The following is a 72,089-nucleotide window of genomic DNA, read 5'->3' as shown; positions in this document are numbered from 1 at the left end:
AGAACTAACCATACTTCAATAGGTTCATGAAAACATGCCATATCTATGAAAGCATAGGTGAATCAGCTAAAATAGCCGATTCAGGAAGAAAAGAGATTACAGCATGTGAACAATCAACTATTCAATATGGATAGATCTATGAACTCATCAGACCTAACCTGTTATCCTTAACAGTGGGGTTCAATCGGATTGATGGCAGCCATGATAAAGATAACAAATCAAACCTTTAAAATAAACAGATCTACTCATATTTAACAGAATCATGAAGACACACTATAAGCGTTAAAGTACGGACGATCGGCTATTTAGCCGATGTAGGCATAGCAAACAGCCAAGGTCACGCCTAGTCGAGAGCAAATCTCCTAGCCAACATCCTCCAATTTAAAGTGCTAACAGTGGGGATCGACCAGAATGTTGCGGCCATAATAGCGAGCTATAGACCATATTCAACTAGCTAGTAAACCTTCTCAAGATCAGACATGCCTTAGCCGTGTACTATGCACGATCAAGATCGAAGTAGAACAATGGACTAGAAGGATGTGAGGCTGATCTAGATCGATCTCGATCGAGTAGGTTGATATTGCTGAAAACCAATGACAACAAGAACATCAGCAAGGTCGGTAACTTAATGAATCTACCCGAAGGATGCCACCCTTAGGTAGAGTCGATAACTTGACCTTAATCTAATTCAAGCTGTGGAGGTCGAACTCAACCGATGCAGCCATACTTGAACTAGATAAGGATCGATAACTAACTTATACTAGAGCCTGTAAGAGGTCGACCGGACCGATGCAGCCTTATAAGAAGAAGTATAAGCCATGACGGTACTTACAGACAAGCCAGAGGTCGACTGGATTGATGTAGCCCTGCTTGTTAAAGAACTCGCCGAGATCTACAGTACTCCTACTCCTAAGGGTTGGTGTGAAGCCAAAAAAAGTAGTTGGTATTGATTGATTGGGGATCCTTTTTACAATAGCCAGGGTCCAATATTTATACCTGGGACTTAAACAAGAATCCTACTCAAATTATTACAATCTTTGAAATAAAAGAAAATATTTCTAATTTGAGATAACTTGGTCTCCAATTATTTTCCCTTTTGTAGAGTCTGACATTTTTCTCCCTGACGCCATCCGAACGTAGTCCGTTGATGTTGTCTACTGACATCATCCATAAAATAGCCGATTCGAACACTGCATCAAAACCCATTGATATCAATTCACATCTGATCGATTCCTTGATGATACAATCTTAGGAGCTTCGAGTTCCCATGTTCTTCTCTCCAGAATTTTGGTGTAAACACATGCGCCCCAATTTTAGGATAAAAGTAATTTTATTCTAAAATTACCACGCATGTACTCTCGATGGGTCCATGGTCATGGGTAGAGAACCTTGACCTGGGGCCTACTGTCTATCACCTTCACCAATGTCCTTGCCTGCTTATGAGCCCACACTTTAAAGCTTCACAAGAGCACTATTGCTTCACAGGCACTTGGATTCAATCTTCCAGACCGACTATAAATGCTTATCTGACCCTAGCGAGAGCAACCCAATCACTTAGTTATGTTTCCCTTCTGCTCGCTTCCTCGAGCATCCTTGGCTCTACTAGACCCTCCATGGTCTAATTCCTTACTATGAGGGTCTTGAGTGGTTAGAAGAATTCTTATGCATAAGGCGATTGTGTCGCTTATTTCAGTGCCTTGTCAAGCAAGAGGATCAGCTACTGTGGTTAGAAGAATCCTTGTGATGTCACCTGAGTTTTCTCACCATGAGCATAAAGCTATTCTAGTGTTTGCAAGGGTTCAAATGTGTGGACACCTTCCCCTTGTTCACTCTATCAAGTGCTCATGCTGAGAAATCGGTCCATGATGACCTTTGGCCTTATGGGGATCTAGACTCCTTTCAATCCAAGGAAGTCTTAGTGGGCTGATTGTTGGTTAATGTATGGGAAGCAATAAGTTTGAATCTGTTGTGTTTCCATGAACTGTTCCCTGAATTTCTAGAGTGTTGATCCATTTTCATAACTGACTTCAATTCCATACCCCTAACGAAGTCTATCTTCTCATCTCCTAGGCTATATATATGGGCCATGGTTGTGGATTGAAAAACAACCTGCTTTGTCCCAAACCTTCTGTGTGTTTGGTGCAATTTGCTTTCTAATAGGCTTGAAGATATAGAGAGCGGCAAGAGACCTGCTGAAGAGGCCCTTGACGAGTCTATGCCACCACACTAGCATCTTCATCACTAGGAGAATGCAACACGTGATCTTGGGCAGATGGACTTTCATCTGAATGCACCATAGGATGCTCTCATCATCTTGAAACATGGGGCTAACTCCACTCAAGCGAGGCTGGCTGAGGCCGAGGCTAGAATTATGGATGAGATATCCACCACAATTCTCCGTTTCTTTTAGTGTTGTCTTCAAGATCTTAATTATCCCTTCCTTGAATCTTTCTAGACCTATCGGCCTAGTTGGAAAGTCTTCGATCGGCTATAGAGTATGTGGCAGGATTCATCAACGCTAGAGGTGCTGTGCCAGTGGTTCGCCTGTACGACGTCCCAAACCGTGTCAGAGAGGTCACCCTTCATGGTGTTCATCATGGTGCTACCATGGCATTGGTTGTTGCACAAGCTCGCTCTGGTCACGAGCTTCGACTTCTTCCCCATGGTTTCCCAGCCACCGAACACCTTAAGGACCATGAGTGCCTGGTCAAAGATTTCTTCAACATCGCCAACTCCATAGCCCTTGCTTCCCAGGCTGAATACATAGTGAACAAAGTGTTCCTAGGCCTTTAGATTATAATAGGAGAAGCTAGCAAACAATCTCTTCGTTTTAAGTGACTCCTCTTTTGCCCTATACTCATGTTCCACGTACCAATTTGTCTGTGTTTGTCTTTGCTCTATAGGCGATACATATCGTATCAGATTTTACTCCTCTTCTCCTCCTAGTGTTTCCAAAATATAGGCATTGCTAGGCGCACAACGTTTAATCCGATAACGTCCTTCCCAATTAGATGACCACTTGCCAAACTTGCTATCTCTTGACCCGATCGGTAATTTCACCTTCCAGACCAAGTTCCCTTCAGAAAATTGTTTGCTCTTGACCTTCTTATTGTAATACTTCACAATCCTTAGCTTATTGGCTTCGATATTTTCAAGAGCACGTAGTCGATGGCAACTTAAGTCTTCTAAGTCATCCATCATAAGATTCTTGGAAACTTCGGCTGACAAATCATTTTGTAGCATGACACGCCTCGATCCAGTTTGAATTTCCTAGGGAAGGACTGCATTATGACCATACACTAGTTCATAAGGTGACACTTTAATTGATCCATGATAGGCCATCCTATATGCCCATAATGCCACATTAAGCATTGTATATCACTTCCTTAGCTGTTCTTCGATCTTTTTCTTGATCTGCTTAATCATAATTTGATTGGACTTCTCTGCCTAGCCATTAGCCTGAGCATAGTAAGGAGAAGAATTTAATAATTTAATTCCCATACTGGCAGCAAAATCTCTGAACTCTTCTGATGTGAACATTGTCCACTGATCAGTAGTGATAGTTTGAGGAATCCCAAAATGATACACAATATGCTCTTTGACAAAACCAACCATGTTCTTTGAGGTTACCGTCTTCAAAGGAATTGCCTCAACCCACTTAGTGAAGTAATCTATTGGTACCAATATAAACTTATGTTCTTTACTTGAAGGTGGAAAAATCTGGCCAATTAAATCAATTCCCCAACCTCAAAACGGCCATGGTTTGATTATCGGATTCATAGCCAATGCGGGTGATTTCTGAATATTACCAAAATGTTGACAATCCTGACACCTCTTATAATATTTGAAATAATCTTCTAGTATTGTTGGCCAGAAATATCCGGTCCTATGAATAATCTATTTCATCTTATAAGCCGATTGATGAGCTCCACATATCCCTTCATGTACCTCACCCATCAACACTTTAGCTTCTTCTTGGTTTAAGCATTTGAGCAATACCCCATTGACTGTCTTGTAATATAGCTGATCATCTAGCAAGATATACTTGGTTGATTTATACCTTAATTTTCTGGTAACCTTCTATGATGGATTCTTAAGGTAATCGGTTATTTCAACTCTCCAATCATTAGTCAAGGTTTCACTACTTAAGATCTCTTAAAACACTCAATAACCTGATGCACTTTGAGCTAACCGATTAGCCTCTTGATTTTATGCTCTTAGAATATGCTAAAGAGAAATATGAGGAAACTCCTTGAGTAACCTCTGGCATTCATCATAGTATCCCCTCAGAATATCATCTTTATATTCATATAGGCCGATCAACTGATTAATAATCAACTATGAATCTCCAAATACTTCAATTGATTCGGCCTTTACTTCATGAAGAAGTTGAAGTCCCTTAAGAATAGCTTCATATTCTGCTTTATTGTTGGTAGTCATTGATTTAGTCAGAAAAGCAAACTCAAAACTTGCCCCCCGAGGTGAAACAATAACAATGCCAATGCCACCACCTTACTTGCACGATGATCCATAAAAAAAATAACGTCCAAGGTATCAGCTCTACATAGCCAATACTCGGCTTACGATGCTGAGTGACAAAATCGGCTATTACTTGCCCCTTGACTGCTTTAGTCAATTCATACTTGAAGTCAAATTCCGACAATGCAAGAATCCACTTCCCCATTCTCCCATTTAATATCGGCATTGATAGCATGTGTTTGTTCACATCAGCCTTAGAAACAACTGTACACTCAGCCGATAACAAGTAATGTCGCAACTTAGTGCAAGAGAAATATGAGCACAAGCATAACTTTTCAATAGGAGAATATCTTGTTTCTGGATCCAAAAGCCTTCTACTTAGATAGAAAATAACTTGTTCTTTTCCTTCAAACTCTTGCATTAAGGCTGATCCAATCGTTTGATCATCGGCCGACACGTACAATTTAAAAGGCTTACCTTGCTGAGGAGGGACCATCACAGGTGGACATTTCATATATTCTTTTATCTCCTCAAACGTCTTTTGTTGTATGTCACCCCGTTTAAATTCTTGATAATTTTTCAAATTCAACAAAGGAGAAAACGGCAGAACCTTTTTTGACAAATTTGAAATAAACCTCCTGATAAAATTAATCTTACTAAGCAAAGATTATAACTCTGTTTTAGTAGTCGGGGGCACTGCCTCATCAATTGCTTTTATGCTTTTTTGACCAATTTTAATTCCTCTCTCATGGACCATAAAACCCAAAAATTGTCCAGCTGATACTCCAAAGGCACACTTATTAGGATTCATCTTTAAACCATGTTTTCTTGTGCACTCCAAAGTCTCCCGCAAATCAGCTAGATGTTCCTTGTACCCCTTAGATTTTTACCATCACATCGTCAATGTAGATTTCAACAATCCTGCCGATCAACTTATGAAAAATATAATTCATCGCTCTCTAATAAGTTGCACCAGCATTCTTCAAACCAAAGGTCATCACAACCCATTCAAATAAATCGATTACACAAGGGCACCTAAAAGTTGTTTTTGCTATGTCTTCCTCAGCCATGAAAAATTGATTATATCCTGCATTGCCATCCATAAAACTAATAACCTTGTGTCCGGTTGCTGCATCTACCAACATAGCGGCTATTGGCATCGGATAACCATCCATGGGAGTAGCCTTGTTCAGATCTCTGAAATCGATGCAAACTCTTAACTTCCCATTTTTCTTATACACAGGAACAACACTCGATATCCACTCTACATATCGGCATGGTCGGATAAATTTCGCTTCTAGCAATCTTTCAGTCACCTTTTTAATATCATCAAGAACATTTGGGTTAAATCTCTGAAAGGTCCTAATGGCTAGAGGGGAGTGAATAGCCTAATAAAAATTTCTACAACAACACTTAGCAAACCGGTTAGACAATTATGAGGCGAAGCAAGTGTTGCGCTAGCCTACTAAAAATACAAGCCACCTACCATAATTCTAGTTGATATAGTTTCTATCCACACAATAGCTATGTCACTACACTAAGTTAGTGTGCTCTCAAAGGCTAACTAAAGAGCCACACTAACCAAACTAACAAGCTCTCACAACTAGCTACACTAAAGAGCTTGACAACTAGTTTGCAGTAATATAAAGAGAGTGAGCAAGAAGGTTATACCACCATGTCGAGAAAGGAGTCAATCAATCTGTCGGCATTTTGGACCAGGGGATCCTCAACCAACTAGTGAATTTGTGCTATGTGTTCCCAATCTTGGATGGTGATGCAAAGAGACACAAGGTTTATACTGGTTCGGGCAATTGGTGCCCTACATCCAGTCTGAGAGATTGATCTTGTATTCCTTGCACCGAAGTGCTTGTAGTAGGGGGTTACAAACTAGGTGAGAGAGGGAGCTAGTCCCAGGTCTCAGCGTGGAGTGATGCAAGCTACTTGAGGCGTTGCTCTCAGGCGGCCTAGGTGTATGTGTGTTATAGGGTGTTGTTTTTGTGAGTGCCTGTCTCCTTCCTAGAAATGGCCCAAGTCCTTTCCTTTTATAGTTGAAGGGAGGATAAGGGTAGTACGTGTGCTAACTATATGGTGTCGTGCGAATGAAGGCGGCGTGTCCGAGCCCTGTAGCCTTTTCCTGTGGTGGCATGGTCATCGGAGTGGTCCATCCTTGAAGCGCTCATCGGAGTGGTCCGTCCTTGAAGCACTAGGGCGACGTGCTGGTCACATCCAATCCTGTGCGTCATGGGAGCTCTAGGGCTGCCTCGAAGTAGGCGCAACGGTTAGTGTGCGGGTTGTCGTGGATTGACTACGCGTGAGGCCGAGGCTCGGTTGGTGCCGAGGCCAAACCGTGGTGGGGGTCTCGGTAGATGTGAATCTCGAGATGGCCGAGACCCCGACATAGAGTGCCGAGGCCCGGAGGGAGCGGTCGATCTGGTATGCTGGTTCAGAGGCAATGATGGCCCAGGCCAGATTTCCCATGCCGCGTTGTCTTCAGGGCGTGTGTTATGGGGCATAGCATAGCGCCGGCCCTGATTGTGGGCACAGTGCCAGAACACAGTGGCCGGTAATCCCCGCCGCGCCTTGTCTTAGCCGGTATGGTGTTGATGCGACCTCTTGTCCCATCGGCCACTCCGTGGTGTTGAGCCATTGTCCGGCTGAGATTGCGGGAGTGGTTGATGCATTAATGGGACGCAACATGCTATCGAGAAGGCTGGTCGAGGTGGGAGCAACGGGTTATTGACAAGCTAGCCTCGAGCGATACAGAGAATAGCTGTCCTGTTCGAGGCTGTACGCACGGGGCCTTGGGCGAGACAGAGATTGGGATCCTTGCCGAGGCCTCTCACGAGAGGCCTCGCATGAGGCGGAGATTTTGTCAGGGTGTCGAGAGCTCCCGTGCGAGGCCTCAGGCGAGGTGGAGAACCGGTGGGTCTCGACGGGGCTGGTGATGAAACCATGGCTTACCTTCTGGTTTTGTTGTTGACGGGATTTAAGTGCCTCTTTTGGTGGACGCTCGGGGTACCCTATTTTATGGTACCCGATAGTAGCCCCTGAGCCTTAGGGGGGTGTGTGCACTCTCCCTAAGGGTTTGTTGAGACTCGGCTTGCAGCCGCTCCTATAGGGATTGTGTCTTGCTTCTTGAGGTTTCGGTGGGTGCAAGCAAGCGCACCCGCCGGGTGTAGCCCCCGAGGTGGAGGAGTGGATTTTACTCCTCCAGGGGCTTTTTCGTGTTTGAGTGAGGAGTTTTTATCGTATTTGCCGAGCCCACAAGTGCAAGTTCGGGTCGTGGGGTTTCGACGAGGTTGTAGGGAGAGCCCCCGAGCCTCTGCACCAAGCAAGAGGGCGATCAAGGGTGCCCCTAACTTTTTGCGCGACCCTCATGCTTCCTTTTCGCTCAGAAGGAGGGGTGGAATGTGCTAGGCTACCCTCGATGGACACGAGCAGTGGCACTTCCGGTGAATAGTTATCGAGTAAGTCCGAGTGGAGGCCCATGCCCCATTCGCTAGGAGACGGCTAGTGGTCCAGAGACGCACTGCAAGGGTATCGAATGGTTTCTCTAGTGGGTGCCGAGGCCGTTCGCTGGGCCCCGATGGCTCGGTGCCTCCCTACGGTGGGATCCCATTTGGAGACCTCCCTGCCAGTCTTGGACACAACTTAGGACGCCCCGAGCGATTGTTTGCTCAGGCCTCGGCCATACGTGGGCTCGCCCATAGTCATCCCTGACTCTGTTGCCCTAGGGCGGCTGTCAAAACCTCAGGGGGCCCAGCCTTTGAACTCCTAGACCGTAACGGGCTCGGTGCCCTTTATCGTGTTTGTAACAAAACTTCTAGCGTGGGCTTAGGTCGTTTGTCTTTGTCTTGGGTGTAGGAGGAGCCCCCAAGCCTCCGGCCGGAGTGAGAGGGCGGTCAGGGGTCCCCCTGGCTCTTTTGTTCGACCCTTTTATATCCATTTTGTTCGGACGGAGGGGTTGTTTGTCGAGCCCATTCAGGTGTGAGCCTAAGCCGCTGGGTCTCGGCAATGTTGTAGGAAGATCCCCCTAGCCTCTGCATGGAGCGAGAGGGCCATCGGGAGTTCCCCTGGCTTTTTGTACGCCCCTCGTGCGTGAGGGTTTGTTTGCCGAGGCCCCTTTAGGTGCGAGCCTGGGTCGCAGGGTCTTGGCATATCTACAGGGAGGGCTCCGTAGCCTCTGCATAGAGCGAGAGAGCCGTTAGGAGCTCCCCTAGCTTTTTGTGCGACCCTCGTGCTTCCTTTTCACTCGGAAGGAGGGGTTGTTTTGCCGAGCCCCCTCGAGTGCGAGCCAGGGTCGCTAGGTCTCGGCAAGGTTGCAGGAAGAGCCCCCTAGCCTCTACACGGAGCAAGAGGTCCATCAGGGGTTCCCCTAGCTTTTTGTACGACCCTCATGCTTCCTTTTCGCTCGGAAGGAGGGGTGAAATGTGCCAGGCTACCCTCAGTGGGCACGAGCGTTGGCACTTCCGGTGAGCTGTTATCGGGTAAGTCCAAGTGGAGACCCATGCCCCATTCGCTAGGGGACGACTAGTGGTCCAGAGACACACTCCAAGAGTACCGGAGGGTTTCTCTAGTGGGTGCCGAGGCCGTTCACTGGGCCTCGGTGGCTCGGCGCCTCCCTACGGTGGGATCCCATTCGGAGGCCTCCCTGCCAGTCTCGGACATGACTTAGGGCGTCCCAAGCGTTTCGCTTGCTTGGGCCTTGGCCCTGTGTGGGCTCGCCCGTAGTTGTCCCTAACTCTATTGTCCTAGGACAGCTGTCGAAACCCCTAGGGGCCCAACCTTTGAACCCCTGGATCGTAATAGGCTCAGAGCCTGGTTCCTTCATCTGAAAGGAATAGGGTGGGGGGGGAATATCTCCTCCATCGGCTCGGCAACATCTGGCGTGCCTTTTGAGGTGGTTTTCTGGGGAGATGAAACAATGCCTGCTGCCACAGCGGTCAGGCGCGACGTGGTGGATGGGACATAACTGTTCCTGTAATTAATGAGAAAAAGGTGGGCACATGGGCGGTAAAATCGGATTGGGGTTAACCGCACTAGATCTAGGGGAAACTTCCCCGATTTCATCGCCCGTCTATTTTGCCTTTACCCTATATAAATACGCAACGAGCCTCGCCCCTCCTTACCTTACCTTTCCTATGTTAGTTCTGCCCCCATCGAGCCATCGCTAGAGCAGCGGGCACCGGGAAGAAGAAGAGAGAAGGGCGAGCCAGAGAGAGAGAGAGAGGGAGAGAGAGAGAGAGACTCACCACCGCATCTGAACCCTCCATCGCACTCATGGCTGGTGACATCGTTGTCATCGAGGCAGACCCTTGGGATCCATCAGACGTCACTGTGGAGATGCTCCAGTCGCTCATCGATGGTGGACTCCTTCGTCCGATGACGGACCCCAACAGACCGGAGTGGATCGCTCCATTGGGCGAGCCGGAGCCGAGGCCTCGCGACGGCTACGTCATGAGCTTCATCTCCTTTCATGAGTGCGGCCTCGGCGTTCCGGTGGATCGGTTCATGCGGGCGCTCCTACACTACTATGGCGTGGAGCTCCACAACTTCAACCCAACTCCATCGGTGGCCATCTTCGTCGCTGTCTGCGAGGGGTACTTGGGGATTGCTCCCTATTGGGAGTTGTGGCTCCATCTATTCTGGGTGGGGCACACCACTAAGCCGACAGGCACGTTGGGCACGAGGAAAGCGGTGAGGGCCGGTGGCTGCACTCTCCAAGTGCGTTAGGACCGCCAGCACCTCTACATCCCAGCCCAGCTTACGTCATCTAATCGTCGATGGTACATGAGCTGGTTCTATCTTCGCAATGATGACGGAGGACTTCCCTCCTACACTGGGTGGATTGTGGGGAGCTGCCCAGAGAGGTGGAAGTATGGCATCTCGAGGGAGGATTAGCCCAAGCTACAGCTGCTTTTGGAGGGGCTAGAGAGGCTACAAAGCCATGGCCTTACTGCGGCCATGGTCATGGCTGCCTTCCACCGCCGAAGGGTGCTGCCGCTGATGGCTCGGCGGCGGCGCCTGTTTGAGATGAGGCTGGGTGAGCCAAATGAGGGCATCTAGATGTCCTCCTCTGCCCTCTCCGACAAGGAAATTCTTCATCAGGTGGGGGAGACGGTGGAGGCGAAGTTGAGGGGCGGCAACCTGACCCCCATCGCGATGCGCCGGTCGCGGGAGTTCCTCTCGCTGGTAAGTCGTGTGCCGCTGCAGCCCCCAAGCCTTCCCCATTTCTCCTTACTTCTCATTCTCTTATGCGCATTCGCTGCTCCTGTAGGGGATGAGGGATGTGCGCGCCTCTCCACCGCCCATTCCCGAGGACGTGGGGCGGCGAGAGATCAACCAGACACATGCTGAGGCGCAGAAAAAGTAGAAGGACGCCAAGGCGGCGAAGCGCACGAAGAAGATCCTCGCGCATGAGGAACTGGACAAGCGCTGCCACCAGCAAAGGAAGGATGGCCTCCCGTTGGAGGAGACCCCGTCGCCGTCGATATCGATGGATGCCTCAAACGGGGATGATGAGGACGAGATGGGGCGGGGTCCCCTAGACCTTCTCCCTGATGTAGGGGAGTCGGTGCCCGGGGCATTGGCAAGTAGCCCAGTGTTCCCAGGAGGAGGAGGAGGAGCTGCCCTGGGGTCGGCGGTTGCCCACCTCGGGGCCGAGGCCGACACGCCTGAGGAGCGGGCGTTGGGCAAGCGTGCCATCAGCCCAGTGGGCTTGGCGGTAGCGGTGGAGCAGGTGGCGGCGGGGGTGACACAACTGCCCCCGCAGAGGACCGAGGGGGCATCGGGGTCCGTCGAGGACCATCCGGCGCCGATGGACACGGAGGTCGTGCCTCTGCCGCCGCCACCGCCTACACGGACAAGGGTCGCTATGGCGAAGCGGTTGCTGCCCCGCTCAAGGTAGGTGTATTTTTGGCGGAGTCACAGTGCTTTCCGTCCGTTCCTTTGTCTTGCGCTAACCTTATAAACACTTTGTCCTTAGCTAAAAGCGGCCTACGGAGGTGCCTACCTTGGCGCCCCTAAAAGTGCTCAAGGTTAACCCCGGCTCCACCACCCACTGGGTGACGGAGGCGCAGGCCACCCTGCAACGTGGCGCAGTGTCGGCGAGGGCCAACCCGAAGGAGCTGGCCACCCAAGGAGGGGCTACCGGGGTGGCCCTGACATAGGCGGGGGAGGGAGCACCTCTGCCCCATGATGGTGAGGCCCGTGGGTCGGATGGGGCCGAGGTTCCCTTACCTATGGAGGTCGCCGGGATCAAGGTCCCTATGGTCTCACAGGCCAGGGCGATGGAGGCCGCAGCGCCTAGGACCATCGAGGTCGCTGTGGCGGGCGCCAGAGGTCCCGCGACCGCCGAGGCCACGGTGGTGGGGGCTAGAGCCCTTGGGACCACCAAGGCCACGGTGGTAGAGGCCGGAGCCCTCGAGACCACCGAGGCCACGAAGGCGGAGGCCGGAGGCCCCGGGACCACTGAGGCTGACATGATTGCGGTGATGCTATCGGCCTAGGAAGTGGAGACGAGGGCCGCGGAGGCCTCGGCGGCACCCTTGGTTCAAGGCCCACCATCGTTGCTGGAGAGCGCCTGGGAGGTGGAAGTTCTTCTGATCTCCTCCGATGATACTTCCTGGGCGCAAGAGATGGCCGGTGCCGAGGTGGTCGGCGTCGTGGAACAGCCAATTCCAACCTCAGGTGAGGGAAGTTCGGCTCTCGTGCGAGTACGACCCGAGCCCCACGGGTGGGATCACCCACGTGTCCTATGGCAGAGCCGGGACGACCCTAGGGCGGAGCCTCTGTTTGCCCTCGAGGACGTGGCCGAGGGCGGTCGCTAGGACATGTTCGAGCAGTACCGCCAGCTGGCGGAGCGGTCACTACGGACGGTGCTGTCCGTGGTGGCCAATGATTTACCCAGAGTCACCCAGGTTCGTGCTTTCTTTTCTTATGCGGTGGTCTTTTTCTGAGTTTTCTTTGTTGGGATTAACCCCTGCTCTATTTCCCCTAGGAGCTTGAGACCCAGTCCCTTAGGAAGTCGGTGTTTCTTCGAAAGGAGAGGGACGTCTAGGACCAGCTTCAGCGGCAGAAAGGCCTTCTTGCCGGTGCCAACGAGCTCCTGTCGGTGTGGAGTGTAGAGGTGGAGGACCTCCGCCTTTGTTGTGCCAACACAAAGGTTGAGGCAGCCACAGCTCAGGAGCAGCTCGCCCCTCTGGTGGCGCGGGTCAAGGAGTTGAAGGAGGAGCTCACCCACGTGGCTAGTGATCAGGACGCCTTCAGGTCTCGAGCCGAAGAAGCCACGGCCTCGGGCAAGGCTCTTGTTGGGCAACTAGGAGCAGAACAGAGTGCGCACTAGCTGACGAAAGGCGCTTTGGATGAGGCCCTTGTAGTGGCTGAGGCCTCACAAACCGAGGTTGTGGTTTGGAGGGGAAAGGCCAAGGGTGAGTCCTAGTCCCCTTGTTTTATTCGCTTTTTCTTATGTTCGCTTACTAACTTTGTGGTGTGACACAGAGCTAGGGAGTGAAGCTTCTAGGGCGGTCGAGGCTTCTCAGGTCGAGGCCCAGTGCCTAAAGGAGAAGGCCGAGGCCTCTCGGGTCGAGGCCCGACGCTGGGAGCTGAAGGCCAAGGGTGAGTTCCGTAGGCTTCCATCCTTATTTGGCTTGTTTTTCCTCTCGTTCAACCTCATTTCGTTTCCTGTGGTGCAGAGTCAGAGGTGGAGGTCACCTGTGCTGCCAAGGCTTCTGTTGTGGTGCAGATGGTGCTTGAGATCAAGATTAGGGAGCATGATGCGCTGAAGGGTGCTGCCCATGCCGCCTGTGAGGCCCTGGTGGTTGAGGGGATTCAGTCAGGCAGCTCCCTTGGGAGCCGTCTGATTGCGCTGAGCGGTCAAGTGCGTGAGCGGCTCCGAGGAGCACTGCATACGGGCGTCAAGCATGCACTAGCCGTCATCGCCTCGAACTATGTTAGTGTTGACCTCCAAGCCATCAACGATGGTTATGTCTTGCCCGATGATGACGATGAGGCCGACAAGGTGGTGACGAAGCTGTTGGAGGCGGTGGAAGGTCCTAGCACAGCGCTGGCAACGTTGTTTGAAGAGGAGGTGGTCCCTCCCCCGCCGTCTGCCGATGCTGGAGGTCCTGAGCCCTGACCTGGGCCCAAGCGGCCATGTAAATAGAGTAGGAATTAACTTTGTATTGTAACGCTTGTGGCCGTCGAGGCCTTTCTTTTAAAGTACTCGTATTTCTTTAATTGTTTGTCTTGTATTTCCGAGCCTCTGCCCTCTTGTTGTCTCTGATCTGATTTCTTTGCAAAAAACCTCCTTGGAGCCTAAGCCATCCCCTGGGCGAAAGGTGGTGAGGGAGTGCCGTAGCTCAGAGGCTTAGGCCATCTCGTGACTCTACCAGCCTTTTGGCCCTGAGACGGGCTTTTGGTCCTTGGGTTTTCCGCAACCGATTTGTTAGAGCGTGCTAGAGGGTTTGGCGTAGGAATTTTTTCAAAAAATGACTAAAAAATGGTATGGCGTTGATGCGACCTCTTGTCCCATCGGCCACTCCATAGTGTCAAGCCATCATCCGGCTGAGATTGCGGGAGTGGTTGATGCATTAATGGGACACGACATGCTGTCAGGAAGGCTGGTCGAGGCGGGAGCGACGGGTTATTGACAAGCCAGCCTCGAGCGATACGGAGAATAGTTGTCCTGTTTGAGGTTGTACGCATAGGGCCTCAGGCGAGACGGAGATTGGGATCCTTGCCGAGGCCTCTCGCGAGAGGCCTCGCGCGAGGCGGAGATTTCGTCAGGGTGTCGAGACCTCCCGTGTGAGGCCTCAGACGAGGCGGAGAGCCGGTGGGTCTCAATGGGGCTGGTGATGAAACCATGGCTTACCTTCTGGCTTTGTTGTTGATGGGATTTAAGTGACTCTTTTGGTGGACGCTCGGGATACCCTGTTTTATGGTACCCGACATAATCACAAGAATGAATAAAAATGAAGACCAATCACCTCGGAATCAAATGATGAACACAATGATTTTTTACCGAGGTTCACTTGCTTGCCGGCAAGCTACTCCTTGTTGTGGCAATTCACTCACTTGGAGGTTCACGCGGTAATTGGCATCACACGCCAAACCCTCGATAGGGTGCCGCACAACCAACACAAGATGAGGATCACACAAGCCATGAGCAATCCACTAGAGTACCTTTTGGCTCTCCGCCGGGGAAAGGTCAAGAACCCCTCACAATCACCACGATCAGAGCCAGAGACAATCACCAACCTCTGCTCGATGATCCTTGCTCCTCCAAGTCGTCTAGATGGCAGCAACCACCAAGAGTAAGAAGCGAATCCTGCAGCAAAACACGAACACCAAGTGCCTCTAGATGCAAACACTCAAGCAATGCACTTGGATTCTCTCCCAATCTCACAAAGATGATGAATCAATGATGGAGATGAGTGGGAGGGCTTTGGCTAAGCTCACAAGGTTGCTATGTCAATGCAAATGGCCAAGAGAGTGAGCTTGAGCTGGCCATGGGGCTAAAATAGAAGCCCCCACGAAATAGAGTTGTTGTACCCCTTCATTGGGCACAACACGGGGTGACCGGACGCTCCGGTCATATCGACTGGACGTTGGACCTCAGCGTCCGGTCACGCGATGCATGCCACATGTCCCCTCTCTTCAAATGTTGATCGCCCAATCTCAACGGTCAAGTGATGACCGGATGCAGTAGCTCAAAGTGACCGAACGCTGGACCTCAGCGTCCGGTCGTTTCCAGTAAGCATCCAAAAATGATTTTTCACAACCGGACGCGTCCGGTCATGCTCGACCGGACACACCCAGCGTTCAGTCACTCGGCGTCTCCTCTATGCACTGCCACGTCAGTAGGAATGGATGTAGCCCTCTAGCATCTGGTCACTAAGTGACCCAGCGTCTGGTCAGAGACCGACACCAGCAATTTCACCGCTTCTACTGACCGGACGCGCCGGTCCTTCCGAGACCAGCGTCCGATCACTTACGGTGACCTCCGTCTTTTCTGTCCAGGGTGCCGATGAAGTTCCTAACCCTTGCTCAAATATGCCAACCACCAAGTGTATCACCTTGTGCATATGTGTTAGCATATTTTCACAAACTGTTTCAAGGGTGTTAGCACTCCACTAGATCCTAAATGCATATGCAATGAGTTAGAGCATCTAGTGGCACTTTGATAACCGCATTTCGATATGAGTTTCACCCCTCTTAATAGTACGACTATCAAACCTAAATGTGATCACACTCTCTCAGTGTCTTGATCACCAAAACAAAATAACTCCTACCATTTATACCTTTGCCTTGAGCCTTTTGTTTTTCTCTTTCTTCTTTTCAAGTTCAAGCACTTGATCATCACCATGGCCTCGCCATCGTCATGTCATGATCTTCATTTGCTTCACCACTTGGAATGTGCTACCTATCTTATGATCACTTGATAAACTAGGTTAGCACTTAGGGTTTTATCAATTTACCAAAACCAAACTAGAGCTTTCAATCTCTCCCTTTTTGGTAATTGATGACAACCCTTTCACAAAGATATGAATTTAAATTTAATTGAATCCATGTTTGCCCAAGCATTTTTCCATTTGTAAAAGGATATGGACAACTTTCATGAAACCCAAATGGTAGCAATTGCTCCCCCTACATATGTGCTAAGAGTTTGGATTGTAGCTTGCACATATGCTTAGATAGTAAATATAGGAGACAATGTCTACCAAATGATGCTAAGGTATAAAAGATGGACCTTTGAAGCGTGATACCAATCGGAGTGCACCATTATACCATCCTTAGCACCATGGTTAGCTCGATACCACTTGGAAACACTTGGAAATGAAATCACTAGATAGACTTATGCATGCTAGATTTCCATTTTATCATTCAAACCTACAACTAGCATACACCACACAAGCATGGATATTGAAATTTAAAACTTGTGCCATGCAAGCAAACATATGAAATGCACATTCAAATGCACCATACAAGTTCATGAGCTTGCTCCCCCTACTTGTGTGCTCAAAATTTTAATTGATCCCTTTCCTTAGTCATATCTCTCCCCTTATGTCAAGTTTTCCCACTTTGTTGTCTTTCATTATATTAGTACACTAATATCTTTGTTTTTCTCCCCATGTACTAATATCACTAATATCTTTGTTTTTCTCCCCCTTTGTCATCAATGACCACAAAGGCTTAAAGTATAGATATGTTAGGATTATCAATGTCAATCAATGGGGTGAGGATCATTTTCCCAAATTTGGTCCAATCTAGATCATTTACCAAAGATGTCTAACTCGGTTTGATCCAAGGACAAGCTTCTTCACACCTCCAAATAAGGGTTATCTTGTACCATGTTGAGTAAAACACTTAGAGCTCATTTTCTAGATCAAACACTAGGTTTACAAGCCCACAAACATGTCATATGCTACCACTAGATCAAAATAAGCATAGAAGCAATCGTGGTACCATACAATTATCAAATTCATTTGATTTTCATGAATGAGCCTATTAAATGTGAAAGATGTCTAGATGCACTAAACAAGTCCTTAGCAAGGATGTATGACATGCCAATCAATTTTTACCTTGGATTACTCGAAAGAGAGGCATGTCATATAAGTGGGGATGCATCAACACATATTTGAGAAATCCAATATGTTCAACTCATTCCTTAGCTTGCAAAACCTTTTCTCATCCAATGGCTTGGTGAAAATATCGGCAAGTTGATCTTCGGTGCCAACACTCTCAATGCAAATGTCCCCTTTTTATTGGTGATCTCTTATGAAATGGTGGCGGACATCAATGTGCTTTGTTCTTGCATGTTGAACTAGATTGTTGGTCAACTTGATTGCACTCTCATTGTCACATAGCAATGGCACTTTCTTGAACTTGATTCCAAAATCATTCAAAGTGGCCTTCATCCAAAGTACTTGTGCACAACAACTACCGGCGGATATGTATTCGGCTTCGGTGGTTGATAATGCAACACTATCTTGCTTCTTTGACGACCATGAAACAAGTGATCTTCCCAATAATTGACATGTGCTCAAGGTACTCTTCCTTTCAACCTTGCATCCCGCATAATCCGAGTCGGAGTAATCAACTAGCTCAAACTTTGCTTCTTTGGGATACCACAAACCAACATTTTGTGTATGCTTTAAGTACCTCAATATTCTCTTAGTAGCCTTCAAATGACTTTCTCTTGGTGAGGCTTGAAATCTTACACACATGCATACACTAAACATGACATCCGGCCTTGATGCGGTCACATAGAGTAGGCTTCCAATTATAGAAGGCTTCCAATTATAGACCGATACAATTTTTGATCTACTATAATTCCAATTGCATCACTATCCAAGTTGACATTGGTTCCCATTGGTGTGCTAATGGCCTTGCTATCACTCATGCCAAACTTCTTGATCATGTCCTTGATATACTTGCCTTGACTCACAAATGTACCATTCTTTAATTGCTTGATTTGAAGACCAAGGAAGTAACTTAACTCTCCAATCATGGACATCTCAAACTCATTAGCCATCATCTTTCCAAACTCATCACAAAAGTCTTGATTTGTTGATCCAAATATGATGTCATCAACATAGATTTGCAACACAAATAAATCTTTTCCAATCTTCTTGATGAAAAGAGTGGTGTCAACCTTGCCCATCATGAACCCTTTAGATAGTAGAAAGTCCCTCAATATCTCATACCATGCTCTAGGTGCTTGCTTCAAGCCATACAATGCCTTCTTCAACTTGTACACATGGCCAGGCTTCTTGTCATCTTCAAAACTGGGAGGTTGCTCAACATATACTTCTTCATTGATGTAACCATTGAGAAATGCACTCTTGACATCCATTTGATAGAGCTTGATGTTGTGGGCACAAGCATAGGCTAGCAAGATTCTAATTGCTTCCAATCTAGCAACCGGGGTATATGTTTCTCCAAAGTCAAGACCTTCAACTTGTGTATAGCCTTGTGCTACTAATCTTGCTTTGTTCCTTACTACTATCCCATCTTGATCTTGCTTGTTTCTAAAGACCCATTTGGTTCCAATCACATTGTGTCCCTTTGGTCTCTCTACTAATTCCGATACTTAATTTCTTATGAAGTTATTCAATTCTTCATGAATAGTATTCACCCAATCAACATCCTTTAATGCTTCATCTATCTTCTTTGGTTCAATGGATGACACAAATAAGAAATGCTCATAAAATGAAGCCAATCTAGATCTTGTTTGTACACCTCTAGAAATATCACCAATTATAGTGTCCAATGGATGATCCCTTGCAATATTGGTTGGTTAGAGGATTGGAACTTGATTGCTTGCACTTGCTTGATCATTGGGTTGAGATGATGTACTAACCACTTGATCTTGTTCATTATCATGAGAGCCACTTGTACTAACTTGATTTGTATCATCTTGCACAATTGAGTTGGAGAGCACTTGCACTTGATCATCTTCATCATCATTCACTTGCCTAAGCCTCAATTCACCAACATCCATGTTCTTCATGGCATTTGAAAGTTGAATGCCTCTAACATCTTCCAAGTTCTCATTATCATCTTGGGAACCCTTGGTTTCATCCAATTCAACATCATGAACTTCTTCAAGAGTACCACTTGCCAAATTCCAAACTCTATATGCTTTGCTAGTGGTTGAGTATCCAAGCAAGAATCCTTCATCACATTTCTTGTCAAACTTACTCAATCTAGTGCCTTTCCTCAAGATATAGCATTTGCAACCAAATACCCAAAAATATGCAATGTTGGCCTTTCTACCATTCAAGAGCTCATAAGGTGTCTTCTCTTTCAATGGATGATAATATAATCGGTTGCTACAATAGCAAGCCGTATTGATAGCTTTGGCCCAAAAGGATTGACTCACATTGTACTCACTAAGCATAGACCTTACCATGTCAATAAGTGTTCTATTCTTCCTCTCAACAAGGCCATTTGATTGTGGAGTGTACTTAGCCAAGAATTGATGTCTAATTCCAAAGTCATCACAAAACTCATCAATTCTTGTGTTCTTGAACTCACTACCATTGTCACTTCTAACTCTCTTGATGGTTGTTTCAAATTCATTGTGTATGCCCTTGACAAATGATTTGAATGTTGCAAACACATCACTCTTGTCCACTAGAAAGAATACCCAAGTATATCTTGTATAGCCATCCACTATCACAAAGTCATATTTGTTTCCACCAATGCTTGTGTATTGTGTTGGTCTAAACAAATCTATGTGCAATAACTCAAATGATTTACTAGTGCTCATTATGCTTTTCTTAGGATAGATGTTTCCAACTTGTTTGCCGGCTTGACAAGAGCCACAAAGCTTATCCTTTTCAAACACAACATCTTTCAAGCCTCTAACCAAGTCATGCTTAACTAATCTATTCAATTGTTTCATTCCAACATGACCAAGCCTTTTATGCCATAACCAACCCATACTAGACTTAGTGAACAAATATGTTGATAATTGAGCTTCACTAGCATTGAAATCAACCAAGTATAGATTCTCATATCTAAAGCCTTTGAAGATCAAGTTAGAGCCATCTACACTTATGATCTCTAATCATCTACCCCAAATATGCATTTGAATCCAAGATCACACAATTGAGCCATGGATAGCAAATTGAAGTTCAAGCTCTCTACTAGAAACACATTGGATATGCTCATGTCAATGGATATTGCAATCTTACCAAGCCATTTGACCTTGCCTTTGCTATTATCACCAAATGTAATACTATCATAATCATCATTGCCATTGGTGTTGATTGAGTTGAACATTCTTGCATCACCGGTCATGTGTTGAGTGCACCCACTATCAAGAACCCAATGCCTTCCTTCGGCTTTGTAATTGACCTACAAAAGAAGATCAATTCTTTTTAGGTACCCAGACTTGCTTGGGTCCTTGAAGGTTAGTTACTAAGCTCTTTGATACCCAAATGACTTTCTTCTTTGAGCCCATCCATGGTTTACCAATAAACTTAGCCTTTACACCATTTGCACCCTTGGTAAGCATATAGAAAGAATCAAGCTTAATGGAGGATACATTAGCATTTTTGCTCTTGTTTTTACATTCATGCTCTTTATGACCAACTTGCTTGCAACTAGTGCAAAACTGACCTTTGTTCTTCACAAAACTAATCTTGTGAGGAGCAAAGGCCGCCTTGCCTTTCTTAGGGGTATAGCCCAATCCCTCTTTGTAGAGAGAAGCTCTTTGGCTACCCAAGCACATAAGCAAGCGGTCCTCACCACCATAGGCCTTAGCCAAGGTGTGAGTGAGCTTATTGACCTTCTTGAGGTTCTCATTCTCAACCATTAGTGAGGCATCACAAGTGAGACCATCACTACTAGATGAGGTGAAAGTAGAAGTACTACAAGAAGGGTTAGTGGGAGGAACAATGATAGGCATAGATAATGATTCATCAATTATATCACAAGTTGAGCCTACATTGCAAGTTTCAACATACTTCTTTTTATTGTGTTCATCAACCAAAGAGGAATGAACCTTTTCAAGCTTTTTGTGAGCCTTGCCAAGCTTCTCATGGGCTTCCTCTAGCCTCTCATGAGTTGCTTTGAGCTCATCAAGGGCTTGCTTGAGGGCTTTTACCTCCTTATTCAAGCTCTTGCATTCCCTTCTCTTAATGTCAAAGTGTTCTTTAGCATCTTCTAGCATGTCATATAATTCATCTTTAGTAGGTTCATCATCATCACTATCACTATTATTTTCATTATCATGTTCATCATCACTTCCATCATCACAAGTTTGTACCTTAGTGGCCTTAGCCATGAAGCATGATGGAGTGTCGAAGAGAGAAGGCTTCTCATTGATAGCAATGCTTGCAAGTGCCTTCTTCTTGGTGGTCTTATCATCATCACTATCATCATCATCACTTGAGGAAGCATCACTATCCCAAGTGACCACATATGAACCACCCTTCTTCTTGAAGGTCATCTTGTCCTTCTTATCTTTCTTTTCCTTCTTGTCCTTCTTCTTGTTCTTCTTGTTGTCATCATCATCATCGCTATTGTATGGACATTGAGCAACAAGATGATCTTTGCTTCCACATTTGAAGCACCTTCTTGACTCTTCCTTGTTCTTGGATGAAGATTTCTTTCTTCTAGCATGGTACCCTTTCTTCATCATGAACTTGCCAAATTTCTTGACAAAGAGATCCATCTTCTCATCATCATCATCATCCCATGAGCCATCATCTTCACTTGATGTTTCTTGCCTTCCCTTGCCCTTGGATGATGTGGCTTTGAATGCCACACTCTTCTTCTCCTCATCTTTCTTCTCCTTCTTTTCTTCCTTCTCATCATCATCTCTATATGTATCATCGGTCATTATATCTCCCAACACTTGGTTTGGTGTCATGGTGTCCAAACCACTCCTCACTAGAATAGTGACCAATGTGCCAAATCTTGAAGGTAAGCATCTTAAGAACTTGTGGGAGAAGTCTTTGTCCTTCACCTCTTCCCCAAGTGCTTTGAGATCATTGACAAGCACTTGAAGCCTATGAAACATCTCCGACACACTCTCATCCTCCATCTTGAAGCTTGCAAACTTCTCTTTGAGAATATATGCCTTTGCACCCTTCACGGCTTGAGTGCCTTCAAATGATTCCTCTAATTTCTTCAACGCCTCATGAGCCATCTCAATATTCTTGATTTGCTCAAATGTTCTCTCATCAATTGCATCATGAATGTCACTTAGAGCAATGTCATTGTTTTGGAGAAGCACTTCTTAGGCCATGGTGGGACTCTCCGGATCACCAATCTCAATTTTGGTTTCTATCACATTCCACACTTTTCTATTGATTGACTTGATGTGTGTGGTCATCTTTGATTTCCAATACGGATAATTTATGCCATCAAATTGGGGTGGCTTCTTGGTGTTGTTGATTTGAGTCATTTTTACACCAAAGGTTGTTAAGCCTCAAATCACGGTGACCTGGGCTCCGATACCACTTGAAAGGTCCTAATGGCTAGAGGGGAGTGAATAGCCTAATAAAAATTTCTACAACAACACTTAGCAAACCGGTTAGACAATTATGAGGCGAAGCAAGTGTTGCGCTAGCCTACTAATAATGCAAGCCACCTACCACAATTCTAGTTGATATAGTTTCTATCCACACAATAGCTATGTCACTACACTAAGTTAGTGTGCTCTCAAAGGCTAACTAAAGAGCCACACTAACCAAACTAACAAGCTCTCACAACTAGCTACACTAAAGAGCTTGACAACTAGTTTGTGGTAATATAAAGAGAGTGAGCAAGAAGGTTATACCGCCGTGTCGAGAAAGGAGCCAATTAATCACAAGAATGAATAAAAATGAAGACCAATCACCTCGGAATCAAATGATGAACACAATGATTTTTTACCGAGGTTCACTTGCTTGCCGGCAAGCTACTCCTCGCTGTGGCGATTCACTCACTTGGAGGTTCATGCGCTAATTGGCATCACACGCCAAACCCTCGATAGGGTACCATACAACCAACACAAGATGAGGATCACACAAGCCACGAGCAATCCACTAGAGTACCTTTTGGCTCTCCACCAGGGAAAGGTCAAGAACCCCTCACAATCACCACGATCGGAGCCAGAGACAATCACCAACCTCCGCTCGATGATCCTTGCTACTCCAAGCCGTCTAGGTGGCGGCAACCACCAAGAGTAAGAAGCGAATCCCATAGCGAAACATGAACACCAACTGCCTCTAGATGCAAACACTCAAGCAATGCACTTAGATTCTCTCCCAATCTCATAAAGATGATGAATCAATGATGGAGATGAGTGGGAGGGCTTTGGCTAAGCTCACAAGGTTGCTATATCAATGCAAATGGCCAAGAAAGTGAGCCTGAGCTAGTCATGGGGCTTAAATAGAAGCCCCCACAAAATAGAGTTGTTGTACCCCTTCATTGGGCACAACACGGGGTGACCGGATGCTCCGATCATATCGACCGGACGCTGGACCTCAGCGTCCGGTCACACGATGCGTGCCACGTGTCCCCTCTCTTCAAATGTTGATCACCCAATCTCAATGGTCAAGTGATGACCGGACGCAGCAGCTCAAAGTGACCGAACGTTGGACCTCAGCGTCTGGTCACTCGACATCTCCTCTGTGCACTGCCATGTCAGTAGGACCAGACGTAGCCCTCCAGTGTCTGGTCACTAAGTGACCCAGCGTCCGGTCAGAGACCAACGCCAGTGATTTCACTGCTTCTACTGACCGAACGCGTCGGTCCTTCCGAGACCAGCGTCCGGTCACTTACGGTGACCTCCATCTTTTCTGTCCAGGGTGCCAGTGAAGTTCCTAACCCTTGCTCAAATATGCCAACCACTAAGTGTATCACCTTGTGCACATATGTTAGCATATTTTCACTAACATTTTCAAGGGTGTTAGCACTCCACTAGATCCTAAATGCATATGCAATGAGTTAGAGTATCTAGTGGCACTTTGATAACCGCATTTTGATACAAGTTTCACCCCTCTTAATACTACGACTATCAAACCTAAATGTGATCACACTCTCTAAGTGTCTTGATCACCAAAACAAAATAGCTCCTACCATTTATACCTTTGCCTTGAGCCTTTTGTTTTTCTCTTTCTTATTTTCAAGTTCAAGCACTTGATCATCACCATGGCATCACCATCATCATGTCATGATCTTCATTTGCTTCACCACTTGGAATGTGCTACCTATCTCATGATCACTTGATAAACTAGGTTAGCACTTAGGGTTTCATCAATTTACCAAAACCAAACTAGAGCTTTCAATCTCCTCGGAGCTTGTTTGAACGGCTGATATCTAGGTTTGATTGGCAACTGATGTTCAACAATTGATTAATCTAGACTAGGCATCTCATAATATTTCCAAACAAAACAATCTTTAAATTCCTTTAATAAATTTATCAACTCTTGCTTACACACGTCGGTCTAGGCCTATCTCTAGGATCAATATCTATCTCCTCTAATTCATCAACCGACGTAAAGCCATGTCCTAGTTTACCATCTATACCATCTATTGGATTATCCATTAAAACAAACTCTTAGAGCCAACTGCTTGGATTGGCTATCGGCTTTCATCATTGATCTTAATGAAGCCTCCTTCCCATAGCTTACCAAAAAAATACTCGAAGTCTTCCAGTTCCCAATACATTGGATCAGTTGTTGCTATACTCACAGAATCATCAGCATGAACCAGCTTAACATCATCTCCATGCCACTGAATCAAGCATTGATGCATAGTCGATGGTACACAACAATTTGCATGAATCCAATCACGACCAAGGAGTAAATTGTATGAACCTTTTCCATCAATGACGAAGAATGTAGTGAGGAAAGTCTTACTTTCGATTATTAATTCGATGTTTATTGCCCCTTGGTCTTGGATGCATTAACCCCAAAATCCTTAAGCATCATGTTGGTCTCAATCAAATCTTCTGGTCCCTTGCTAAGCTTGTGAAAAGTAGTAAAAGGCATAAGATTAACAGAAGCACCTCCATCTACCAACATTTTGCTCATCGGCTTCCCATCAACAAAACCTTTTACATATAAAGCCTTTAAGTGTCGATGCTTGACTGACTTATCAAATATAGCTTGTTGTACCACTTTCAACTTGGCAACTATCTCCCCATACTCCAATTCATCAAAATCTGAATAGACTTCTTGATCTGCTGGAGCTTTGAATTCTGACGACAATAGAAAAGTCATCTGAATATTAGCCGATGGTTGAACCCTATCGGCTTTTTGTTTAGCATGCCACACTTGAGGTCTACCAGATGCCTGAGCCTATTCTAGCTCTCTATTCCTTAGGCATTGCACCCTTCTTTTCTGGCTTCTTGTCAAACCTCCTGGACACCATTGCCCTTCCTACCAAACAAATTCTTCCTCATTACCTTCTTCCTCAAAATCAGCCCAGTTTTGATCAACAACTCGCTTCCCAAGCCAATCATGAATACTTCCATTTTTTAAGCGTTGATCCATATTATTAAGATGATACTCATCTCAAGCATGGATAGATCGGTGGTTGACTTGAGATTGCCTAAACTCCCAATATTGCTCACTGCACTCTAGGCAATCATTTCTAGTAGGTAATTTCAAACATTCATTCCAACAATGTCTAAAGAAAGGACAATTCCAATGTGATTCAGCTTGCTTTCTTTCATACCTCTCGTTCTCTTGTTGACGCTGGTATTCTTTCTCTTCTAACCAATGCTGATAATCCTTTTCCTTCTGTCGTTGCCATTTATTCTACAAAATTTGAGATGTGACACGCCACCTTATCACCCCATTCCTTGATGTCTCACTCTGCTCATATCGATTCTTCTGTTGGTCGTGGTGCCTTTTAATCTCTTTATATTCATCAGCCGATATTTGCATCTTTGGATCGATGGTTCTGGTTTCTTTTGCCATGGTTGATGTTAGGACTTTAGTTTTCCCTTGAGAAACTTAACATCGACCACATTCTGATCTCTTAGAAAAGGATTATCATCAACTTTCATCTTCTGAGGTATATCAAATTTAAGCCTCCCTTGCTGAATAGCCCTCTATATACGTTGTCGGAAAATTCTGCACTCGTTAGTAGAGTGAGAAGTAGCATTATGAAACTTGTAGAACTTCATATTCCTCAACTGATAAGGAGGTAACATAACATGATTGGTGGGCAACTTGATCTGTCCTCTCTCAAGCAAGAAATCAAAGAGCTTGTCTGATTTTGTGACGTCAAAATCATAGCTCTCTTCAACCCCTTTTCTTGAAGGATTTGGCACCATCACTGTCTTCTTACCCCAATTCCATTCAGCCATAGCAATCTCTTTTTCTTTATCATCCTCATTGCCGTCATCAATTAAATATGGATTATAGGCTTCGGCAATTACAGCACTCTTCTGGAATTAGGTATCTCTGCACATATTCTAGAATTGGCTATTGAGTGCTGCCACTCGTTGAGCCAACTGGCCTAAATTATCAAACTTTTGCCCAAGCAGCTTCTCTCTCCATGTTGGCAACATTCCTTGAACAGCTAAAGCAGCTAGCTGATCATCAGTCAGATTCAATGAGAAGCACAAATTTCTAGTCTCTCAGAACCTCTGAAGAAACTCAGCACCCGATTCATTAGTTCTCTGCCTTATGGTCATCAAATCTGTGATTTTCTTTTCTCATGTCCTAGTATAGAAATATGTATAAAACTTCTTCTCTAGGTCAGCCCAATTGGTAATAGAATTAACTAGCAACGATGAGAACCAAGTGAAGGCTGATCCTGATAGGGACAAGGAGAAGAAATGAACTCGATGAGCCTCTTCAATGGATGCTTCGCCCAACTATGTAAGATACCGACTAGCATATTCTATTGTACTTGTGCTATCTTGACCAGTGAACTTAGTAAATTCTAGGAGCCTATAATTTATAGGAAGAGCAACCAAATTATACCACTCTAGATATGGATGTTTGTACGAAAAGATCTGCCCTTTTGGTTTCAAACTGAACTAATTCTTCATCATCTTGGTCACTCTGAGCAACAACTCATCAGCATTTGAATCTAGATTTTGCTACAATTGTTGACCCATTTGCGGATTAAAATTTTGGGTACCTTGATACCCTAGATTTGGAATCATATGAAGGGTATTCTAATCTGTCTCATAATGATATCCTTGTGGAATCTCTATGTGTTGGGTCCTTTGCTGATTTGCTGCTTGAAGTCTCTGGTTGTAGGTGTTGGGATCTGTATCTCTATGAAACCTTTGAACAGACGACGCTATTTTTTTAGCCGACAATGGTATTTGGCCTGACGTGCCAAAACCAACCATTTGATTCTAAACTTGCCCCATCGGCTGTTGCACATACTGCACTGATGATCCAAGATTATTTTGTATTTGATTAGTAGTAGTACCTTGAACCTACTCAGATGAGCTCTAAACTGCCTGGACATCATCATTACCAGTTAGTGCTGCTTCTTGATGGCTAGTACCAGCTTGATTAGTCCCCTGAGTCAACGGATATGGAATGTTGTAATAAGCTGGTCCAACCTGATCAATTGGACATCCATGAAACACCTCTTTCATGGTACTATGGAACATGTTCAAGAAAGTTGTATTATGGTTCAACAAGGCATCATGAATAGATTTGTTTACAGCATCTATGAAGAAACACAAATCATTAGCTTCGTCTGTATCTAACTATCCATGCATCAAAACTCTTGATAGTGGATATTTTTGAATAACTTTATTGTCACGTGTCTTGGTGTAGGACAGCAAACACTTATTTTGAAATTCTTCTATAGCTTTTGTCGGGTTCATAAACTTGGGGTCCCCAATGGGTCTGCTTCACAGCAAAAGCTATGCCTAGCAGATGGGGTAGCGACAACGCGTGCCTCCCAAGCCAGCCCAGATACCTAATGATAGGCCGAGAGATTGATCCTATCTCTGACCAGAAGACCTAGCAAAGGAGGGGATTTTGTCCGACTCCGACCTCCTTTTATGATCGGGAATATGCTGGACCTCTGCTTACAGCTCTTCCCCGACCGACATGGTCGGAGCCAACTAAGAACAACCGACTAGGGAAGCCCGCTTGGTGAGGACCCAAGGATCAGGCAGAGCAAATAAGATAAGGTGCTCAAGTCAACCGCAATACTGAGGACCATAGCCTGCCATACCCTGCACACCTACAGGGCAGTACCACCAGGCCATGCTAGACATGTACTATGCAACCTTCTAGGCGTGTTCGAACCCAAATAGTGTTGTGGGCGCCGACATTTGTCTTACAGTATTGTAGGCGTCGACATTTACCATACGAGATGAACATGGTAAAACCTACCAGACGCATCTGGGCATGAGCAGTATGGTGGGCGCCGACAATTGTCTCATACCCGATGGCATGAGCAACAAGACTAGGTAGCACACATACACACTCTCTCTCTTTCTCTCTAACTTGTAAGGCCATCCCCTTCACCTATAAAAGGGAATGCGCTCTCTCCCAATAGGGAGGCTAGATTATCTCTCGGGATCTGGCTCTAGAGATCCTAAGCATTCGAACAGCTCCACAGCTCTAGATCTCAACAGCTACACAGAGCATACGTTTCAATATTTAGCACATGTTAGAGCACCTGTCACTCTTAACCACTTGGTTTAGAGTCCGACCAGGCCTCTAACACCCCCCTTCTCATTCCATACTTGTTTGTAACCTCACAACAAACTCTAAACACCTAGGCTCAGGAATAAAGTCACTAACTGACTAAAACTGGACGTAGGGCACGTTGTCTGAACTAGAACAAATACTATGTCATTGAGTGCTAGGCCACATCTTATCACAACGCACGGCAAAACTACAAAATATTTACTTATTGGTCACTTTTCGCACCGATAGCTTTACTGATGACATCTTTATCCTCATTAGGTAGGTCTTCATAAGGCACCATAAGAATGTCCCTGTTGTTGTGAGTTGCCATGACGATTGTGGGGTCCCACCGGGCATGCTAGAATGTGTGTCAGTGTGAAAACATGGTAGCCATGCTGGGTGGACACGCAGCAAGCTGAAACGATCTAGAGATCTGCCTGGCTTCAACATAGGAGCAGACGATCCTATGAATTCCCAAGGGCATGCCAGTCAATTTGACCTGCAATTAAAAAGGAGAGAAAGTTTATCAGTAATTTAGGGTGGAATATGCCGGTTTTTCCCAGACAATTCCAAGTGTGCCGCTTCGGGAGCAGTCAGATAGAAAAATCGACTAAAATAGCCGATATGAGAAGAAATCGACTACTAAGGACTATAAAGCTCGTGGGACAAGATTGATTTTATAGTAATGAATACAATGCACCTAGTTTTAATGATCGATAGCAGCCATGATAAAGACAACAAATCAAACCTTTAAAATAAATAGATCTATTCATATTTAACAGAACCATGAAGACATAATATAAGCGTTAAAGTACAGGCGATCGGCTATTTAGCCAATGCAGGCATAGCAAACAGCCAAGGTCACGACTGTTCGAGAGCAAATCTACTAGCCAACATCCTCCAATTTCAAGTGCTAATAGTGGGGATTGACCAAATCGTTGCAGCCATAATAGCAAGCTATAGAATAGATTCAACTAGCTAGTAAACCTTCTCAAGATTAGACATGCCTTAGCCGCGTACTATGCATGATCAAGATCAAAGTAGAACGGCTGATAAAAAATGATCCTTTGTTTAAAGTAAGGATCATCGCAATGTGTTGAAATAAATGATGGACTAGAAGGATGTGAGGCCGATCTAGATCGATCTCAATCGGGCAGGTTGATATTGCTGAAAACCAATGACAACAAGAACATCAGCAAGATTGGTAACTTAATGAATCTATCCGAAAGGATGCCACCCATAGGTAGAGCCGATAACTTGACCTTAATCTAATTCAAGCAGTGGAGGTCAAACTCAACCGATGCAGCCGTACTTGAACTAGATAAGGATCGATAACTAACTTATACTAGAGCCTGTAAGAGGTCGGCCGGACTGATGCAGCCTTACAAGCAGAAGTATAAGCCATGATGGTACTTACAGACAAGCCGAAGGTCGACCAGATCGATGCAGCCCTGCTTGTTGAAGAACTCGCTGAGATCTACAGTACTCCTACTCCAAAGGGTTGGTGTGAAGCCAAAAAAAGTAATTGGTATTGATTGATTGGGGCACCTTTTTACAATAGCCGGGGTCCAATATTTATACCCAGGACTTAAACATGAATCCTACTCAAACCTGACTTATTACAATCTTTGAAATAAAAGAAAATATTCCTAATTTGAGATAACTTGGACTCCAATTCTTTTCCCTTTTGTAGAGTCTGACATTTTTCTCCCTGACGCCATCCGTATGTAGTCTATCGATGTTGTCTGCTAACGTCATCCATAAAATAGTCGATTCTATCACTGCATCAAAACCAGCTAATACCAATTCACATCTGATCAATTCCTTGATGATACAATCTTAGGAGCTTCAATTTCCCACGTTCTTCTCTCCCAAATTTTGGTGTAAACAATGGGCTTATGATAAACTTTTTGTCACCCAATTGCTAAAAGATGACTCACTAGAAGCTAATCATAGTTAAACCAGTGTCAGCCTTTTTTTAATTATTTGGATAAAAATCCTAGATGGGTACCAGATTGCTAGAGTTTGGAGGAAATAGGCTTGTGTTCAACCAGTCAGTTATCCTTGTGGAATTAGAGTCTTCACCCGAAGGTCGAAGTTGTCTTTCCATTGTTTGCTATCTAAGGTTACATCATTTATACTAAGTACGTTATATATTGAGTATTGTCTTTCGATATTACCCTTATTTGTAGCTATATATGAGATTTGACTTCCTAGGCTCACATATGGTGCGTATCTGGTTTTATTCTTAAAATCGGGTGCTACAATGGAGATCTGGTGGTGGACGTTGGCCAGCATGTAGAACATTTGGCAGCGGTCCGACATGGTGGGGTTTAGGCCCAAACCACACTGGATCTAATGGGCTAGAACCTCGAGATCTGCTCCCAAGAGTCCTGGCAGAGGGGCCAACACCGGGGGCTCATTGCCCGCTGGTGCAGCCCCGTGGAGTGGACAAAGCTTGACATAGCAGTCGGTGAAGTAGGCTGGGCTCCCAAAGTTGAGGACCTAGCCTAGAGCAAAGGTGTCAGCCATGATGGAGAACTAGACAGGGAAGCAGACACCATCGTCTGGGGTGGTGTCGCTCGCTTTGGTGATGAAGCAGGTGGCTCCATCTACCGTAGAGCTAGAATCGCACTTGACGTTGCCCCCTACCTGGCATGCCAGCTGTCACGGGGTCAAAACTATGGCAAGCATGTTGTTTGAGTCGGTGTCAGAGTATGATGTCTCCGGTGGCTCAGGTGGACTCAGGAACACAAGAATCACGTAGAGAAGACGCAACGATTTATCCTGGTTTAGGCCAATTTGGTCCCTACATCCAGTAGCTGATGATCCTTATACTCAAGAGCACCCAAAATCTAGGGGGTTACAACAGATTGTAAAGGAAGAAAGTTTGGAAGGGGGTCAGCTCGATGCTAATCCTAAGGTTGCCTCACCACCAATGTAGTCTCCCCCTCATCGGAGAGGATGGAGACTGTGGGATGCGGTGGAGGAGGGGCTCTCGATGCCCCTCTCTAGGTTGCCTTGGTCTCGGTGCAGAGTGGAGGCGGATGGAATGGAATGGAGTGTCTGGTGATCAAACTAGATCCCCTCCCCTCTAGGTCTAACCTTATCCCTTATATAATGAGATAGGTCAGGTACAAGGCAGTTTGAGGGTTCTAATCTATGGTCTATGTGCGTCGGAGTCTAGGAGGGGCTTGTAGTGGTGCGCCGTGGACCGTCGAGGTGTCTTGGAGCCAAAGAAGCCTGGGTGTTGTCCGGTTGCTCTGTTCTGACACTCTGCGTGTCAGAGGATGTCAGCTTGGACCGGCCTCCCCTAGGTGAGACCTTCTAGAGTCTTCTTGGTGGTGAAGGAGGTTAGCTCCAGGGGCTAACACATAGGATCGAAAGCCCCCAAGCCCCTAGAGGCCATGGGAAGCTTTGTCTTCTTATGTCATGCCCCGGATGTGACCCTGTTGGAGGAGCAGTTGGTAGGGGCACACCTTGGGAGCGACGCTAGGGAGCCCCTGCTCATCGGTAGCCTAGGGCTTGTATTCTTGTGCTCGGGCCTTGGCTGGCATTGTTAGCTGGGTAGGAGCCAAGGGCCAGTCCCGGAGGTGCCATAGATTGGGAGCCCAAGGCTTGGGGAAGCCCCCGAGCCCTAGGCGGAGGCTGCGGTCAAGTTAGGCTCAGCCAGGTCTCTTTGCCAGAGTGTGCACACGAGCGTGCCCGATGGGCATAGCCCCTGAGCCCCCAGGCGATCCTAAAGGGGTCGGTTGGGGGGTCTTCTTCGTTCGGGAACCATTGGACCCAAGGCTTAACATACATGTATGTCAGGATCTCATCAATCTTTCTCTTTCTTTCTTCAACTGTCTCCGCAAGCATGGCAGGCTACAGTGACTCCGAGATCAAAAATTCATATTCAGATGATTATGAATTCAAAGAGAAGGAGAGCGAGATCCTACTCGGTCTCTCCAATGGAGGCATTAGGTTTCGTGGTCATGGTGAGGGCACCTTTGTGTTTCCTTTTTGCCACGACAAGAAAGTGCCATCATGGAGTCTTCACAAGTTGCTGTAGCAAGTGAATGGGAAGTCTCACAGAGGCGAGGGGATCTATGGGCCAGAGCATAGTGCTTTGGCCAAGTATATCCTGAGCAACAACGCCATGGCCCACGACCACGAGCTTGGTGGAGTTGGGGACTGCGGTGGCAAACAGGCGGTGAAGGCTCGTAGGGACAAGTGCCACATGGCCAATAGGGCCGATAAGGAAGCACGCAAGGAGAAGGTACTAAAGAAATAATAACTCTGTGTGATGATGTTTTTTGTGATCAACCTTCTTTCATTTTTTATAAGTTACTATGTAGTTCCTATCACCAATCGAAACTAACTATATATATATATATATTTTAATTAACATAGCAGACCACGCGCTGCATGGGCCCTACTACAAGCCTGGCAGAAGGCCCGATGGAAGGTCATCCGCATCTCGCTGAAGCTAGTCTTGTAGTAGGATTTTATTTTATGTGCTGAATTTTTAGCGTAGAATATGTATGTTTTATTTACATGAAATATGAAATGTTCTTAACTTATGTATTTTTTAGATCTTCCTTATCTTTGCTGCGATTTTTATTTTGTGTGATGGGGAAGCGGCCTTCTACGACCGGTAGTATGAGGGTAGCCCCCTAGCACCTTAGATTTTGGTACCGTATGTCACATCCGTCGTTAGGTGATATTCGTAACACGGAACCACCACTGCTGGCAGACTTCACCGCCGCTTCCAAACGGTTAGTATGGCACCGCTATCGTTAATTTCCAAACCTACCCAAATCTTCCGCGCGTATTTACAAAGTTTCGCTCAAATTTGCATTGTCGTGGCCCCGACTTTAGCTTACAAAGACCGCTTCCCCACCCTGTATGCCTCCTCCTCAGTGCTACTATTCCCTATCATCACCGCTCACCGCCGACAATCTAGTGCTCCACGCCGTGGCCCCGGTACGCCTCATTGCCCCGCACAGATCCACCGGTGACCAAGGTGGTACTCACCGCCGTGACTGCTCGAACTCACTGCTGCAAGATTCAAATGCAAGGGTAATGCTTTTGCACTTCCCTTATCCATGTTTCTTGGATTTTTATTCCTCTCTTCACTCATATAAGTAGGAAGTAAGCTTCCATCTGATTAGTGTATGTCTGTCGCTCCAGTAGATCCTTGTTAAGATGGAGGAGGTCCCCAACAAGATGAAGGGAGTGGGCATCCTAACAAACCATGTCTTTGTCCTCATCCTCTACTGCCTCACCGCTGCTCCTTGTGTAGCTGTAAGTGTGTCTGCCGCTCCTGGGACCACCTCATCTCGAACGCCAAGTACCGAAAGGAGTTGCCCCAAATTGTTACCGGATTCTTCTATCACACCTAGAAAGGTAAACACCACTTCACCAACATCACCGGTGAACACCCCTCCTTGTCCTTCTTGCCCTTCCCTATTCATGATATCGTTGTCTCATATTGCTACAGCAGCCTCATCCTCTGCTAGTGTTTTGGGTGTTGCTGTGTTGTCTATAATCTGACGACTAACAAATGGTTGCTACTACCGGATAACCTCCGTTCTTATGGTGAGGCTCACTTGGGGTTCGATCCGATAGTCTCCTCGCACTTCCATGTGTTTGAATATGGGAAGATGAGGGAGGGTGAGTCCATAGGTGTGAGCATCTACTCATCTAAGAGTGCAACTTTGATCTTTAAAGAATCTGAATGGGGCGATGGTATTATAGTATCCACATATGTGAGAAGTGTGTTTCTTAATGGTTTTATGCACTGGCTTGAGTTCTCCTAGATCATTGTTGTTGATATGGATGGAAAGACATGGACGAAAATATAGAAGCGACGTGGTGATGCAATCTCCATCCATGAAGCTCAGGGTTAGTTGTGTTTATGTACTACTGATATTTACACTATGACTCAGCTTTTAATCTAGATCCTTGAAGACTGGTAGCAATAGATGGACATTGAAGCATATGGTGACCACGCTGGAGATATTTGGACAGAACAATATTGAATTTGGTTATGAGGTTTGTGATGCAGAGTACAGAGTGATTGTAGTTTATCTTGAATGGACTTTGATTTTCCTTGTTGGGGAGGACAGAACACTACTTGCATATGACATGAACCATGGAAAAGTTCATGTCCTCCCTACACGGGTAATCCGTTGTCCTAGACCTACCTGGAGTCTATGTATCAATGGACCTCACTATTTTCCTTATGTTCCCTTGTTCATGGAGTCATTAGCAGAGTAGCAAAGGTGCATATGCTATATTTTGTTGTTCGGACATGTCTTTGTTCAGGTAGGGAGTTGTTTTGAGTCTATATATAGTCCAATTTTGGCTTGGTAACTAAACCAATGGTATATTGAATATTATTAATTATTAATTATGCTGCTTTACATTGTGTAGGTTTCAGAGTCTTTGTGCTTTTGAACGATTTTCCTGCAATGGCTATGGGAGGAAGAAAAGGGGTTCCATCATGCATTGGCTACCAAGCTGATCAAGGAGTGCTAATCTAAAGGAGCGGAGCACATCTACCTTATATAAGTCTGTAGGGAGCAGAACCTTTATTATGCTATCTATGTACCGCTTGTGTTAATTCATCAGTTGACACAGTTGTTATGTTAGTGTCGAGCATTGTTATTATAACAAGTACTCTTCGTTGTGGACATGATGAATGATGTGTAATGATTATATCTGTATGGTGTGTGTTCAGTAAGTTATTAAGGCCCAACTGAATTAGTAAATACATTGTGAAAATCGAAAGCAATTCTACCGCCGTTGGATGTACGGGCCATTGGTTGTTTTGTCATCACTGCTGCTATTCATCTAATGCGGCAGGGGTCAATAGTGTATCATCACCGAATCGTTTAGTAACCCGACATCGACTAAAGGATCATCACGGGCACATCGTACTGCAACACGACGGTGACAATGCCCTATGACCAAGCGGTTCATTCGTTGAAGCGACAGTGATGTTCGCCTTGACATAGGTGGGTCATGCTCCAATGCGACAAAAACAATGACCTGATCATGGATAGATCATAAGCCAACATGGCAGTGTTAGTGTACACCTACATAGGTGGGTCAGGCCTCAATACGATGGAATAAGGATCTGATCACGAATGGATCATAAGCCATGCAGCGGTGTTAGTGCATACCCACACAGGTGAGCTGTGCTCCAATGTGATGAAAGTAAGGACCTTATCATGGACGGATGATAAGCCAAAACGGCGGTGTAGTGAACATCCTAGTCGGTCTCAGATAGCGATGGTGATGGCTATGAGTATCATTGCCGATAGCTTACTGCCGAGGCCAAAATTAGACTACGATAGGGGTTACGACGTGGCTGTGAAAGGTGCGAGTGTAGTAGTGTGAGTAATGGTTTCACTTGTGATGCCCCACTTATGGTTGAGAATGAGACCTTGAAGAAGGAGGTCAATGAGCTCACCCACACCTTAGGCAAAGCCTATGGTGGTGAGGACCGCTTGCTTATATGCTTGGGTAGCCAAAGAGCTTCTCTGTACAAAGAGGGATTAGGCTATACGGCCAAGAAAGGTAAGGCGGCCTTTGCTCCTCACAAGACTAGTTTTGTGAAGAACAATGGTCGGTTTTACACTAGTTGCAAGCAAGTTGGTCACATAGAGCAAAAATGCATGAGCAAGAAATCACAAGCTAATGTATCCTCAATAAAGCTTGATTCTTTCTATGTGCATACTAAGATACTAATGGTGTGAAGGCTAAGTTCATTGGTGCACCATAGATGGGCTCAAAGAAGAAAGCCATTTAGGTACCAAAGAGCTTAGTAACTAACCTTCAAGGACCCAAGTTTGGGTACTTAAAAAGAATTGATCTTCTTTTATAGGTCAATTATAAAGCCAAAGAAAGACATTGAGTTCTTGATAATGGGTGCACTCAACACATGGCCGGTGATGCAAGAATGTTCAACTCAATCAACACCAATGATAACAATGGTTATGATAGTATTACATTTGATGATAATAGCAAAGAAAAGGCCAAAGGGCTTGGTAAGATTATAATATCCAATGACATGAGCATTTCCAATATGTTGCTAGTTGAGAGCTTGAATTTCAATTTACTATCTGTGGTTTAATTGTGTGATCTTGGATTCAAATGCATATTTGGGGTAGATGATGTAGAGATCATAAGTGTAGATGGCTCTAACTTGATCTTCAAAGGCTTTAGATATGAGAATCTATACTTGGTTAATTTCAATGCTAGTGAAGCTCAATTGTCAACATGTTTGTTCACTAAGTCTAGTATGGGTTGGTTATGGCATAAAAGGCTTGGTCATATTGGAATGAAACAATTGAATAGATTAGTTAAGCATGACTTGGTTAGAGGCTTGAAAGATGTTGTGTTTGAAAAGGATAAGCTTTGTAGCTCTTGTTAAGCCGGCAAACAAGTTGGAAACATCTATCCTAAGAAAAGCATAATGAGCACTAGTAAAGCATTTGAGTTATTGCACATAGATTTGTTTGGACCAACACAATACACAAGCATTGGTTGAAACAAATATGACTTTGTGATAGTGGATGACTATACAAGATATACTTGGGTATTCTTTCTAGTGGACAAGAGTGATGTGTTTGCAACATTCAAATCATTTATCAAGGGCATACACAATGAATTTGAAACAACCATCAAGAGAGTTAGAAGTGACAATGGTAGTGAGTTCAAGAACACAAGAATTGATGAGTTTTGTGATGACTTTGGAATTAGACATCAATTCTTGGCCAAGTACACTCCACAATCAAATGGCCTTGTTGAGAGGAAGAATAGAACACTTATTGACATGGTAAGGTCTATGCTTAGTGAGTACAATGTGAGTCAATCCTTTTGGGCCAAAGCTATCAACATGGCTTGCTATTGTAGCAACCGATTATATTGACATCCATTGAAAGAGAAGACACCTTATGAGCTCTTGAATGGTAGAAAGGCCAACATTGCATATTTTTGGGTATTTGATTGCAAATGCTATATCTTGAGGAAAGGCACTAGATTGAGCAAGTTTGACAAGAAATGTGATGAAGGATTCTTGCTTGGATACTCAACCACTAGCAAAGCATATAGAGTTTGGAATTTGGCAAGTGGTACTCTTGAAGAAGTTCATGATGTTGAATTGGATGAAACTAAGGGTTCCCAAGATGATAATGAGAACTTGGAAGAAGTTAGAGGCATTCAACTTTCAAATGCCATGAAGAACATGGATGTTGGTGAATTTAGGCTTAGGCAAGTGATTGATGAAGAAGATGATCAAGTGCAAGTGCTCTCTAACTCAAACGTGCAAGTTGACACTAATCAAGCAAGTACAAGTGGTTCTCATGACAATGTGCAAGATCAACATGTGGCTAGTACATCATCTCAACCTAATGATCAAGCAAGTGCAAGTAATGTTTCAATACTCCAACCAACCAATATTGCAAGAAGGATGTTGATTGGGTGAATGCTCCATTGGACACTATGATTGGAGATATTTCTAGAAGTGTACAAACAAGATCAAGACTGGCTTCATTTTGTGAGCATTTCTCATTTGTGTCACCCATTGAATCAAAGAAGATAGTTGAAGCATTAAAGGATGTTGATTGGGTGAATGCTATGCATGAAGAATTGAACAACTTCACAAGAAATCAAGTATGGGAGTTAGTGAAAAGACCAAAGAACCATAATGTGATTGGAATCAAATGGGTCTATAGAAACAAGTAAGATCAAGATGGGATAGTAGTAAGGAACAGAGCAAGATTGGTAGCATAAGGTTACACTCAAGTTGAAGGTCTTGACTTTGGGGAAACATATGCCCCGGTTGCTAGATTGTAAGCAATTAGAATCTTGCTAGCCTATGCTTGTGCCCACAACATCAAGCTCTATCAAATGGATGTCAAGAGTGCATTTCTCAATGGATACATCAATGAAAAAATTTATGTTGAGCAACCTCCTGATTTTGAAGATGATAAGAAACCCGACCATGTGTACAAATTGAAGAAGGCATTGTATGGCTTGAAGCAAGCACCTAGAGCATGGTATGAGAGGTTGATGGATTTCCTACTCTCTAAAGGGTTCATGATGGGCAAGGTTGACACCACTCTTTTCACCAATAAGATTGGAAAGGACTTGTTTGTGTTGCAAATCTATGTTGATGACATCATATTTGGATCAACCAACCAAGACTTTTGTGAAGAGTTTAGGAAGATGATGGCTAATGAGTTTGAGATGTCCATGATTGAAGAGTTGAGTTATTTCCTTGGTCTTCAAATCAAGCAATTGAAGAATGGTACATTTGTAAGTCAAGGCAAGTACATTAAAGACATCCTCAAGAAGTTTGGCATGAATGAAGCAAAGACCATTACTACACCAATGGAAACAAATGACAATTTGGATAGTGATGCAAGTGGCAACATGGTGGATCAAAAGTTGTATCGGTCTATGATTGGAAGCCTACTCTATGTGACCACATCAAGGCTAGATGTTATGTTTAGTGTATGTATATGTGCATGATTCCAAGCCTCACCAAGAGAAAGTCATTTGAAGGCTACAAAGAGAATATTGAGATACTTGAAGCATACACAAAATATTGGTTTGTGGTATCCCAAATGAGCAAAGTTTGAGTTAGTTGGCTATTCTGACTCAGATTATGCAGGATGCAAAGTTGAGAGAAAGAGCACATCGGGCACATGTCAACTATTGTGAAGGTCACTTGTATCTTGGTTATCAAAGAAGCAAAATAGTGTGGCACTTTTAACTGCCGAAGCCGAATACATATCTGTCGGTAGTTGTTGTGCACAAATTCTTTGAATAAAGGCCACCTTGAATGATTTTGGAATCAAGTTCAAACAAGTGTCATTGCTATGTGACAATAAAAGTGCTATCAAGCTCACCAACAACCCAGTTTAACATGCAAGAACAAAGCATATTGATGCCCGCCACCATTTCATAAGAGATCATCAACAAAAGGGGGATATTTACACTGAGAGTGTGGGCACCAAAGATCAACTTGCTGACATATTCACCAAGCCACTTGATGAGAAGAGGTTTTGCAAGCTAAGGAATGAGTTGAACATATTGGATTTCTCAAATATGTGTTGATGCACCCCTACTTATATGACATGCCTCTCCTTCGAGCAACCAAGGTAAAAGTTGATTGGCATGCATACATTCTTTACTAAGGACTTGTGTAGTGCATCTAGTCATTCCTCATGTTAAATAGGCTTATTCATGAAAATCAAATGAATTTTATGCTTGTATGGTACCACTATTGCTTCTATGCTTGACTTGACCTAGTGGTAGCATATGACATGTTTATGGGCTTGTGAACCTAGTGCTTGATCTAGAAAATGAGCTATAAGTGTTTAACTCAACATGGTACAAGATAACCATTATTTGGAGGTGTGAATAAGCTTGTCCTTGGATTAAACCGAGTTAAATATCTTTGGCAAGTGTTCTAGATTGAACCAAATTTGAGAAAATGATTCTCACCCCATTGATTGACATTGATAATCTTAACCTATCTAAAATTGAACCTTTGTGATCATTGATAACAAAGGGGGAGAAGTAATACACAAAGATAGTGAAAAGATGACATAGGGGGAGAAATATGAAAGAAAGGGGATCAATTAAAATTTAAGCACACAAGTAGGGGGAGCAAGCTCACAAACTTGATTGATGCATTTGAATGTGCATTCACATATGCTTGCTTGTATTGAAAGTTTAAATTCAATATACATGATTTGTGTGGTGTATGCTAGTTGTAGATTTGATTGATGAAATGAAAAACTAGCATGCATAGGTGGTGGATATGCCTTGCTTTGTTTTCACAAGTGGTACTAGAACCTTGTTTATAATGTTGATCTCACGAGGTATCTAGTTCTTGTTTTTACAAGTACTATCTAACTATCAATAGTGCTAAGGATGGTATTATTGGTGCACTCCGATTGGTATCACGCTTCAAAGGTTCATCTCTTATACCTTATCATCATTTGGTAGATATTACTCTCCCACAATTCAAATATATGCATATGTGCAAGCTTTCAATCCAAACTTTTAGCACATATGTAGGTAGAGCTAATGCAACCAATGGGGGTTCATGAAATTTGTCTAAATCCTTTACACATGGTAAAAATGCTTGGGCAAGCAACATGGATTTAAATTTGAATTTATTTCATATCTTTATGGAGGTTGTCATCAATTACCAAAAAGGGGATATTGAAAGCCCTAGTTTGGTTTTGGCTAATTGATGAAACCTATTTGGACTAACCCTATGCTCTAAGTGTGGATTTGAGATAGATTGATCCAACCCAAGTGAAGGAGCTAGGTGGCACTCATGGATGGAAATGGGCCACATGAAATGAAGTCCATGGTGGTGGTGTGGACATGTGATGATGATCAAGCTCCGGGACTTGGAAAAGAAGAAAGAGAAAAACAAAATGGGCTTAAGGCAAAGGTGATATCTGTAGGGCCATTTTATTTTTGGTGATCAAGACACTATAGAGAGTGTGATCATATTTAGGATAGATGTTTGTACTATTAAGAGGGGAGCTCTTATCGGACAAATCGATTATCTAGTGCCACTAGGTGTTGAAAAACTTGCATGTGCATTTTAGGCCTAGTGCACAATAGCTGAAAAGTGAATAACCTTTGAAAAAATGATTGTGAAAATGCTAACACACTTTCACGTGATAGTGAAACACTTGGAGTGTTAGCACATTTGCAAAGGTGGTGAAAAAGGTGAAGAAAAGGAGGCATTGTTGGGCTTGGTGGCACCGCCATGCCCTGTTCGGTGCATCGCCACCCCTGTAGTGGTGATCGGTTAAGGAGGCCAAGGAGGAGGTGCTCGGGTGGGGCACCGCCACCTTGTCTGGTGGCACCACCACCCCTAGGGAGGTGCCCACCTAGATGTGGCTGAGAGCAGCTGAGTTGGGCATGGCACCGGCATGTCTTGTGTACACTGCCGCGATGAGGGTGGTGCACCGCCTAGTCACCGTCACTGGTGGGGTGGTGCCACTGCCACTTTTATCCAGAGAGCAAGGGAAGTGTGGTTGGTCACCGCCACTATCACCGCTATGCCTAGGGCGGTGCACTGCCATATTTTTCAAGAGGCTTGTGTTTTCAGGCAGCTAGTCGGGTGGTCACCGCCACCCTAGGGGGCAGTGCCACCATCACCCTGTCTGGTGACCATGACTAGTCAAACTAGCCGTTGGAATCGACCATTGGGGGGCACCATCACCCCTAGGGTGGTGCCATCACCGCCGTGTCCGGTGACCTTGAAGAGGATGGCTCCAAGGGGTAATGGCTCTATTTGCTTGTGGGTTTATAAATAGAGGGAGTGGCCGGCCTTGGCCACTCTCTTGGCACTTCTACAGCTACATACACCCTTTCAGAGCTGAGCACACCACTCCACTCACTTGCACACTTGATTTCATCATCTTAAGTGAGATTGGAGAGCCTCTAGTGCATTGCTTAGTGGTCTAGCATCTTGTGGCACTAGTTGGGCGATTTGGGCTGGTGGAGATCTTGTTACTCTTGGTGTTTGCCGACACCTAGATGGCCCGGTGATCGGTGGATCGTCGAGCGGAGAAAGTTGATTGTCTCCGTCACCGATCATTGTGATTGTGAGGGGTTCTTGTGCCTTCCCCAGCTGAAAGGTCCTAATATGGCTAGAGAGGGGTGAATAGCCTATTTAAAATCTACAAATCAACTAGAGCAATTTGATTAGTATAACAAATAGCGAAATGCAAACTTGCTCTAGCTCTACAAGGGTTGCAAGCCACCTAACCAATAATGCTAGTTGTTATGATCACTAGGCACACAATCCACTAGGTCACTACTCACTAAGAGCTCTCACAATTGCTACACTAAAGAGCTCCACTAGATGAACTTAATCCACAAAGCAAGCTCTCAATTCTAGCTACACTAAAGAGCTTGCTATAGCTAGTTTGTGGGAATGTAAATGAGTAAGCGAGGTGATTATACCGCCACATAGAGGAGTGAACCAATCACAAGATGAATACTTTATCAATCACCGAGAGAATACCAAAGGGCAAGAGAACCAATTTTCTCTTGAGGTTCATGTGCTTGTCAACACGCTACGTCCACGTTATGTCGACCAACACTTGGTGGTTCGGCAGCTAAGAGGTGTTGCACGAACCTTGTCCACATAATTGGACACCGCAAGAACCTACCCACAAGTGAGGTAACTCAATGACACGAGCAATCCACTAGAGTTACCTTTCGGTGCTCCACCGAGGAAGATACAAATCCCCTCACAATCACCGGAGATGGCCACGAACAATCACCAACTCGTGCCAATCCTCCTCCGCTGCTTCAAGCTGTCTAGGTGGTGGCAACCACCAAGAGCAACAAGTGAATCCCACAGCAAAAACACGAACACCAAGTGCCTCTAGATGCAATCACTCAAGCAATGCACTTGGATTCTCTCCCAATCTCACAAAGATGATGAATCAATGATGAAGATGAGTGGGAGGGCTTTGGCTAAGCTCACAAGGTTGCTATGTCAATGCAAAACGGCCAAGAGAGAGAGCTTGAGCCGGCCATGGGGCTTAAATAGAGAGCCCCCATGAATAGAGCCGTTGGGCTCCTTACTGCACTAAACACTGGGCGACTAGACGCGTCGGTCAGATCGACCGGACGCTGGACCCCAACGTCCGGTCGCGTGATGTGTGCCACGTGGCCCCTCTCTTCAAATATTGAGCGCCCGATCCTAACGGTCAAGTGATGACTGGACACGCTGCTATGAAGTGACCGGACGCAGGACCTCAGCGTCCAGTCGTTTGTAGTAAGCATCCAGAAGCGAAAAATCACGACCGGACACGTCCGATCATGCTCGACCGGACTCACCCAGCATTCGGTCACTCGGTGTCTCCTCTGTGCGCTGCCACGTCAGCAGGACCAGACGCACCCCGTCAGCGTCCGGTCACTGAGTGACCCAGCGTCCGGTCGAAGACCGACGCCAGAGTCTTCACTCTTCCACTGACCAGACGCACCGGTCCTACCGAGACCAGTGTCCGGTCACTTACAGTGACCTTCGTCTTTTCTGTATAGTGCGTCAGGTGGCACCGTTGAACTGTCCTGCACTCTACGGGCGGACACTCCATCGGTGAAGTTTCTAACCCTTGCTCAAGTGTGCCAACCACCAAGTGTATCACCTTGTGCACATGTGTTAGCATATTTTCACAAATATTTTTAAGGGTGTTAGCACTCCACTAGATCCTAAATGCATATGCAATGAGTTAGAGCATCTAGTGGCACTTTGATAACCGCATTTCAATACGAGTTTCACTCCTCTTAATAGTATGGCTATCTAACTTAAATGTGATCACACTCGCTAAGTGTCTTGATCACCGAAATAAAATGGACTCCTACTATTTATACCTTTACCTTGAGCCTTTTATTTTTTTCTTTCTTCTTTTCAAGTTCAAGCATTTGATCATCACCATGCCATCACCATCATCATGATCTTCACCATTGCTTCATCACTTGGAGTAGTGTTACCTATCTCATAATCACTTTGATAAACTAGGTTAGCACTTAGGGTTTCATCAATTAACCAAAACCTAAACTAGAGCTTTCACCGGCGGAGCGTCAAAGGCAACTCTAGTGGATTACGCGTGGCTTGTGGATCCTCATCTTGTGTTGGTTGTGCGGCACCCAGTTGCGGGTTAGGCGTGTGATGCCTATTAGCGCGTGAACCTCCAAGTGAGTGAACCGCCACAATGAGGACTAGCTTGCCGGCAAGCAAGTGAACCTCGGAGGAAAAATCATTATATCTTGATTGTCTCCTTAGGTATTCATTGATTGATCACTTGCCACGGCGGTATATCACTTCTACCATTCTCCCACATTACTTTGTGTTTACCTTGTGTAGTGTTTGTAGCTAGTGTAGCTCTTTAGTTGTAGTTCTCTAGCTAGTTTTGATCACCTAGGTGTTAATTAGTGACATAGCTCTTGTGTGATATACTAGAGATCATAAAAATTAGAATTGGGTAGGTAACTTGCATCTCTAGTGTAGTGCTAGCGTAAAATTCGCTTTCGTCATCTTATCTACTAATCACTTATCTTAGTGTTGTTGTATAAATTTTAAATAGACTATTCATCCCCTCTAGGCTATTAGGACCTTTCACGGACCCCGTGGCCGCCGGCGATCGCCAGGATGTGAGAAAGGATGCCAGAGTCAAGGGCGATAACAAGACAAGGAAGGATTCCTCTGTTCTCGAGTTCTATTACTAGATTAACAATGGTGTTCCCGATTGGACACCACACACGCTTAATACATCACAGCTCGGCCCTTGGCCCACATGTCATACTCCGAATTTAAATGACAAAATAGAAATACGTTTCTCAGTTCGGGTGGCGTCCTTCTCTTGATACGCCTTCTTCAGCCTGATGTGTTCTGGGGCGTGACACTTTACGAGTATTTTTCTTGTCCAAACCTTTTCACCAGCAATTATTCTGCTATACTAGTACATTTTTATCGCACAAAATTGATGCCATTAAACACACGGTAAAAAAAATGTTTGCTCATGATTATAGTTTTTATATATCATATAGATGAAGCACTGGTAGAGTAATTTTGGGTCAAATTCTTGCCCTATTATAGTTTTATATAATAAATTTTGCCTGGTTGTTCTTGCTCACCTGGTCGGTCGGTTGGTCTTGGTCCCGTGTGGCAATGCGCAGCAGACGCATCGGTTGGCATCCAGACTCTGCGGGCTCTCCGGTTCCAGGTCCGAGTTATCATGCTGTGGTAGTGTTACATCGTGGTCCATGGTCAGCAAGTTGAGAGCAGATAGTTAAGCAGCCAGACAGAAGCTGAAAATGCTCTTGGAGTCTGAACAACTGGGTTCAGAACGACGAACAACCACACAGAACTTGCAATGTCGTAGGAGTATGCTCCTTTAGTCCAACATCTCAGCTGCTTTGCGGGGGGAAAAAAAAGAGCAGATATGTCGATCCGATCCCTAGACCAGCAAAGTAACGAATTAGACAAAAAGGACCGGAAGGTGTACTGTTATGATACGCTGGCCCGAACCTTTCACCTTTCAGCATCATGTCGGCGGTGGTGGTTACGCAGCTTTACCGACATCAAGCCCAGGAAGTTGCTATGGACTGGTAATGTACTGCCACAGGACAGGAGTTCCGTAGAGGTAAACTGCAAAGGCAACATAAGTTCAGAAAATTTGGTGATGTTCAGCCTACCTTTGGTTTAGAATTTAGACAACTGCTACACACAAGATGACAAGAACACACATTAGTGAAGCTACGTTGCCACCTTAGCCTCTGTAGGTGCAAGACACTAACAAAAATGTTGAATCTATTAGAGGGGGGGAGGGGGGAGGGGGTAATTTTTAAGATTGCACCTAATAAGAGTAAAAAAAAAGTTTGAAAGCTTCGATGGCAACCCTAATAGTCAAGTGCAGCAGTCAACCTTTCACCACTTTAGCAGGTAGCACTAGAACAAAAGTCTAAGGAAGTTAAGACAAACTAACCAGCATTGTTCAAAAGAACTTCAGTGGAGTATCTTAGAAGGATTATCCCCCCTGAATCAACTAAAAGGTGTCGACTATTTATCAAAAAAAAAACTAAAAGGTGTCGACTATACACACACAAAAATGGATCAAAGGAAGATAATCATCCATACAATGAGCAACATGGAGATTAAGTAAGAGGTGACCACGAACACAACAATTTTAGTCTTCCAAGGCATCAAGGCTGGAGAGCTTTCTGTAGTTGTGCATGACTGTAGGATTCAGGAATTACACCATAGCAAAACAAGAATTTTCAAATGATATGACATGCTAACCTAACCAGTCTAGGCTGTAAGATATAAATGTAGTAAAGTAAGGTTGGACACATAATTCGCTACCATCGATGAAAGTAGAAGAAAAGATGTATGAACTCATGCAATGGCCATAACAGAGAAATTAGAGGGCTATCCCGCTAATGCAATATCCATAGCATTAGTGCTTATACAACTTCTTTTCAAAGCATATGAGCTGGCTTATGTCTTAACTCCTACTGTAGCAACAGAAAACAAGGCCACCCTCATGTAAATATACGGCAGTAGTGTCCTAAAAATATTTAGCACTACTATATTTTCACTTAGGAGCCAGAGGTTAATATAATTGGCATAAGGGGAAATTTGATCGAATTCAGTAGACTTATCTAATTGAACATAAGGTTAATATAACAGAGCATGAGCCTGCATTTTGATTATCATACTAAACACAATATCACAAGGCTGAATGGCTGATTATCTTGAAATGGCACAAACATGGGTCCAGACACCTTACAAGATAAGCACGGCCATCCGTCTGAAGTAACTTGAGCTCCAACTGTGTAATGATTCTTTAAATGCCACTTCTGTTACACTAAAGTAAGCAATCATAACTAGGAATTGATTTCACATTAGACCCAAACCCAACTTTTCTAGTCTACTAAAACAAAGTAACAGTTACTATACTGATCTCAGAGGCAAAGGCCTAATACCCATTTATGGTCTTTTATTATATAACAAACAACTAAAAATAGGATCACTTGTTTCTAAACAAAGTACTCCAGGAACTCCTGTAATACTATAAAGGTGCAAGCCCACAATATCCTGTTCCTTAAACCTGGCTACACATTTCACCTTAACCTAAATCCAGGGTCAAGTATCTCCAAACAGAAACAAAGAATACTGATCCAAAGGACAGGCATGAAATGGCTTATATTTTGGATATGAGGGTGCGTTTGCTAAATGTGCATCCAGAAAGTAAACATCAAATCATGTTTACAATCCAATGTGATCTATAAGTATGCATAGAAAATTGCAACTACAATCAGCTAAACAGGCATGATATTGGACAACATTGTTACAGAAAGAACAAAAAAGATGGAGAACTAAGCTCTACACTACAACATGCCTGAAGCAAAGAGGACTTACAACCAAAATTGAAGCAATGTGTAAGTGCTAACCTACTCAACCACTACATACAATGATGTTAAAAGTGCACACATGCCCTTCAATTAATCATGACTCAAGAAGAGCGAATTTTTTGATCTAACAACAAAGCTTCATTCTTGATCAAGCTGTCAGAAAGAACATCTCTTGAGCACAACCTGCTTAGCAATTCTCTTGCCTCCTTCAAATAGCCCTCATAAAACAAACCTTCTATGACTATAATGTAGGTCAATTCATCAGGCATACAACCACAGGGACACCATATCAGCAAGCACATCAATAGCATAATCTGTTTTCCCATTTCTGCAAAGCCCAAACAGTAATGTATTGTAGAGTACTGTCTGAGGTGATATGCCTGAATCCTGCAGCTTATGAACCACCTGAACTACCTCTTCAATTTTATCCTCTTTATTCAGACTCTCAGTTAACAACTGGTACATCTTATCTGTGTTGAATCCTTTGCTGGCCATTTCATTCAACAACTCAAGGGCTTGTTCCATCTTGCCAGCCTTGGCTAGTCCACCTATCATTGTACTGTAAGTGGTTGAATTAGGATTGCAGCCTTTCTCAGGCATTTGCTTAAAGACTTCAAAGGCCCGCAAAATCAATCCCTTTTGACACCAGAAACTAATTATAGTATTGAATGTCACGTTATCTGGGAGGCAATCATTCTGGGACATCTTAATCATTAGCTCCTCAGCATTCTCCCACCGATCAACGCTGCACAAACCCTTTAGCAGAGTGTTGTAGGTGACGATATCGGGTTTACATCCAAAGGATTGCATGTTGCTTAGTAACTCCAAGGCACTATCCACATGCCCTTGCTCACACATCCCACTGATGACAGCATTGTAAGTAACAACATTTGCCATGCACCCATGTTTTGACATTTTCTCTAGATACCGAGTAACCTTCTGGAGCAATCCTTTTCGACACAAGGTATTGACGATCACATTGACTGTTGCTTCGTTTGGTGGGCAATTCTCTCGAACCATCTCGTCTAGAAGCTCATCGGCATCCAGCCATCGCTCAACGCTACAGAAACCCTTCAAAACAGTGTTGTAGTTGACAGTGTTGGGCTTGCAACCTCTAGAAGGCAAGCTGTTGAGAAGCTCGCGTGCCTGGTCCACATCACCTTCTCTGCACATAGCGTCGATGATGACATTGTACGTCACGACGTTGGGCTCACACCCCTCTGCGCGCATGAGGTCGATGAGCTCCATGGCCTGCCGGTATCCTCTCCCCTTGCACGCTGCCTCGAGGAGGATGTTGTAGGTGACCACGTCGGGCGCGCACCCGCGGCAGAGCATGCCGTCGAGCACCCCGAGGGCGTCCGCGACCCGCCCGCGCTCGCAGAGCGCGTGGATGAGCGGGTTGTAGGCGTACGCGCTGCTGGCCTGCACGTGCGCGGGCATGCCGCCCACGACGCGGCGCGCGTCCTCGAGCAGGCCCGCGCGGCAGTACCCGTCGACCAGCGCGCCGTAGGTGGCGGCGGTGGCCTCGGGCCCGCACGCCTCGACGACGCGCGCGGCGTCGGCGGGGCGGCCCCGCCGGCAGAGGTTGCGGACAAGCCGGTTGGCGAGCGGAACATCGGGCGGGCGCGGCGAGGAGCCCACGAGGCGGAGCGCCGCGTCGAGGTCGCCCCGGTGGATCAGGGCGCTGAGGCGGCGGTTCGCCCCGTGCAGGCGGCGCGGTGGCGGCGGAGGCGGCCTAGTGCTAGTTCTGGGCTTGGGGAGACCCGGCGGGCTGGGCCTTGAGCTGCAGACACACAGGCGGCGGCGCGCGGGGAGGCGCGAGTGGTGAGGGTGGCCGGCGAATGAGGGAGAGAAGGGGAGGAGAGCGCACACGGTGGGAGGCGGTGGCGGCGAAGGCATTGTGCATTTGGATTTCGGCGCTCGGGAAGCGATGGGCCGTGGCTGTGGCCGCGTGGTCGCCTGGCGCGCCGCTTGCAGTCACTGCACTAGCTGGCGTCCAACAGCTAGCCGTCAAGAGTTGTTTGGATTGATCTCAACTCTCAAGAACCAGGCAAAATTTCGGCCTAATTTGGAAGAATTTATATACTAACCTTATTTTTTATAAAAAAATATCAAAACATTTTTCTCGCCTGAACACAAGCCAAACAAGTCATCAATATTTTTCTCGCATGAACACAAGCCACACAAGTCAGTAACGGCATAGACGAGAACAGAGGTCCTGTTCATCTGGCTGAAAAAACAACTGAAGACTGATTTATTGTGAGAGAAAAATAATGTTATTTGGCTGAAACGGTACGGTTGATAAGTTCAAACGAAGAGGGCCATAGTGGACTAAAAAAAACCAAAATGATCAAATGCCAAACCCCAGCAATGGGCGTGAAGTTATACACGAGCAGCCAACCATTTCAACCATTCGAATTAAGTTCTGGGGCATCAGAAGAATGCCAAAATGACACAATGAATCGGCAGTAAGATGGCAAAGGTTGCAACCCTGGAATTATCCCAGGGTGGCAACGGTTAATAAGTTCTTTTTGAAACTCGGTTCATAAGTATTACAACGGTAGCGATAGAATCCACTTGACAAGTCCCTAAATCTATGAAACAGCATTGCCCAAGGAAAATGCTGTGCTGCAAAATTTGTGAAACTGCCGCAGTTTCTCATGGATCTTCAAGTGATCTGGTCCTCACTTCATTTTACGTTCACCAGCTCCACATCGAAGATGAGAGTTGAGTTCTGTGGTATCTGCCCCACTCTTTTGCTCCCATACCTATGAAAGGAGAAATCAGGATCCACAAATAAGGACTAGATTGAAACGAACAGCTTCTGATACAAAGGATAAAGCAAAGGTGTTTTACCCCATGGAAGGTGGAATGGTGAGTCTCCTTTTGTCCCCAACCCGCATACCTGTTAACAAGCACAAAGGATGGAATTAGCACTAATCAGTAACTGTGTTTAGTAACAAGATGAAGGCAAATATATAGTATATATACCATTGACGCCAACGTCCCAGCCACTGATAACCTGCCCAACACCTGCAAGCAACACATCATTAAAATCATCCATCAGTACTAATCTGGAGTAATGGTCGAGAGCTAGACATCAGCAAGAAGAAATAATTACCTAGTCTGAACTCAAAAGGTCTTCCACTAACGTTGGAGTCAAAAATAGTACCATTCTTTAGCTTGCCAATATATCTAACAGAAACCTAATAAGAAAAAAAAATAGCATTGTTAAGGACATCAGATAGGAGAGCCTCAGGTAGTAAAATTGATCATAGACATGCAAAAAATATGTGCAGGTCATGGAAAAAGCATGTAAATGTTAGAATCGCAGGAGGCAGTGAGAAATTGCAATAATAAATGGGTATTTAGGAGGAGGTCATCCCTTTGAAGCTCCTCAGATGCCAAAAATGTTTACCTTCTTCCCACGGGTGGCTTTTTTACCATCAGGTTTGCCCATCTCTACCTCCTGAATTATCATACCATTGGCAAACGTTCGTGTTTGGAGTGGCTCCTTGCTATCTGACTCACCAAGTCCAGTTGCTGCCTGACTTTCACTTCGGTTTATGTCATCTGCCTCCTTTTTCTTGTTCTTTTTACTAGCCTCCTGTGCACTTGCCTCCTCATTGTCTTTATGACTGAAATTAGATGAAAGGCAACAATGTCAAACAATAACGAGCCATGCGAATAACATTCCTATGTGAAAAGCTTCTACAAGGCAACATCTCAAGATACTAACATATTGCTGTTCTTAGCAGATTGCTCACTGGCATCACCCTCAGAAGCACTTTTGTTCTTCTTTTTCTTTTTCTTCTGTTTTGTACGGACAGGATCAGCCGGAGAATCGTGTTGCTTAATCTCCTTTTCTTTGTTGTTTACTTTTCCCGTGTCCATAGCAGTGCTTTTGTCCTTGGCCCTTTTCTTTTTCTTTGATGATGCCCCATCAATTTCAGCCTTTACCTCCCTATAACCACAAGTAAAATTTACAAAATAATGAAGCATGTTACTATGCCATGAATTAAGTGTCCAGGGGCAAAAATGTACCCTGAAGAGTCACCACGATCGCTAATGGCTCCACTTTTTCTTTTCCGGTCTTCAGTGCTAGTCTCCTTGTCTTTTCCACCTTCCTTGTTTGAAACACTCTCAGAACTCTTCTTTGATTCAGAAAATGATACAGGAAAACCATCTTCATCTTCACTTTCCAAGGATTCAGTAGGTGGATTTTTTACAGCAAGCTGAAGTTGAGACTCATCACCATTTTCACGGCTTTGCTTTTTCTTCGATCCCTTCTTCACTTCAGCAACAGCAGCCTTGTCATCCTCTTCAATTTCCTCAATAACAACTGCAAAATTTATTAAGGGCAAGGAAACCCATTAAAAATATGTTGGCCGGCACCTAAGGTGTATGACTTTATGAGGTAATTTCGATTCGATGCCAATGAGAAGTGCAATTCAATCTAAATGAATGCATGGTAATGCATTTCTTTATTGTGAACGAGATAATTTCAATGCCAATGAGAAGTGTTCGATATAACTAAACTTAAAGTGAAAAGGTATAGAATAACTAACACGTCCTGCAACTACAGCATGCATAAGTCATGTAACGGTTTAGAGTATTAAAAGGAGGTTCATGACACATGAAATGGCCCAATGAAGTTTTACAAGTTCCACACTGGCAATTAATAATTCACATCGGCCATCTTTTGTTGATATGTTTTATATACAAACTTCAAATCAATAATACATCTATTTTTCATCAGTTATTCATAAAGCTATTTGCTACACACCCTAACCAAACTTAAAACCAATATTACATTTATTTTCATCAATTATTCAAGGGCATATGCAATTACAATTCCCACTAACAGTTCATATCATAGCTGTGGACTGTGGTTCAACTGTTCTGCTTCATAACTTTCAACCTATAAGCTTACATTAACAGCAGTGATAAAAAGGAAGGGAAAATAGCACACCTAACCATTAACCAATGGTAGTGATTCTATGAAAGGGAAAAAACACAACTAGAAATAGACCATGTTCTATCGTTCAGAAAAATGATCAGGGAGGCATTGCAAAATATAAGTAACATTCACAGAGATTTCCTACGGCATTCTTTCACAGCTCATATGACAAGGCAAATGAGCAATGGAACAATATGTAATGTCTTACCTGAACTTTTGCCCCTACCCTGATTGTATGCCATCTCTTCATCACCAGACTCTGAATCATCATCTTCACTGTCTGAATATCCCATAACCTGGCAGTACATATTAACATGAGTTGTGCAAGAGGATAAAATCTGTGTACTGCCTGTCGTTATCTGGTGGATCATTACCATGTTACCATCATCATCATCCTCCAAGAAACCATCCTCATCTGAACCTTGAAGAGAATCGCTCCCAGAATCACTGTCACTCCTATCTTCCTCACACACATCACTGACAAAAATATTTAAGCAAAAACAGAGTCCCACAAGAACAAGGAACATCCAGCAGCAATCTACTACAAAGAAAGATAATCATCTAAAGCCATCCTACATCAATCTACAACGGGGAAACATAATAAATTGATGCTAAGACAGCAAAGGATACGTCATATAGTATCCAGCGAGGTGGATGCTCCTCGACCCAAGTTACTGAGAAAGTGACTTCCTCCTCAAACTCTAGCTCCAGGTGGCATGTCTCCGACTGCTCGGGCATGAGGACGCAAAGGAAAACGGGATCTTTGTTTTCGGCACTGCACTGTAGCACACACCTCTTCACGCCGGTAACCTTCTCCCCCTTACCGACCTCAACCCCTAGCGTCGCCTGCGATGCCATTTGCCAATCCAAAAAAACACACACACACACACACACATTTGCCACAACATTAGATATATGCTAAAACTATAAGCCTCCTAAAGACGACCTAATAAACCCGTTAACCGTGTAAGAGGAGACATTGAGGAGAATCAGACCTGGGTGAGGCGCAGGCGGCCGACAAAGTCGCCGTGTGTGAGAGTGTAGGACTTCCCGGGCTTCACTTCTACACCTGCGAAGCACGCAATAGTCCGGTCAGACAAACAGGAGCAAGCACAGTGGAAATTGGCAGCAACATCAGTAGCCCCGTAACGATTCTTACCCCAGAACGACGACATGGTTCCGACGGCTGAGCGAATGAATGCTTCGCGCGGCGGCGTCTCAGTGAGGAGGAGACAGGGTAGGGGCTAGGGTTGATATGGGTGGGGGATGTGGAACAGTGGAAGCTTCGAGAGGGTAGTGGAAGAGCCGATCAGGCAGGGGAGCGGACAAGGGAGCGCAGCGCCGAAGCGAGAAACCCTAAAATTGGGTTTAAGCGGCGGGCGGCGGGCGGCGGCGGAGGGAAGGGAATGTATGGACTATGGTCTATGGAGTGTTGTTTTGCACTTTGGCCCTCCAGTATATGTGATATCGCCTTACCACTTTGAATTGGGCCGGTTGGCACATTGAGGCCCGTTTGGGACGGGAAATGTTTCGCCATTCCTACAAAGTTCGTCGTTTTGGATTCGCAGCTCTGAAATAGACACATACTAACTACTTTGAATTTGGATTTATACGAACAGAGAAAAACAAAGGATTCTCGTTCTTATGGATCGAGTTATCGTAGTGCCATTTACAAATTGTTTATGAAATTTTCTCTTATGTTTGATTTTGTTGGAAGCTATGAGAAAAAACATCCACTCAAATCTCGTACGTGTGTTCTCTCAGGAGGTCAGCGGGTCATCCGAACACTTATTCATGTGTGTTTTATTCATGTATGTTAGTTCCTATTATATTTCTGTATTTGGAGCCTTAGAGCAATGCTAAGCCCATCTCTCAGCTCAACCATAGAGTAGTTAGCTCTTTATTATTAAGTATATGGTCCACTTTCATCTCTCGTAAAGTTTATTTGTTCTTGTGCTTAAGCTGTCTGAAAGCTTACATCCTGTTTTCCTTCCCCTCATCTTCTTTTTCCTCCACCTCGGCATTCAGTCCACCTATAGCCTGTTATTATACTTGCTCTAGTAATTCATGGATATATGTTTTGATTCAATCAACCTTGCCAAAAGTGGTTTCGTTATATTTGTTGGTCTCTGCGAGATCTACCTCCTAGTAGCATCTTAGGGCATGGTTAGTTCCAGGGGGAGGAGCTTTGTCTGCCCTAGACGACACACACGACGTTGCCGGCCCCGATTTGGCTCTCTCAGCCTCTCAGGGTAGCAAGAAAATCCTTGTTGGCATGGAAATCGAAGGCAACCAAGGTGTATGATCCAAACACATGTCCAGATCAATTCCATGCTGAGATAGGTAGAAACCGGAGTTGGCAAAGTTACCAAACATGACCTTACATACGGCGGTCTCCTCACTCGCTTTGCCCTTCCACCTGGGGTTGTGTTCTTGCCTTGCTCTATTGTCACTTGTTCGATTAGGTGGCACACTTTTCTTAATCACATAATTTATTATTTATTATAACGCTAGAATACTACATTTTGACTAGATAAAAAAATGTATTGTTTCTCAATAAAAATAGTCGGTACATATAACGAAAAGCACGTTCCATGATAAATACAATGACATCAACCTTGTTTTATCAATTTTTATATAACCGTTTAGGTTTATTTGTTTGTGGTCAAAGAAAAAATCCACTACAGATGAAGTTAAATGGGCTTATATCACGTTTTGACTTGTATGAAGCTAAACAGACTTGTATGAAGTTAAATGGGAAACAACGGTAACTTTGGTCAAAGTTTTGGTTTTACCGGAGATACCAACAGCATGTTTGTTTGGCTGTGGCTTGTCGTAAACGATTGTAAATTTTCAACCAGAACAGTATTTTTCTCTCACACAAACCAGCCAGCAATACTTCTTCATGAACCAGCCAACCGAACAGGCCGTGTCGAAACAAAATCTCGCAGCATGCAAAAAAAAAAAATGGGCCTTCACCAATCAGCTTCATCACGGTGCGTGCAGGACCAGAGGGGAGTCGACTTCTTCACGGCACGGTCACGCGCATTGGGCTGCTACGTCCGCTGCACAGCCGCGTTTCCGCCATTATCGCACCTCGCCGGTGGCCGGTGGCGGTACCTGTCGTATGCTCGTCGCTTGCCACAGTCTACACGCTACGGTGTTGGGTGTGGGCGTGTTGCCGTCCGGATCCGGGGCTTGGCGGCCTTGCCGGCTGCAACTCTGCAAGCCAGCCACCATGTGAGACACCTCCGGCCTCCCACCGTGCACACCTAAAAAAGCAGGCAGTGAGAAACCGAACCACGCGTCCAGCTCCCTCTCGGCCTCGCACCAGCTCATCCCAGCTCCGCCCTCATCAGCTCGGGCTCACCCTCCCCTCGACCCTCCCCCTCCGCCAACCGCCTCTCCCAAATCCCATCAGATTCGCCTCGCCTCCCTCCCTCACCCTTGATGCCACGCCCCCTCCCATGGCGCCACGCCCGCGGCCCTCCCCACCCGCCCGAGCCGCGACGCTGACCCTCCTCGTCCCGCTCCTCCTCCTCGCCTCCCCGTCCCTCTCCTCCTCCTCCTCCGCCGCCGCCGCTGCTGCCCCCTCACCGCCGACGGTGCCCGCCACGCAGCGGCAGGCCGCGTCCGCCTCCGCCTCCGACGCCCCGTCCCCTCCTCCCCCTCCGGCGCACCGGCACCGGCACCGGCACCGGAGGCACCGGCCGCCACCGCCGTCCCCGCCCCCGCCGCCCAGGCGGCGGCGGCTCAACTTCGGGGAGCGGCTCGGGATCGCCTTCGCCGGCGTGGCCGTCGCAATGCAGGTCGTCCTCGGCGCCTTCCTGGCGCTGCGCGCGTGGCAGCTGCGGCGGCTCGACACGGCCGAGGTGTCCTCCTCCACGCCCCTCACCTGACCACCGTCCCCACGCCCGAAGCTCGCCGTGGGCGTCAGCCAGGTCCGTCGTGTATTTGCGATCTGATCTGATGCTGCTGTAACCGAATCCATGGTGTAGTAGCTGCGTCTGTCCCTGTTCGACGCCATTCTTTCCGTTCTGTTGTAGTACTACCGTGTACAATCTGCTTCTGCTCCGTGCAGGGCACTAGTTGAGAGGCTATGTGATATGAGAGTTGTGCTGCAGCTTTGATTGTTACCGTGCCTTACCTGATCTAGATTGTTAGTTCTATTCTACTGCTGATGTGCTATTACAGTGTTCGGTCGTGTGGGGTTAGAATTGCTTACTCACTTACTCCAGGTTTGGAGATTTAAATGGGCTTCAGTGTACAAAGCGATTTATTTCAATTATTGCACTGGTATGATATAAACTAACCTGTCAGTTTCCCTTTTCTATTTTCACAATCAAGATCACTCCACGTGGAATGGTTAATTAAATAAAAAAAATCAAACATACAATGTGCACTCAGGATCAAGACCCCGATCCCCCAGTCCTGGGATTCATTGGTCATTACCATATAGGATAGCTTAGTAATTCCAGAGGCTTTTAATTCTCCCCTCCTTCCATTGAAGGTGCATTGCCATTTCCTGGGGAAGTGCAGAATATTGGTGCAATTTTGCAAAGCTATATACTATCTAGTTTGCATTAGATTTTATAGATCTGAATGTTTTTACTGTATCCAATTTCCCCCAAAAAATCAAAAGAAAACGTACACAGTGCCTCAGTTTCCTTTCTTGAACCAGAAATACTCATTTTCACTTATGTAGGAGTAGGAGTACAGAATTACATAATGTAAATCTTTTTAGCGGTTCTGCAATCACAACTTTTCATCTTATGCCAGATTAGATAATTGCCTTATTTTCACAATCAGTGCAATCCGGCACTGAAGTTGTCAGGTTATAATATTCTCAAACGAGCTGAATTGCTCTGTCCGGTTAATAATGCGACGAACCAAAAATGTTTTACGACCTAACAGTGGCAAATGCTGGTTCATTTTCACAATCTATGATAGAGCTAAGCATATTTTCCAGATCTTGTACATGTTGCAGAAATAATTGTATTGACTTAGCTGTATGCATGCCTTGGCCTGCTCAAGAATGTTTTAAACGCATTTGCTCATACGGTGTTATTTCGTCTGCATTACTCAACAGCTGTTCTGATGGGAAAAGAAGAAAAAGAAAAAGGAAAAACTCATCAGCCGTTCAAGATGAATTGTATTTTGAATATATGAGAATTATTGGCCATGCATGTGAGACAAGTCAGTGAGTAGTTGTACGCTCGTTTATTGTGGCATGCATCTGGGACAGCTCGAGTGAATCTGATCTTATTATTTTAGTGCTCAGATCCAAACTCCCCAGGTCTCGACCTCAGAAATGTACACCGACCTCGAAAGAGCAAGCTGTCTGAGGAATGCCAAAGGTTGACATTTGAGTTCGGTCTACTCGCTGTATTTCACGAGGCGTAGACGATACAGTTTTGGTCATTCTGAGAACATGCTTTTTTTATGAAATGAGTTTAGGTGGTGTTTAGATGCGAAATGGGTTGAAAACTTTCTGCGAAATGTTTTCAAGGTGAAAACCTAATTCTGCAAAAAAATTTCAGACCCTGTTTAAATGTACCTGAAAACTTTTGAGCTGTAGCAAAAGATGACAGATTTGCCCATAATAAATGATGCTTTTGGACCTAGTGGGCGTCGGAATCTCTTCGAGGTCGTCTTCTTCACCATCTGCGATTCGGATCCACGTTGAAGTTGTCATCCGCCATGGCTGTCGGATGAGTTGCCGGAGAATGGGACCGGCGACCGCGACGGGGAACCGATCCAGAAGGTGCGGTGGATGAAGATCCACGCGTGCCGCTGCCGGAGAGTGGAGGCGGTCGTGGGGCACGCGGAGCGCCGGAGTTGAGGCCCGCGCGGCCGGCCATGCCGCCTCCTTCCGCCGCCGGATCGAGCCGTCCGAACGCCAAGGGTACGCTCGGAGGCACGGACGCGCACGGGAGAGGGGGAGAAGCCGCCCTCGCCATCTGCTTCGTCCTGGCCGTAGCGTAGGAGGTTCTCGTACCTCCACATTCCTGGGCCAAGCCTCGCCGTTGGAGTTGAGATCGAGGGAGGAGAGGCCGGCCCGTTGAGCGCTGATGGAGCTTGAGCTAGGGAACTACGCCGGCGGGTCGGAGTAGAGGTTGAAAGCCGACGAGTGCTCCGGTTGGGAGAAGAAATCGCGGGTGCCGTCGTCGTTTCCGTGGGGGAGAGACCGAGAGGAGCGGCTGCGAGGGAGATCAGCGCGGCGGCGGTGGAGGAGAGTGGCGGAGATGGAGATGGGGAAAGGAAGAAGGTGAGTGGCGGCCGAGCGAATGGATAGGGTAGGGAGGGAGCGGGCGAGGGGTACAGGCCGCGGACCGAGGCGAAAAATTTCGGATTCGGGAGTCTGGAGTCCAAAATGTGAAAATTTTTTGACGGGAACTTTTTGCACTTTTCACACCCATGTTTAGTTATATTTTGCAAAAAGATGACCCAGAATCCAAAATTATTTTGCAAAATAGAGGAATTAAACATGGCCTCAGTACTTTGTATACAAGGGTCAGCTGAGTGATTATTGCTGTTCAAGTTTTCAGTGTTCCCGCAATAAGAACCCGATATAAGCATTAGCCAATCATGTTAACTAAATAACACTAGCATCTGCTTCACCGTGGACTTATCACTGAGGCCTAAAGTTAACATGGTTGGCTAAGGCTTTACAGTAGGTTATGCTTTGAGAAAGAGATTTTTGGATACCATTATATATTGCACAGCCTGCAGAAAGTGTGCCCAAGGGCATGTTCAAGTACAATCCAAAGAGGAGTGTGTTTGGTTCAAAACCGTTTTTTTGGGATATTTGGTACTCTCGAAGTGAGTTGAGTTGGGAGCCTGTTTAGTTCCCTTCCATTTTGCAAAAATCTTTAAGATTCTCTGTCACATCGAATCTTTGGACGTATGTATGAAGCATTAAATATAAATAAAAAAATAAAACTAATTACACAGTTTAGACGAAATTCACGAGACTGAATCTTTTAAGCCTAATTAGACTATGATTGGACACTAATTGCCAAATAACAACGAAAGTGCTACTGTACCATTTCGTCAAAAATTTCGCCAACTAAACAGTACCTGGGTCGAATCCTGTTTTTGGGGCCAATTAGTTTTGGAGAGTACGTGGGTTGGATCCATCACAAAGAGAGAATTAATATTCCCTGTAGATTCAGGTCCGTTCCATTCCTCGGAATCGGAGAAATCAACTAACGGTGTGTTTAGTTCGTGAAATGAAAATTTTTGAATTTCACATTGGATGTTTTGGGATGTCGGAAGGGGTTTTCGGATACTAATAAAAAAACTAATTACATAGCTCATCTAGAAACTACGAGATAAATTTATTAAGCATAATTAATCCATCATTAGCGCATGTTAGTTACTGTAGCATTTATGGCTAATCATGGACTAATTAGTCTTAAAACATTCGTCTCGCGATTTTCAACTAAACTGTGCAATTGGTTTTTTTCGTCTATATTTAATACTCCATACATGTGCCACAAGATTCGATGTGATGGTTTAAGATAAAAATTTTTTTGAACTAAACCGGGACCTAAACCCACTTCGTCCGTGTGCAAGCGAAGGCAGGTGGGGCCACGTGGGCCACACGCAATGGGGGCATGCCACGCTTAGCCCCTGCAGGTGGCGAGCACGAGCAACACCAGCGGCGGCGAGCACGCGTAGTGGCGCCGGCCATGCGCAGCAGCCCAGAACTTCCGTGCATGCTCTAGGGGAGTTAGGAGAAAGGAGACAGAGGATGAACAAAGAGTGCTGAGAGGATGACGTGCGGGTCCCGCATGTCAAGTATCCAATCCACCAAACTTAGTGCTTCATCCAAACAAAAAGCTGGGATGGACCCAACCCTCTACAGTAAACACGGGAAATGGATCAAACCTAAGCTAAAAAAAGGGTTGGGTCCAAAACCATTCTTTTTTGGGTCCCCAAACCAAACACACACTTAGCCCTCGTTCGGCTCGCTGAATCTTGGCTTGAAACTGGCTAAAAAACACTGTTCTGGTTGAATTGTTGTGAGAGAAAAACACTGTTCCGACTGAAAAAAATAAGCTGAATATGGGGTAAGCCGAACGGGGCCTAAGTTGTGCCATGTCACAATTCAAACGATTAAACAGAAAGTCTATACAGTGGGTCGTCTATTTAAATGTCTACAAATTGTTTAATGGATGCATAGTACAATGATCAACCATAATAAGATTTGTATACCATTTTATTGTTCTTTGATACAAATAAGGTCAAGCATAGATAAGATGGTCGTAATTTAAAAATAAGATTTCAATTAAATAAATAAGAAGGCATTCATGTATTCACTTTATGTTGATCAAATAACTAGTTGATTGTGTGATGTTTGTGGCATGGCTTAGTTTGAAACTTATAACTAATCATGCAATCAAAGTGGTCGACATGCAATGTCTTGATAGAATCTATACATATGGTGGAGCATGGCATCAATGTTGGTGTTGTCTTCCACACTTTTCTATGCACTCATAGTTTGATAGATCCCCATGGTTGTTCTAGGTCAGATAGAGTGCAAAATGAAATTTCAATAAATGATGAGCACGGATATGAATAATAGAACAATAAGAATAGAAATAATTAAGTTCTAGACAATTCTAAATAGATCACCAACAACTATATAACATTTAAAAAAAATTACTAGTTTTAATTTTTTAAGAAAATATTTTTTATGATTTATAAAGATTAAAACCATACTTTTATTAATTTGACAAATAAAAAATCGCCTTGGAAACACCTTCGGACTGAATGGGGGTAGTGTTTCGTAAGATTTCGACAGTTGATGGTTGTCTCATACTAGAATTTGTAGTTTAGGGTTGATAATCGGACTAATGGGTAAGTCCGAGGCTTAAAAATTAGACTTTACCTAATTACATAGTTGTTAAAATCTCTATTCTACTGTCCCATTTTGTAAATCTCTATTCTATTGTCCCATTTTATGACTTGCGATTTTCGTTGAATCTAGGTTCAGTTAAATGGAATCTATGATTTTGTGATTTTGGTAGTTATGACTGTATGATTTGCAATCTTACCATTAGAGTTCTGATCTGGTACAAGATCATGATTTTTGCAATCTCGCCCGATTATTTATGTCCCTATACTATATCTCTCCGTATGCTTTCTTTCTATTACATCCAAACCTTCTGAAAGGATTGAGATGTCGTCTACGGTGAGGTAGAATAAGCCTAAATATAAAACACAAGATTATGTGTCACTCAATACTCACTTAGGATTTCTTGAACACTTAGGCTAGGGTTGGGAAGCAGCTATTTTAGCTAAACAAGGACGAAGACTAATTATCTTGACTTAATTTGGTTGGTTACTTCATGAGACTGGAGAATTCGGTTTCGATCATCGGTTTTAGCTAGTTCAGTTTGGTTCCTATGATTTGGTTAGTTATGCCCACGAGGGTCAAAGAGTCTAAATTCTATGTAAGGGCGTACTGAACAAGATAGATGCAAACACGCATCGAGGGAATGGTGGTGTTCTATTTGTTTTTGTTTTTGTTTTTCCCTTATCTCTCCACTTGAAATGGTAGTTGTTAGATAATTAGGCATTTTCATGGTCAATTTAATTCAGAAATAAAACATCAGCAGGTTTGTGATGACATATATGCGCATGTGTATATCACTAACAAACACTACAACATGCAGGTATGACATATAGATCGATACAGTAAGAATGCAAAGTGTTGTTATTACAGAGATAAGAGTGTACCCAGCGGAGGGTCCATGCCGAGGGCATCGGAGGCTCCATTCGCACTAGTCGACATAGTGCGTTGGTCGAAGTCATGGACCATAGTCGATGTAAGAAGGTGTTCGCAATGCAGTCCCACGAACGGTCACCAGGAAGAAGACGGGTTCCGTGATCGATCACCAGAAAAAAGATAGGAGCGATCACTAGGAAGAAGACGTCGGACGAGCAGTCGTGGAATCGCTCCCAAAAACCTAATCGTCGCACACCCCGTGCAAGGTTCACAGGCGGATGAGGGTTCCGGAGGCACCTACTCTCCCGCTATTCCATGCACGCAGAGGTACGGGACGGGGAAATCCAAAGGGCGGCTGAGATGTGGTCTCTTGAAAGCAAAGCAGAAGACAAGAAGACTGACAGGAGGACTTTCTGTTTTATGCCTGCGGCGGGGAGGGAGGGAGCTAGCGGAGGAATTTAGGAGTCGGAGATACGAAGAGACGGTAACTGGCGCAATCAGTTCGCCTCCACCATAAAGGAGAAAACACTCCGTGATTATATGGATTAAGTGGCAAAACCTGGCCACGCCCGCCCGCTCGCTCGTCGCCCGCCTGCCTGCCTACCTCGCCTCACCACGCCATGCCACGACCAGCGGCTTGGCCGACGGTGGTGGCACGCGTGTGCGTGTGACACTCCTTTGTCCTTTTCTTAGCTTTTCAATTAAGATGGATAATGTCCAACCAAATAAGCTGAGTTAACGTTCAGTCAAAATCCCGTACGGTATTAAACTATACAACACTTAATGTTACGTAGCATAGAGTTTTATTTAATTTATTAAATATTATATGGGCCAAGCCCATAATATATCCAACAATCCCCACCAAACTCTAGGGTTTGTAACAAAGTAGTCTCAGAACCACATTTCTTTTATATACCAATATTTCGATGGAGACTGTTAAGTTAAACATCCATCTAGAGCAACAGTTTCACTCAGTCACAACTGAATAATGGACTAAACCTTGAATTAACAGTTTTGTGTGAGGTGAATGTCACTAAAGTCCTTAGCTGATACTAGGCTGAAAAAGACATCCCCTCTGTTTGAAGCATATAAGTCATACTCCAGTGCCTTTTATGAGTATTTAGAGATCACCCAAATCTCATAGACCGTGACCAACAGTCTGACTCATATAGGTGTATTCCTCGAAAGATGTTCCGTAGGACATCTTTGCTTTATCAAGCCACTTGGAATACATTAAGGTAAAAACCAACCTGCCTTACAGAAAGAAAAGATATGCATCAGAAATGAGTCTTACTAAGGATCTTTCCTCATAATTTACTACTAGCTTATTTCGCCATCCTACTTCATGGGATCTTCGATCACATAGAATAGGTTACCACTATAGTAAATTTCATAGTGGGTCTCAAACCCATCTCTCTCGATGCACTTTCTATCACAATTGCGTGACAGACCCTTAGTTAACTAATCTGCCAGATTGTTAGACGTGTGAACATAGTCCAACGCTATTACTCTGGAGTTTCTTAATTTTTTTGATATATTTTAATCGTCTCTTAACATGCCTTGTAGACTTCATGTTATCTTTAGAACTGTTAACCTTCGTAATCACAATCTGGTTATTGCAGTTCATAGAAATAGTCAATATGGGTTTTTCAACAACTGGTAAATCAATAAGGAGATCATGAAGCTACTCGGCCTCAGAGCTAGCGGTGTCTAATGTTGTGAGTTCTGCTTCCATTGTAGACTTTGTTAAGATAGTCTGCTTGCAAGACTTTCAGGAAACAACACCACCTCCAAGCGAAAACACATATTCACTTGTGGCATAAAGCTCATCAGTATCAGAGATCCAGTTGGCATCACAATAGCCTTCCAGCACCTTTAGGTGTCCGGTATAACGAATACCATAGCTCATAGTGCCTTTTAGATAGTGCATCACTCTCTTAAGAGCACGCTAGTGATCATCTTCGAGTTTGACACAAACCGGCTCAGCTTGCACACAACAAATGAGATGTCAGGCCTTGTTGCACTAGCAAGATACATAAGCGAACCAATGATCTGAGAATATCTTAACTGATCCTTGCTATTCTCTGATTTTTCCTCAATAGCACACTAGGGTCATAAGGTGTAGGAGCAGGTTCACAATCACTAAACCCAAAGCAACTCAACACCATTTCCACATAGTGGGATTGCAACAAAGTTACCCCAGCCATCACCTTCTCTCTGAAGCTTGATATTAAGAATAACATCAGCCTCTCCCAAATCTTTCATTTCAAAATTATTAGATAAAAATTCCTTCACCTCCTCAATCACTTTGAGGCTAGATCCAAAGATCAGTATGTCATCAACATATAAGCACAAAATAACTCCTTCACCCCACCATACCGATAGTACATATATTTGTCAGCTTCATTCACAACAAAGCCAATAGATGTTATAGTTCTGTCGAACTTCTCATGCCACTGCTTAGGAGCTTGTTTTAGGCCATATAATGACTTTAATAATTTACACACCTTGCCTTATTGACCATTTGCTACAAACCCATCTGGCTGATCTATATAGATCTCCTCATCTAACTCTCCATTTAGAAAAGTTATCTTAACAGTCCATTTGATGAATGATAAGACCATAGGAGGCTGCCAGGGAAAGCAAAACTCAAATTGTAGTCAATCGGGCAACCGGTGAATAAGTACCAAATAAATCCTCACCTTCCTTTTGAGTATAACCTTTGGCCACAAGTCTTGCCTTGTATCTCTCAATAGTACCATCAGGCCTAAGCTTTTTCTTGAACACCTATTTGCACCCTATAGGCTTGCACCCATAGAGATGATCAACTATTTCCTAAATTCCATTAGACATAATAGAATCCATCTCACTCCATACTGTTTCCTTCCATAAGTCAGCATTAGGAGAGGAATATGCCTCTTCAATGGTCATTGGTGTGTCATCCATAAGGTACACAATATAGTCATCACCAAAAGACTTTTGTAGTTCTCTGTCTCTTACTTTTTCTAGTGACTATAGTGTCATCCTCCTTAGGATTTTGCATATAGGGTTCTCAATTTATTCTATTGGAGTAAAATTTTCATGCTCATGGGGAATTATAAATTCATGACCAGTCGTGCTAGGTGCATTTTTATGGGAAATTCATTCTAAAAAAATATAGCGTCTCTAGATTCTATGATTGTATCAATAGCTATCTCAGGAACACTAAATTTATAATTAAAAATCTATAACCCACGCTGTGAATAGCATAACCAAGAAAAACACAATCAATAGTCCTTGGTCCAAGCTTTCGCTTTTTGTTTATTGGCATATTCACCTTTGCCAAACAACCCCAAGTTCGCAGGTAAGAGAGATTTAATCTCTTCTTCTCCCATTCCTCGAATGATGTAATTTCTTTGTTTTTTATGGGCACTCTATTCAAGATATGACACGCTGTCAATATAGCCTCACCCCCACTATTCCTTAGATAGTCCCGCAGTCTCTAACATGGCATTAACCAAATTAGTTAAAGTGCGGTTCTTTCTCTCTGCAATCCTATTGGATTGTGGTGACTGGTGAGTATGGTGGCGTTCTCTCATGAATAATTCCATGCACCACGCAAAACTCAGAAAATTCATTTGAGAAATATTCTCCTCCACGATCGGACCGCAAACGCTTGATTTTCTTCTCAAGTTGATTTTCTACCTCAGCTTTATAGACTTTAAAATAATGCAACGCTTCATCTTTAGTTTTCAATAAATACACGTAGCAAAATCTAGTGCAATCATCTATAAATGTCATGAAGTATCGTTTGTCGCCTTTTGTCGGGTACCTTAGAATGGGGTACCCCAAGCAAAAGATCAAATGGGTTGCCCAAGTCCCATCTAAAAAATAATAAAAGCAAAAAGGTAAGTCGTGGGCCCTCCCTGTCATGATCAGGCCCACTAGCTCCTCCTCCTCCTCGCCTCGAGCCCCGAGAAGGAGGTCTCGGCATCCTGGCAAGGCTCCCCAGGGAAGGCCTCGGCAGGGAACGCCGTCTCCGCCTCGCCCGAGGCTCTCCACAGAAGGCCTCGGCAGGAGGCGCGTTCTCCGTATCATGCGAGGCCTTCCATGCGAGGCCTCGGCAAGGAGCCTAATCTCCGTCTCGCGCGAGGCCGCGTTCTCCGTATCGCGCGAGGCCTCTCGCGCGAGGCCTCGGCAAGGAGCATTCTCCGTATCGCTCGAGGCCGGCTCGTCCGCGGTCCCTCGCCCCCCACCTCGGCCGACCCTCCCGACAGCGCGTCACGTCTCATTAATACTTTCAACCACTCCCGCAATCTCAGCCGGACAACAGCTCAACGTCACAGAATGGCCGACGCGACCCGAAGTCGCATCAGCGCCATACCGACCAGGACAGGGCACGGCGGGGATTACCGGCCACTATGTCCCAACACTATGCCCATGATCAGCGCCTAGGACAGGGTATGACGGGGGTTACCGGCCACTGTGTCCTACCACTGTGCCCACGACCCGCCGCCCGCTCGAGGCCTCAGCACTGTACACCAGGGCCTCGACAGTCTCGGGGTTCGTGCCTGCCGAGACCCCCCACCGTAGTACAAGCCTCGGCATCGACCAGGCCTTAGCCTTGCGCACAATCTGTCCACCGTGGCTTGCACGTTCGCCGCCACGTCTGCTCCGAGACACTCCCTGGGCTCCCACGATGCACAGGACCTGATGTGACGACCACGCCGCCCCTTTACTCCTAGGACGGACTACTCCGACGGCCACGCCGCCACAGGAATAGGCCACAGGGTTCGGACATGCCGCCCCTATTGGCACGATGCCACACAGTAATACATGTACTGTCCCTGCCCTCCCTTCAACTATAAAAGGAGAGGACTAGGGCCACTTAGGGAAGACCGAAAAACACACACGCACACATTCCAGCCGCTTGAGAGCAACATCTCAGACGGTCTACACGACACCCTGCCGAGACCTGGGACTAGTTCCCTCTCTCCCTTAGCTTGTAACCCCCTACTACGAGCACTTCGGTACAAGGAATACAAGTTTGATCTCTCAGACTGGACGTAGGGCACCGATTGCCTGAACTAGTATAAACCTTGTGTCTCTTTGCATCACCATCCGGAATCGGGAGCACGCAGAACAAATTCACTAGTCGGTTAAGGACCCCCCAGTCCGAAACACCGACAGTTGGCGCGCCAGGTAGGGGCTCTCTGCGTGCCGGTTTCATCATCCTAGTAGGTTCCGGATGGCAGACCCTGTACGACCATTGCGTCTCGGCACCGTAGTTTGGTTCGGGAGCCTAGAGTTCATGTCTCTAGGGCATGAGTACGACATGGTACTCCTCACTCCCCGAGCCCCACCATCCGACGATGAAGTTACGCATCGGCAGCCCAGGCGCAGGCGGCGCCCGGGTGGCTGCTCTCGCCATGCTCGCCAGGCACGACGCGAGCAAGGCCACCCCGACGCTACGCGAACCCGGGGCGGCACGCCACTCCCCGCCGATACCCTATGACCAGCTGTTGGTACGGGGTCCCTAGCTAGGGACCTGTCTGGCCTGAGCCTGGACAAAGGGAAAACGTCGGTGGCTTGCAATGGTGCCCAGTCGTCAAGCTCCACTCCACCACTCCCTGGAGAACTGACCCCGGTGGAGCAGAATCCGGCGACGGCACCATCCCCATACCCCTTTGGGTTGAGAAATGCCATCGTTTCTTATGCCTACACCTACGCTGCCGCTCGTGAGGATCCCTCAGAGCGCTGCCAGTGCTTCGGTCTCGACCTAAGCACCCACGCCGACTCCTCGGATGAGGACGAGGCATGGCCCGGAGTGGATTTCTCCGGGCTCCATGACCCTAGGACTTTGCGCCAATTCTTGGCCGCAAGAGATTACTGCTTTAGTCACTCCAACTCCGACGACGAAGGCACTTATGACCCTACTCGCGAGTGTTTTCACGTCAGGCTCGGGATGCTGAGGGCAGGCGAAGAGGATGAGGGAACAGGTAGCCGCTCCCCACTTCGTCCAGGGGCAGGCGCCGTCACGCCCCCATGCAATGTCCTGCCGGCCGCACGAAATGAGAACGTCGCTCTTGCACGACCTCAGCGCCTAGACCTAGAGCAGCTCCGTGAGCTCTAGGCCAAGGTCGAGCAAGACTAGCTCCTTCTGCAACAGCTTCAAGACTCTCTCGAACAGGAACAGCGAGGCCGCGGTGAAGGCGGGGGAGCCCGACGAAGAGCCCACGATGTGCATCACCGCATCCATGACGACGAAGGGAGCGAGCAACCCCCAGTCTTCAATCGCGCCAGCCAGAACATCGCGGCTGCGGCAATGCTGGTCCGCGCAATGCCCGAGCCTTCTACCACGGAGGGGCGGCGGGTCCACGGCGAGCTCCGCGATCTCCTAGAGACCGCTGCGGTTCAGCAGGCCGAGAGTTCCGCCTCCCAACGGCGCGGGGGCGCCTCGAACCTTCTCACGGCACCGCCTCGGCAGGACAGGGAAGCCCCGGCTCGTCCCAAGCCCGATCGAGCGCCAATAGCCCACAGGGTCCCCGTGCTTTTGGACCGCCTTGGCAATCGACGCGAGGTGCAGGGAGACCATGAGGTGGTCAGCAGGCGATGACGCCACAACAACGAGGGGCCCGCTCGGGGCTACCACCCACACCGAGGCGGTCGCTACAACAGCGGTGAAGACCGCAGTCCTTCCCCTGAGCCGCCAGGCCCTCGGGTCTTCAGCAGGGCCATCCGCGCTGCTCCTTTCCCCGCTGATTACCGCGCCGGCCAATCTCGTGAAGTACAGCGGTGAGACCAACCCGGAGCTCTGGCTCGCTGATTACCGCCTGGCCTGCCAGCTAGGTGGCGCGGACGATGACCTGCTCATCATCCACAATCTCCCTTTGCTCTTGTCGGACTTGGCGCGAGCCTGGCTCGAGCATCTCCCTCCCTCGCAAATCCACGACTGGCGCGACTTGGTTAGGATCTTCGTCGAGAACTTCCAAGGCACATACGTGCGCCTTGGGAATTCCTGGGATCTCAAGAGCTGTCGCCAGAAGCCGGACGAGTCTCTCCGAGACTTCATCCGGCGCTTCTCCAAACAATGCACCGAGCTACCCAGCGTCGGCGACTCGGAGATCGTCCAGGCTTTCCTCTCCGGCACCACTTATCGGGACTTGGTCCGAGAGTTAGGTCGCAACGTCCCGCGCTCTGCTGCCACGCTCCTCGACATCGCCACCAGCTTCGCCTTAGGGGAAGAGGCCATCGGAGCCATCTTCCCCGACGCCGACACCAAGGGTAAGCGGAGGGAAGAGGCCCCCGAGGCCTCAGCCTCCCACCTCCCTAAGAAAAAGAAAAAGGGGCACCTGGGGAGGCAGGAGGTACTGGAAGCTGATCTGGTCGCGACCACAGAGCGCAAGAATCCCTGAGGCCCCAAAGGCCCTAGGCCCTTCGACGACATGCTCAAGAAACCCTGCCCTTACCACCAGGGCCCGGTCAGGCACGCTCTCGAGGATTGCACCATGCTGCGGCGCTACTACGCCAGGCTCAGGCTCCCCGATGACGATGCCAAGCAGAAGGGCGCCGGTGGTCGGGACGAAGACAAGGACGACGGGTTCCCCGAGGTACGCAACGCTTTCATGATCTTCAGTGGGCCCTCGGCATGCCTTACGGCGCGGCAGCGCAAGAGGGAACGCCGAGAAGTCTTCTCGGTCAAGGTGGCCACCCCCTAGTACCTCGACTAGTCTCGAGAGGTGATCACCTTCGATTGAGGCAACCACCCCGACCGTATTCCGAACCCCGGGCAATACCCACTGGTCGTCGACCCGATCATCGGCAACACCCGACTCTCCAAGGTGTAGATGGACGGAGGCAGCGGCCTCAACATCCTCTACGCCAACACCATGGAGCTCTTGGAGATCGACCGGTCGAAACTATGAGGCGACGTCGCACCCTTCCACGGCATCATGCCAGGGAAGCGCACGCAACCCCTCGGGTGCATCGACCTTCCTGTCTGCTTCGGCACACCTTCCAACTATCGCAAGGAAGTCCTCACCTTCGAGGTAGTCGGGTTCAGGGGAGCCTACCACGCCATTCTGGGGCGACCGTGCTACGCCAAGTTCATGGCAGTGCCCAACTATACCTATCTCAAGCTCAAAATGCTAGGCCCTAATGGTGTCATCATAATCGAGTCCACATACGAACATGCGTACGACTGTGACGTCGAGTGCATCGAGTACGCCGAGGCTCTTGCAGAGGCCAAGACCCTCATCGCCCACCTCGACCAACTCAGTGGCAAGGTGCCTGACTCCAAGCATCGCGTAGGGGCGTTCGAGCCCGCTAAAACCATCAAACTCATCCCGGTCGACCCCGCCTGCCCCGACGACCGGGCGCTGAGGATCAGCGCCACCCTCGACATCAAATAGGAAGCCGTGCTCATCGACTTTCTCCGTGCGAACACCGACATATTCGCATGGAGTCCCTCGGACATGCCGGGCATACCAAGGGAAGTCGCCGAGCACGCCCTAGACATCCGGGCTGGATCTAGACCGACGAGGCAACGCCTGCGCCGCTTCGACAAAGAAAAGCGCAGGGCCATAGGAGAGGAGGTACAGAAACTCTTGGCGGCCGGGTTCATCAAGGAAGTATCCCACCCAGAGTGGTTGGCTAACCCCGTTTTAGTCAAGAAGAAAAATGGGAAATGGAGAATGTGTGTAGACTACACCGGTCTGAACAAAGCCTATCCAAAGGTCCCCTTCCCATTACCTCGAATCGATCAAATTGTTGATTCCACCGCAGGGTGCGAGACCCTGTCTTTCCTCGATGCGTACTCTGGTTACCATCAGATCAAGATGAAAGAGTCCGACCAGCTCGTGACTTCTTTCATCACACCGTTTGGCGTGTACTGCTACGTGACGATGCCCTTTGGCCTCAGAAACGTAGGAGCCACGTACCAGCGGTGCATGACCCAGGTCGTTGGCGACAACATCGAGCAGACCGTCGACGCCTACGTAGACGATATCGTGGTCAAAACCAGAAAGGCTGAGAATCTCGTGAATGACTTGAGGGTAACCTTCAAATGCCTTAGAGAGAAGGGCATCAAGCTCAACCCTGAGAAGTGTGTGTTTGGGGTCCCCCGAGGCATGCTCTTGGGATTCATAGTCTCGGAACACGGCATTGAGGCCAACCCAGAGAAGGTCTCGGCTATAACCAGCATGGGACCAATCAGAGACCTCAAGGGAGTGCAGAGGGTCATGGGATGCCTCGCGGCCCTGAGCCGCTTCATCTTGCGCCTCGGTGAGAAAGGTTTGCCTCTGTACCGACTCTTGAGAAAGTCCGAGCATTTTTCTTGGACCCCCGAGGCCGAGGAAGCCCTCGATAGACTCAAAAGGCTGCTCACCAATCCTCCCGTTCTAATACCCCCGGCCATGGACGAGGCCCTCTTACTCTACGTCGCCGCAACAACCCAAGTGGTCAGCGCCGCCGTAGTAGTAGAGAGGCAGGAAGAAGGGCATACTCTGCCTACCCAGCAACCTGTCTATTTCATCAGCGAGGTGCTCTCTGAGACCAAAGCACGCTACCCCCCACATCCAGAAGCTAGTCTACGCCGTGGTCCTGGCCCAGCGCAAACTGTGCCACTACTTTGAGTCACACCCAGTGACTGTGGTATCATCCTTCCCCCTAGGTGAGATAGTTCATAACCGGGAGGCCTCGGGCAGGATAGCCAAGTGGGCTGTCGAGCTTATGGGGAAACCTTGACCTTTGCACCTCGAAAAGCGATCAAGTCTCAGGTCTTGGCCGATTTCATGGCTGAATGGATAGATACTCAACTGCCACCTGCTCAGATTCAGACGGAGTGCTGGACCCT

The 72,089-nt window shown here is 46.0% G+C and overlaps 1 protein-coding gene and 2 pseudogenes across 1 annotated transcript; 1 reads left to right on the top strand and 2 right to left on the bottom strand.

The window, feature by feature from the left end:
• Positions 1-44,974: 44,974 nt before the first annotated feature.
• Positions 44,975-49,490, bottom strand: LOC136493744 (pentatricopeptide repeat-containing protein At1g09900-like; annotated as a pseudogene).
• A 535-nt stretch (positions 49,491-50,025) lies between these two features.
• Positions 50,026-53,920, bottom strand: LOC136493064 (peptidyl-prolyl cis-trans isomerase FKBP53-like; annotated as a pseudogene).
• A 1,958-nt stretch (positions 53,921-55,878) lies between these two features.
• LOC136494487 (allergen Asp f 7 homolog) lies at positions 55,879-56,819 on the top strand. Its single transcript, XM_066490652.1, has one exon. The coding sequence runs from the start codon at positions 55,989-55,991 to the stop codon at positions 56,418-56,420; it is 432 nt and encodes a 143-aa protein (XP_066346749.1). The 5' UTR covers positions 55,879-55,988; the 3' UTR covers positions 56,421-56,819.
• Positions 56,820-72,089: the final 15,270 nt, after the last annotated feature.

The sequence above is a fragment of the Miscanthus floridulus genome, chromosome 11, assembly GCF_019320115.1.
Source record: "Miscanthus floridulus cultivar M001 chromosome 11, ASM1932011v1, whole genome shotgun sequence".
NCBI classification, from domain to species: Eukaryota; Viridiplantae; Streptophyta; class Magnoliopsida; order Poales; family Poaceae; genus Miscanthus; species Miscanthus floridulus.
This window is presented reverse-complemented; position numbering and strand designations above follow the sequence as displayed.

Coding starts and splice junctions, on each gene's coding strand:
- LOC136494487 (XM_066490652.1), top strand. CDS start 55,989: ATGGCGCCACGCCCGCGGCCCTCCCCACCCGCCCGAGCCGCGACGCTG.